The sequence below is a fragment of the Petromyzon marinus genome, chromosome 54 (assembly GCF_048934315.1).
Source record: "Petromyzon marinus isolate PM22_M1 ecotype Great Lakes invasive population chromosome 54, UKy_Petmar_22M1.pri1.0, whole genome shotgun sequence".
NCBI classification, from domain to species: Eukaryota; Metazoa; Chordata; class Hyperoartia; order Petromyzontiformes; family Petromyzontidae; genus Petromyzon; species Petromyzon marinus.
Window position 1 is genome coordinate 3,422,501 of NC_133720.1, and position 65,480 is coordinate 3,487,980.

The 65,480-nt window shown below is 50.1% G+C and overlaps 3 protein-coding genes across 5 annotated transcripts; all 3 read right to left on the minus strand.

Moving 5' to 3' along the window:
* Nucleotides 1–2,649: 2,649 nt before the first annotated feature.
* On the minus strand, nt 2,650–19,777 carry LOC116954135 (GTP-binding protein GEM-like). 2 transcript variants are annotated; one of them, XM_076052089.1, is made up of 6 exons: nt 19,380–19,777; nt 18,145–18,337; nt 11,319–11,740; nt 10,878–10,951; nt 10,157–10,364; nt 2,650–8,956 (listed from the first exon to the last, which is right to left on the minus strand). In XM_076052089.1, the coding sequence occupies exons 3-6, from the start codon at nt 11,737–11,739 to the stop codon at nt 8,649–8,651; spliced, it is 1,011 nt and encodes a 336-aa protein (XP_075908204.1). In that variant the 5' UTR covers nt 11,740; nt 18,145–18,337; nt 19,380–19,777; the 3' UTR covers nt 2,650–8,648. The 2 variants fall into 2 exon arrangements, with proteins under 2 accessions (XP_075908204.1, XP_032830495.2); XM_032974604.2 differs by lacking the exon at nt 18,145–18,337 and having other exon boundaries at nt 19,380–19,767.
* Nucleotides 19,778–25,853: 6,076 nt separating this feature from the next.
* LOC116954114 (CBY1-interacting BAR domain-containing protein 1-B-like) lies at nt 25,854–37,714 on the minus strand. Its single transcript, XM_076052090.1, has 9 exons — nt 37,557–37,714; nt 35,660–35,894; nt 34,854–34,922; nt 33,453–33,554; nt 32,970–32,990; nt 31,284–31,388; nt 30,902–31,015; nt 30,331–30,447; nt 25,854–29,501 (listed from the first exon to the last, which is right to left on the minus strand). Exons 1-9 carry the CDS (start codon nt 37,586–37,588, stop codon nt 29,313–29,315), a joined length of 984 nt encoding a protein of 327 aa, XP_075908205.1. The 5' UTR covers nt 37,589–37,714; the 3' UTR covers nt 25,854–29,312.
* A 1,876-nt stretch (nt 37,715–39,590) lies between these two features.
* On the minus strand, nt 39,591–56,917 carry LOC116954101 (copine-1-like). 2 transcript variants are annotated; one of them, XM_032974537.2, is made up of 16 exons: nt 56,760–56,917; nt 54,834–54,959; nt 53,859–54,038; nt 52,555–52,629; nt 51,407–51,478; nt 50,954–51,037; nt 50,688–50,777; nt 49,825–49,920; nt 49,214–49,297; nt 48,816–48,875; nt 47,916–48,049; nt 46,319–46,373; nt 45,155–45,206; nt 44,263–44,396; nt 42,966–43,205; nt 39,591–42,724 (listed from the first exon to the last, which is right to left on the minus strand). In XM_032974537.2, the coding sequence occupies exons 2-16, from the start codon at nt 54,957–54,959 to the stop codon at nt 42,617–42,619; spliced, it is 1,590 nt and encodes a 529-aa protein (XP_032830428.1). In that variant the 5' UTR covers nt 56,760–56,917; the 3' UTR covers nt 39,591–42,616. The 2 variants fall into 2 exon arrangements, with proteins under 2 accessions (XP_032830428.1, XP_032830429.2); XM_032974538.2 differs by lacking the exon at nt 49,825–49,920 and adding an exon at nt 50,072–50,167.
* Between the last annotated feature and the right edge of the window lie 8,563 nt (nt 56,918–65,480).

The following is a 65,480-nucleotide window of genomic DNA, read 5'->3' on the forward strand; positions in this document are numbered from 1 at the left end:
GCGAAACCGGAGGATTTTTCTCCACAATTTTGGCTGTCGCCTAATGAGGCTGGTTGTTATTTACGGGCGAAAAAGTCGTACTCGAATTGTACACGTTGTGCGTTTACTCTCCAACGCGCCGGTGTCCTGCACTAGGAACAAATTGGCATGTGTTTGTTTACGTGATAAACCTGACAAATTTATATTTACACAATCTAACCCAAAACATCTCCATTCCACATATATATAATTATTGGTAGCGAAAGCCTACAGACGTGTCCAACCAAGCTATTGGTTACTCTACCAAATAATGATAAAAAGTGCCAGGGACCGTCCCTGCCACGTCATCCATCCCATCCCATCCCACCATCCATCCCATCCCACCTCCACAGTTCGACGCGGACTTTTTGAAGAAGCACCGACAGGCCACGACCTTCGTCGCCTGCCTCTGCGCCTCAGAGTCACGATCTTTTATATCCGTGAAATATTGTGCGCGTAATAAATTATATTCTTATCGTTGTTATTATTATCATCTACTGTTAGATTGATCAACGGATCGTATAAACGCGAAAATAGTTGACGGGAAAAAAAAGTCTGATCTTTGCTCCCACGTGCGCCGCTGGACGGGAGGTGATGGATAGGGCTTGGTGACGTCATCGGCATCATCCATCGCTTCACGCTGGGCGTGGCCTGTAGGGGGTTTCCCACCTTCGCGAGCCAGGATGCTGGGGCGGCCACCACTTTTAAAAGGGGCCCAAGTAACCGACCACAAAATGTAGATCGCACATTTAAATCGACTTATCCCAGCTCTATTGCCCTAGACTTTACACCACTCCCATTGCCGTCCGGCACGGGGTTAAACATGAGGTGTTGTGGCTTTCCTCCGAGCGCGGAGTAAACCATTGGTAAAAAATAAAAACCCCAAGGTTGGAAAACGTAACAATAATAATGTCTCGTCTGTCATGGGACAATTGTTTGTCCATACTTCACCACACTGGTCCAATGGGGCCTGTGAAGGAGGGGACCCAGGACAATTTCGGTCTATCACTCGACGCATGATGCTCGACCTGGGCTTGGAAATCCAAACTCGGGTCACCCGGGATCATAGCGCGGCGCGCCGACTGCGGCGCCACCGCTCAGCCCTTTGTGTGAGTCACGGCCGAGGTCAGTGGGGGGTGGGGGCACCGGGGGTGGTGGGGGGAGATGCGAATGGGGCTGGTGGTGGACGAGGGGGATGGGGGGTGGTCGAGCTCGGAGGGTTAAGAGGAAATCAAAACCACTTCTTGATACTCTTTGGTTCTTTCGGTAAAGTCAACGGAGGTAAAAATTAAATAAAATTGATAAAAATGAAAACAACTCAATCAAATCACGACGTTTCGGGCGCAACACAAGCGTCCGTCATCAGGTGGGGACAACATACGTCAGCGATTATTTTTTCGCTGTGGTTGTCCTCACCTGATGACGGACGCTTGTGTTGCGCCCGAAACGTCGTGATTTATTTTTTACCTACGTGACTTTGCCGAAAGAACCAAAGAGTATGGATCCTTGCAGTCACAAAAAGTTCAAATCTAGAACCACTTCTTGATGATTTCGTCAAATGTCAAATCGCATTGAATGAAATCGCACAAAAGTACACAAAATAAAATAACAACACGTGCGTTTCTTTAAATATTTTTGATTCTTTTTATTAACATTTTTTTTTTCCAAATAAAAGAAATTTAATGCATATTTATAAATATATCGTGGATTTTGTTTTGTTTTAGAAAATTGCACATCATCATCATCATTATTCCCATCGTCCATTTTTTTTTACAAATGGCTCAGGTGAACCGTCACGAACCCCCCCACGTTATTTTACATCTATACACATACGGCACAGCACAGCATATACAGTAAATATGTATATATATACTGCAAGTAAAAAAATATTAAAGGAGATGTGCGGGCGGGGAGGGGGGGGATCTTCCTAGACACACAAAAAAAAATCTCCCAATTTGAGAAGCGTATTTCAAAGCAATCGTTTTTCACGCGTCTGCGCCGTCCGTTTAGCGTGGAACAACCGCCACCATTAAACATGGAGCGAATTACGTGAGCGTCACCACATCCCACGGCACCCATCAACGATCCCAACCACCAGTGCATTCCAAAAACCACGACAACGTCCTTGACGGCTGGGAGCGGGGGGGGGGGGGGGCGCGGGGTGTGCGGCCCCGTTACTCCAGATAGACATTCGCTTTGGAAACAAAATCAGGGGGGGGGGGAGGGAGAGGGAGAAACCCCCGCAATCAATCGCAACGAGCACTCAAATCAGAGATGACCGGCATCTCCCCCCCCCCCCAACTTGCTTCTAATTCTAAGAAATAACATTTTTGAATGCCCCTCTTTTGAACCAAACAAATATGGAATATTCCACCACCGCAGCCCCCACCAGCCCCCCCCCCCCACCCCTTGAATAAATGGATGATTTAAAGCCCATTTAGAGGTTGCAATTCTGAAGGACAACATTTTTGGGCCAAGGTTTCTCGAAATCCAGCTCTCGCGCCCCCCCCCCCCCCACACCCACCACTGCTGCCCACATCCCAGCCCGCCGTTTTAACGCCGGGCCAATATTTCCATCTGGATGTAAACGTCACGTGCCATCGGCCACAAATGAAAACTCGGCGCGTCGGGGAGGGCAGGCGAGAAATATCATTGTTTAATATATCATATTAGGTTTGTGTGTGGGTTAGATCGCGTAAATATATAAATGTGTCGCTAAAACCCGCCACCACCCGACGCAGCCAATTAGTAGGGTTGTCACGTCAACAGAACGTGGCCAATTCGTCACTAGTACAGCACTAACCGGTGTGTTGGAGAGTAAATCCACAACATTTACAATCTGAGCACGACGTTTCGCCAGTAATAACAACCAGCTTCATCAGGCGACAGCCAGATTCGTCTTGTCGCAACCCATGATTGTCAGGCCCGACGTGCAGCGCTGTCCAGCACGTCAACAACAACAACAACAGCAGCAACAACTGCGACGTTTGAAAAGCAAGCGCTCAACTTTCTTCCGAACTGATGTTTTGTTGTTGTGTGTTAGTTTGTTGAGAGTGTCCCCTCTTCCCCACTGCCAACCTCCCTCGCCGGCACCTCCGATTAGCCACTGTTGCCTTATGCACGGACGCAAAAGAATAAGTTCAACGTAGATACACAAACAGAAACAATTAACGGACGGGTAAAACGTATATATATATTTTTTTAAAAAATCTTGGCAAGCGATCTTCGACGTGCAACGCCAGGCGCTTGTCTCCAAACCCGGAGAGAACTTCCCTCGGGGAACACAAATTCAGTTTTTGGCCACGAAAGCAGTCCCCCCCCCCACCCCCCGCGCAGTAGTAAGCAGTAGCACGAGGACGTAACAACATTCACCACGCAACCCACTGGACGCATCGCCTTGTCGATACCGCACGTACGCGCACACGCGCCGATCACATTGAAGAAAATGTCGAGCCACCCCGTTTGGCACACCGTGTCGAAAAAGTCAAAACGCCTCCCTCCCCCCTCAACCCACTAAAAAAAAATGCACAGTGTTCCGCTTTAAAGTTAATCAATCGCTGAACTTTTTTTTGCGACGAATGTTTTTGTGTGTGTGTGTGTTAGTTAGTTAGTTAAATAAGGCTTTTAAATAGCAACAGCAACAAACAAAAAAGGTAAGCGTTAGAAATATAGACACATAATTAGACCGGGGTCGGGGAACATTATGGCCTGTGATCTACCACCTCAAAGACAACCCCCCCGCCCGCCCTCCGCAGAACAATATTTATCCATCGCTGCGAGCAATCTTGGCCACACTACATCAGGGTGCTAGAGGAAACTGACGGTGGTGAGAACCCGCGCAACGACCGCTCTTATTTCAGGGCCCTAGTGGCACTGCGAGGGCCCCTCTCTCAGTGACACATGCGGGTGCTATGTGAGGGTTTTCCCCGGTTGTCACTTGCGCCCCCCACCCCTAAGTAAGGAAGAAGAGAGGAGGTTTCCTCCGGCACCACCCCCCTGCCCCCCATCCTCTCCCCACGTCCCTAGACTAAAAAATAAAAAAACTTTGTACACAAATTCTTCGCACGGCTGCGGATGCCACGGAGACGCGAGGCGAATCAGACAGCGACGAGTTCACAGGAAACAGCTCCAGCGGTGGCCTTTTTTCTTTGCAGGCAAAGCCTGAACAGGGCCACGAACTTTTAACAACAACAACAAAAACAATACCACGAGATGCTGTATATTCAAACAATTAATAATTACGCACGTTTTTTTTTTCTAAGAGCAGTCCACAAATGACGAGTGCAGTGTATGACATTCATCCAAACGTTTTCAAATCAAGATTGTTTTCACGAATAAAGTAAAAAAGAAACTCGCCACAAATGACTCAGGAGTGTTTTGCTTGTCATTTGCAGTCTACTTGAGTTATTTTACTGTCATAAAATAAACATTTTGACGGCACGGAAATACTCGCAAGCAGGGATAGTCAAGTATTCTTAAAAAAAATACTATTTTTAATTTTTACCAATAAAGTCCCACTTTGTAGCTCTTATTCAGAAGCGACCTGGGCACAAATGATAACAAAGTTGCCTAAGGTGTGGATATTTTTAACAGCCAAATACTCCGAACGCACGTCGATTCTAAAATGTGGAGGTAAAAAAATAACGGAGGACCTGGAGAAAAATTCCACGCGACCACGGGGAGAACGCGCAGACTCCAAATATACAGCAGCAGGCGTCAGGGTTGGAATCGAAGCCACGACCATCCTGTACACGAAGGCGAGGTAGTTAACATCTCGCCACCGTGATGAGAAGTGGGAACCCTCTGGCGTGAGTCCACGTTTGTCCTCAATCCCCGTGGGTCCCCCAGAGAAGATCCCTTTTACAGCCCCTTGCTTTTGGAAGAACTCTCGACGAGGGACGCCAAAAGATCGCCAAAAAAAGGTGAAAAGCATCCGTCGCGAGGATCGTCAACACTCGTCTTCTATGGATGACCCGTGAAGGCAAACCGCGCTGAGAACGCGATGAAGGATCGTGGTCGCCAGCGACAATGCCGTTGGTAGAGCAAAGGAAACCCACGGGGAACGTGAGCAGTGCGCGTCGCGGGGAAATGCGTCGGCCGGAGAGGGATTGGCAGAATTTACTTTCACGGAGTTGGGAAGGGGGTGGAAAAAAAAAACCGAGGGGCGGACAGCGGAAAGGGATGGCGGAGATGAAAGCGTACAAATTCGGAGGCCACTCGCGTGGACAAGGAACGTCATAAAAGGTGGAGAAAATGGAACAATAAAAGTGGACCAGCAAGTTACAGGCCGACGACAACTTGGATGGACGGCATAACGAGTCCCTGGCATGGACATTTGGTAATTTTTTATTTAAAAGCACGATGGATTTAGTTTGAGAAAAAAATCAACATTGCATCTTGAGGTTAGGTTGTAGGTTTCTTTTAAATTATCCTCAGGTGGATTAGATGCAGACAGAGGATGGGGGGGAGGAAGGGGGCAGAGGATGTTGGTGATGTCACACCAAACAAGCAGGCGATCTATTTTTCGCCCGGAAAATACACGGGGCTTCATAACCTCCAATGACGCACAGACCAGACTCAGCACGCACGAGAGATAATTGCACGCGGTAATCTTGGGTTTTGCACAAAGTCTGCGCAGTTTTTTTAAGCTCTCCTATCCGTGGGCTGTCATTTCAACCCTTTTCATTGGACGGATTTGGGTTCCCAAATCCGTCCAATTCCAACGGCTAAAAACGTATTACGTTTTTGTTTAAAGCTAAAATAATTCGCATTCCGCTAATTATACGACAACGCCCGAGTCTTGAGACTCAGTTTCAGGAGGGTCATGTTTTGTGTGCGTGGCCAATTCTTTTTGCCATTGTATATTTTTAGTGCAGTAGGAAATCAGAAGGACAAAGAGCAACCCCACATATGCAGTGCATGAGACTCTAAACTAAACTAATTTTTTTTTTATTTTACAATGGCCCACTGAGCTATATGGCTCTTATTTTTCAGTAGCGATGTGGCCACAAATGATAGCTCAACGAAGTGGCTTATCACGTGGAAATGTATAGCAGGAAAATACTCCACATGCGCGACTGTCTGTTCTAAAATGTGGAGGGAAAAATTGGAGGAACTGGAGAAAAATCCACGCGACCACGGGGAGAAAGGACACGCAAACTCCAAATCATACAGCAGGCGTCAGGGTCGGGTTCGAACCCACGACCTCCTGTATAGCAGGCGAGGTATTTCACATCTCCTGGCCACCCTGGCACCTACTCAACCGGATTAGTTTCACACGTAGTAGTCTTTTGCGACCAATATTCATAAGAAGTTTTTTTGGGTTAGATCGCGTAAATATCTAAATGTGTCGTTAAACCCGCCACCACACAAAACAGCCAACAAGTAAGGATTGTCACGTAAACAGAACATGCCCTCACCCCCCACTTTGCGCAAGAGCGCAGAAGCGTGGTCACCACATTTACGCCTCGATACAAGGAACTGAACAGGTGGACTTCTCCACAAATCTGATGAAGCTCGTTGTAATTACTGGCGAAACGTCGTACTTAGATTGTGAATGCTGTGGCTTGACTCTCCAACACACCGGTTAGTGCTGTACTAGTGACGAATTGGCCACGTTCTGTTTACGTGACAACCCTTACTAGTTGGCTGTGTCGGGTGGTGGCGGGTTTAACGACACATTGATATATTTACGCGATCTAACCCAAAAAGAAAACTCTATTATCAACCGGATTACTCCCGCGGTTTGTAATCAACGATGAGACGCCTTCTTCACAGTGTCCGTTACAGAAACCCGCCGCCGTCGCCCGCGAGAGTGGACTGTCGCGCCGCGCGCCGGCGTCATCGCGCACATTAAAGCCAAATTCGAAAATCGGTACCGCACCTTAACTCAATTGGGATTACACACACCTACCAGACTAATGACCCAGGTGGCTCTTGCAACTAAGACCATCCTGGTCTAACGAGCTCTCACCCAGGTCCAACCACGACAAACTAGGACTGCCCACTTCACCAGTTCACATGCCAAAACCTACTTGCTGTACTTGCCTCTCACCAGGCGCCATACCTGCATGATCCACCAACCCCTGCAGTTTTTTTCTTTTCTTTTTTGCGACTCTCTCAAGTTGCCCTGTTCACATTCTGCCGATTGCATCTTCCCGCCGACCCTTTGACGCCTCGCCTGCAAACAAAAGGAGGTCACCGGCCCGTTGGGAAAGTGGCATCCTTCTGTTGTGCGGCCCAGGGGTCACTCGAAGACATCTCAGAAGCAGCTCTGGGATATCCGCTTCCGTGGGGCCGCTTCTCTAATACGAAGGGCTGCACTGCTCTGAAAGCGTTGCAAATCGTTTATTTGTTTCGTCACGTGACACGAAAAAGCACGGTTAGGATAAAATTGGTGGGTGGGTGGGTGGAATCGTTAATTAAAGACAAATATTTGTTTTAAAAGGTAACCGATTAGGACCCAGTTATTACACTGGCGACCATCTGTTGTTAAGTCACACACCCCTACAGCACAAAAGGTGGACTCGCCAAAAAGAGCAACAGGTTGAACCAAAAAGGGTTCAATTTGGGCAAGTTCAAGAGGACAGGCAGACGGGGGGAGGGGGGGGGGGGGAAGGCAAAGATGTAAAAAAAAATAACCCGAGATATTTGTGTTTCCCATATTAAATTATAAACGCGTTTCACATCCAAGCAGGCTATTGGGACCCAAAGGGCCACTCAATAATCTACAGTGTTTATTATTATATTTTTTTCACTGAAAACGTATAAATGTAAAAGTTTTGAAATTCGAACACCAATACGTCTTGTGGTTCTTATAAAAGAATGTAGAAAATAATCCGACGTAAATAAAACCCGCATGCAGTGTACATCTATTAACTTTCATAGCAATGAGATATATTGTATTTTTTTTAGGGGCGTTTAAAATATTATTATAATCGTGCGTGCGCACGTGATGCCTCATTGCCGTGCATTTGTAATTGTGGGGGGGGGGAAGGGGGGGGGCACAGTGGTTCATGACCTGAGTTTGATTCCTGGCCGTGGCTAACTACGGTGAGGGGCGACGTCGGCCTTCGGCGTCTCCCCAAAGTTGACGGAGCCCAAAGTGAGTGCCTGGCGCAACGCGCAAACGTCGGGGCTGGGCGAGACGAAAAAACAGTGGAACGAACGCGGCACCGTCCCAGGGGGGGGGGGGGGGAGGGGGGGGGACCTTGGTGCTCATTGCGCACGCGAGCGCCCTAGGTCCGCTCGTCAGCGTCGCCCGCACATCCCTTGCATCCCCCGCGTCTGTGTGAATCTGCGCGTCCCAGCGCACGCCGGCGGGCGAGCTCACCGGCACGCGCTCACGCATCCGTCTGCACGTCCGCACGCGCGTGTGTCCACACACTGGCTTTTCCCACCTGCCCCCCCCCCCCCCCCAGGATGTGTGTGCGCGTGCGTATGTTTGTCCCCGACGCGTCCCCGTGTCCCCCCCCCCCCCACCCCCCGTGCGTGTTATGTTTCCCCAAGTGTCTCCCTGCATCTCCGTGTCTCCCCGTGTGTCCCCTGCATTCTCCAAGCGCGTCCACGTGTGCGCGCGCACGACGCATCCCCCCATGCTGGCGTGCGCTTGCCCGCCTCCCGCCGCCCCTCTACGGGACGGAGAGGTCGTGGCACGACTTGGACTTGGCCCTCACCGACGACAGCCTCCCGAAGCGTCCGAGCAGCCTACGGGCCCGCTCGCCCAGGCTGGGCCTCCGGGCGCCGGCGGCTCCGGACGCGTCGCCGTCCCGGGCCCCGCCCGGGACGGCCTCGGCGGGCCCGGCGGAGCCGCCGCGGCCGCTGCGGCGCAGGCGGACCTGGCGCACGGCGCCGTGCAGGAGCTCCTCGGCGTTGTGGTGGAGCGGCACGGACGTCTCGATGAATTTGCAGTCGAGCAGCAGCGCCACGGCTCGGCCCTCTGGTGTGGTGATGCCGGGGGGGGGGGGGCGGCGGGGAGAGGAGGAAGGGAGGGGGGGGGGGCAATCGGAATGTTTATTTATAGTGCAGGAGGAATCCGATGAGCTGTAAAGCTTTCTTTCACAGGTGTCCAGTTGGGGCGGGTCGGAACGTTACAACAACAACAACAGTGACAAAAACACGATTGGTGTGCAGGGTTCAAGAAAGGTCAACAAGTCACCCAAAGACAAAACTAAACCATCCCCATCCTACGCTTTGGTTTTATTCGGTAAAGTCACGTAGGTAAAATAAAATAAAACAAAAATAATTAAATCACGACGTTTCGGAGGCAACGCAAAGCTTCCGTCTTCAGGTGGAAAAGTCAACACAGAATATGTGTCAGGAGTACAGTTCAGAGACGACCTGGATTATATACAGGTTGAGGGTGGCGGGGAGGAGTCAGCAAGGGGGCGTGGGTGGGTGGGAGTGCTGGGATAAGTTACCCTTTCATAGGGATCAAAGGAGCACTTGCCCTGAAACGGTGAAGCAGGAGGTTAAGGGAGGGGGGAGGAGTCAGCAAGGGGGCGTGAGTGGGTGGGAGGCAAAGCCCCGCTGACGTATTAACAACGTATTGTGCAGAAGCGACCTGGCCACCACAAATGATGGCTCAACAACAAAGTGACTTCTTATTCGGGCATTTATAGCAGCGAAATAATCTCAACGGCGGTGGTGGTGGTGGTGGGTGTCGGGGTGGGGGCGGGGGCCGCGGGCGGGGGCTGGGGTGGGGGCCGGGGGTGGGGGCTGGGGGTTAATTCCAGCGCAGTCGAGCGGAATCCAACGGGAAATCGTTGAGCGGGGCTCTCGGTGTCATCCTGGCGTTCGTGCGGCCCTTGGGATTACTCGCAAATTCATTCGTGCGTTCGATCGCCAATCTGTCAGTTTATAAACTCTCTGTCAATTCAGCAATCGGTCAGTCCAGGAGGACTCCATAGGCAGAAATGTCGCCAATTGTATGATCTGTTCTTAATAACAACAACAACAAAAAAATGATTGGCACGATGACGACGCGCACAACGACAGACGCCGGCCCGCGGTGGATGAAGAACGTCCGCCCGCGTGCTCTCTCCCCAGCCGCGCAAACGCGCGACAAGGGCGGCACTTCAAGCTCCGACGTCGAGAAAAAAACCCAGAAGACCCCAAACCCCCCCCCCAAGCTGCCCACCTTCGACGGAGACCTCTCGCGAGCGCGCCAGGTCGCTCTTGTTGCCCACGAGGATGAGGGCGGCGGTGCGGGGGTGCGGCCGCGCCCGGCGCACCAGTGAGCCCAGCTCGGCGGCACGGTCCAGCGACGAGCGCTCCGTCACCGAGAAGACGAGCAGGAACGCGTCGCCCAGCTGGAGGCTCTGCTCGCGGAACCACGCGCTCTCATCCTGCACGCGCGCAGGGACGAGGTGGGGGGCACGGGGACGGGGGGATAGGGGGACACGAGAAGACAAAGGGGGGTAGGGTTATAGGGGGATCGGAGAGCAGGGGTTTGGGGATCGGGTCACGGTTAGGGCTATGGGATAGGATTAGGGTTTAGATGGCAATTGTGTGTAGAGGATTAACAGGTTCGGGCGAGCGGTTAGAATGAAGTTTAGGGCGTTGGAGAGAATTGATGGCTTACGGTGATGTGTTAGGTTAAGGTTATGGTTCATTACTTTGTGTTACGTGGTTAAATCCTAAGAGTCAAGGGGATTAGAGCTGGCGCCAGCCCTGGGCGTTGTGGTGTCATCGTTCCGCGCACTGGGCGCTCTCGAGTAAAACTCGGGTTTGGAGGTGCACAGGCCGGAGCTGTGCGTCTACCGCGCGCTTGCACCGCTGGAGGGCGCACGCGCGGGTCAGCCGTGCCCTATCCACTGCTGGACGCAGGCAAGAACAAAGAGAAAGGCGCGCAACGGTACCTGGTCCCACGTGTCGAGGATGACGACCGTCGCCTCGTTGCCGTCGACAGACACGGTCCGCTCGTACGTGTCCTCTGCGCGACAACGCGCACGCACACGCCAAAGACAAAGATCCCCCTTGTAGCCTTGACAGACTTGTTGGGGCAAGTGCTGTTAGCGAGTGGCACCTAATGAAAGCCTGGCACGGCACACGATGGGGGTGGGTGGCCAGCACCACGCCCGGCCGCCTTTGTCTCCCCGGTGGTGATGCTTTTACGCACCGCACCGGGTACTCGTTTGAGGCCGAGTCGACCTAGGGGAGGCCCAGGACCGGTTCAGACAATCGTCGCCGGTGTTGTTGGCCGTGAGCGGGAACTGAACTCGGGTCGCCGGGTTCGTGGCGCTGACCACTACACTACCGCTCCCCGCACACGCGCACAGACACCACGCGGCACCACGCACCCAAGTCGGCCTCCCAGTCGGAGCCCATGGCGTCCTCGCTGCCAGCCAGCACGCACGCCAGGCTCGACTTGCCCACGCCGGCGTCCCCCAGCAGCAGCACGCGGTACACGGCGCCCGCCGCCTCCGTGCTGCCCCCCGACAGCACCGAGTCGGCCGACTCGGACGACCAGCTGCTGCGGTGCTCCCCCGCCGACGCCGACGCCGCGGAGGAGCGAGCCGGCACCCCGCCTCCTCCTCCTCCTCCGCCACTGGGGCCCCGGGCGCCGGCCGCCGCCGCCCTGCCGGGGTCGAGGCCGTCGGGGGGGCAGGCGCGCTGCTGCAGGGCGGCGCTCTGCCGTCGGCGCTGGTGCGCCAGGGGCAGCGGGGTGCTGCCTCGCCTCCTCTCCAGGCTGCGCAGCTTGTCCGACTTGTGCAGAGTCATCCTGCACGCGGGCACCACCCGTCGCGACAGAGATCACCCGGCGTCACCCTCGCGGGCCCAGACACCCGGCGTCACCCTCGCTGTGCCAGACACCCGGCGTCACCCTCGCGGGCCCAGACACCCGGCGTCACCCTCGCTGTCCCAGACACCCGGCGTCACCCTCGCGGGCCCAGACACCCCGGCGTCACCCTCGCGGGCCCAGACACCCGGCGTCACCCTAACCGATAAATATTTTAGTTTTATTTTACCAGGTACGGCCTGGTAAAAATGACAGCTCAACGAAGTGGCCTATCATTGCGTGGAAATGCATAGCATTAGCCAACTACTATAAAACGCGTGATGTTGATTCGATAATGCCGAGGGAGAAACCGGAGGTCCCGGTGGACGCAATCTCCAGAGCTGCGTCACCCTCGTCATCCCAGCCCCGCGGGCGTGTGGGGTCCACTTCGAGGACACGCTTATTTGTGTGTTTAGTTTGTAGTCCTTACCCCGCACCTCCGATTCGCACGGTTGGCTAGGAACGTTGCGAGAGAAGTTCAACGCGCAGACACTCAGCAGACACAGAATCCTAACTAGGCGGGCCCTCGCCTGTCTGCCTCTCACCGCTTCTCCCTCCCCTCCACGCACTCCAAACTCTCCACTCTCGCTGCTCCCCCCTCCCATTCACATCACTCTCCAAACTCTCCCCTCTCACCTCCTTCTAATCCCCTTGACGAACTCTCCGCTCCAGCACTCGAGGCTTTCTCTCGAAGACCTCAGTCAACCTTCGCTCGGAGGGGGAAGGGAAGACGAGGGGGGTGGGGGTGGGGGGGTCGCTAATTCTCTTCTGCTGACCCCATGGTGGCCTCTAACTCCCTTTCCACAGCGGTTCGTGCAGTAGACTCCCTGCTCGTGGTCAGTTCTGGGCTCAAGACATTGTTTGAAAAACAAAAACAAAAACTAAACGGCATCTTATTTTACCAGGTAAGACCCACTGGGCTGTACAGCTCTTATTTCAGAAGAGATGTGGCCACAAATGAAACGAAGTCGCTCATCGTCACCGCGTGGAAATTTATAGCAGCAGCCAAATGACTCTAAACGCGTGATGTTGATTCGAAAATGTGAAGGGAAACGCCAGAGCACCTGGAGAAAAGTCCACTCGACCACGGGGAGAGTGTGAGAAATGCGAACTCCATATATATAGGCGTCAGGGTCTGGATCGAAGCCACGCACGGTGGGGGGGGGGGGGGCACGGGGGGGGGGTCGCAGGCCACTTCGCACGCCGACCGCCAACTGAAGTGCGCCATAGGAACGTGGAATTTCCATGGAGCCGAGCGGCGCCGCTCGTTGCCAAGGCTCGTCGAGCGAGGAGCCGTGCACGGCGAGGCGTGACGCGATGCGAGAAATCGCGCGGCGAGGTGCCGAGTCGATGCGAGTGACACTTCACTGCTACCGGCGGCGCCACTTAAGCCACCAATAATTATCGCAGCCGCTCTCGCAGGCGACGAGAGCGGCGCGTCCCACGAGTCGCGTTGTTGCTGCTGGGGGGGGGGGGGGGCTGCAGAGGAGCGGTGGCGCAGTGGTTAGCGCACCGCAATTACGCAGCCCCCGGGCTCGATCCCAGACCACGGCTGACGTCAGTGGCGAGTGATAACCTCCCGCCTGACGTCACCGACGCGCACGGTGGTGGTGAAGTATGGTCGGTCGCACGTCTGACACTGTGGACGTGGAAATCGATGCCCGTTGTCACTGCGATACTCTGCATTGGCGGTGGTGCTTAAGCACAAACCAAATCAAGGCTTTCGTCAATAGCACCGCCTATTGAATAATAATAATACTACTGATGTGTTCCCTTTAGGGCAGTGTACTCGATGAATCATTCGAGGCTTTTAGTATAAATTGTCATTGTTATTGTCCACGGTGAATCTGTTCTCCCTTGTCTGCCGTCGAGATGATGGAGACTCCTGTGGCTGCTGACGGAGCCACCTCCCCACCACCACCGCCACCGTTCTCTCCATCCCTGCACAGAGCCCCCCCACCCCCCACTCGCCCCCCCCGGCCCCCGCTCACGCCCCCCCCCCCCCGTGCATGCGGGATGAGTCAGCCTGAAGAGTCAGCCTTGAGTAGACACTCACCCCCAGCAACAATGTGCGACTCTTCAGCCTCGTGTGTGTGTGTGTGTGGTGTCTAGTGTGGTGTGTCTAGTGTGGTGTGTGTGTGGTGTGTGTGGTGTCTAGTGTGGTGTGTCTATTGTGGTGTGTGTGTGGTGTGTGTGGTGTTTAGTGTCGTGTGTGTGTGGTGTGTGTGTGGTGTGTTTAGTGTGGTGTGTGTGTGGTACGTGTGGTGTGTGTGTGTGATGTGTGTGCGTGTGGTGTGTGTGCGGTGTGTGTGGTGTGTCTGTGTGGTGTGTGTGTGGTGCGTGGTGTGTATGCGTGTGGTGTGTGTGCGGTGTGTGTGTGTGGTGTGTGTGGTACGTGTGGTGTGTGTGATGTGTGTGCGTGTGGTGTGTGTGATGTGTGTGCGTGTGGTGTGTGTGCGGTGTGTGTGTGTGTGGTGTGTGTGTGTGTGGTGTGTGTGCGTGTGGTGTGTGTGCGGTGTGTGTGTGTGGTGTGTGTGTGTGGTGCGTGGTGTGTGTGTGTGTGGTGTGTGTGTGCGGTGTGTGTGTGTGGTGTGTGTGTGTGGTGCGTGGTGTGTGTGTGGTGCGTGGTGTGTGTGTGGTGTGTGTGCGTGTGGTGTGTGTGTGGTGTGTGGGTGTAGTGGTGCAGCGGTGAGCGCGCTCGATTCTCACTCACGGCCAACACCAGTGACCATTATCTGAACCGGTCCTGAGTCTCCCCTAGGTCGACTCAGCCTCAAAAGAGCATGAGTACCTGGTGTGCTGTGTAAACATCGCCACTGGGGAGACAAAGACGGCCGGGCGTGGTGCTGGCCACCCACCCCCTCGTGTTCCCTGCCGGCCTTCATGGATACTCGTTAACAGCACTTGCCCCATACGTCTGTTCAGGCTAGACGGGGGATATTTGTCTTGGTATGCGTGTCGGTGCTTCGAGTGGCCTCGTTCGTCTAACATGGAGCGTGCAATACGCGCAGCATCAGGCACGTGTGCATGTGTGTGGCATATGCACGACACACACACGTGTGCATGTTTGTGGCATATGAACGACACATACACGTGTGTGTGTGTGTGGCATCACAGCAGTGCATTGACAAAAGTGCTTAAAATTACAATTATTGTTCAAATGTAGCTTGCAAAATTAGCCCTCATATGCGGCCCATTAAGCTGTCAATCACCACGTGCAGCAATGGTATGCATGAGAACTGTGAGGGCCAGCCGTTCCTAATCCGTGACCCCCCACAGTAAACACAGAACACACCGATACACAACGTGACTCAAATGCCTTACTAAAACAGAACACACCGATACACCACGTGACACAAATGCCTCACTAGCACAGAACACACTAACACACCACGTGACTCAATTGCCTCACTAACACAGAACACACCAATACACCACGTGACACAAATGCCTCACTAGAACAGAACACACCAATACACCACGTGACACAAATGCCTTACTAGCACAGAACACACTAACACACCACGTGACTCAAATGCCTCACTAGCACAGAACACACTAACACACCACGTGACTCAAATGCCTCACTAGCACAGAACACACTAACACACCACGTGACACAAATGCCTCACTAGCACAGAACGCACCAATACACCACGTGACACAAATGCCTTACTAGCACAGAACACACTAACACACCACTTGACTCAAATGCCTCACTAGCACAGAACACACTAACACACCACGTGACACAAATGCCTCACTAACACAGAACACACCGATACACCACGTGACACAAATGCCTCACTAGCACAGAACACACCGATACACCACGTGACACAAATGCCTTACTAGCACAGAACACACTAACACACCACGTGACACAAATGCCTCACTAGCACAGAACACACCGATACACCACGTGACACAAATGCCTTACTAGCACAGATCACACTAACACACCACGTGACACAAATGCCTCACTAACACAGAACACACTAACACACCACGTGACACAAATGCCTCACTAACACAGAACACACTAACACACCACGTGACTCAAATGCCTCACTAACACAGAACACACTAACACACCACGTGACACAAATGCCTCACTAACACAGAACACACCGATACACCACGTGACACAAATGCCTCACTAGAACAGAACACACTAACACACCACGTGACTCAAATGCCTCACTAGCACAGAACACACTGATACACCACGTGACACAAATGCCTCACTAGAACAGAACACACCGATACACCACGTGACACAAATGCCTCACTAGCACAGAACGCCCCGATACACCACGTGACACGAATGCCTTACTAGCACAGAACGCACCAATACACCACGTGACACAAATGCCTTACTAGCACAGAACACACTGATACACCACGTGACACAAATGCCTCACTAGCACAGAACGCACCAATACACCACGTGACACAAATGCCTTACTAGCACAGAGCACACTAACACACCGTGACACAAATGCCTTACTAGCACAGAACACACTGATACACCACGTGACACAAATGCCTCACTAGCACAGAACGCACCAATACACCACGTGACACAAATGCCTTACTAGCACAGAGCACACTAACACACCACGTGACACAAATGCCTTACTAGCACAGAACACACTGATACACCACGTGACACAAATACCTCACTAGCACAGAGCACACTAACACACCACGTGACACAAATGCCTTACTAGTACAGAACACGCCGATACACCACGTGACACAAATGCCTTCCCAACACCGCATTGGCTCGGGACGTGAACGCGTAGCCCTAACAACCTCGAGGTTGGGGGGGGGGGGGCCGTGGTCTTAATTGGGGGGCCCGGCCATAACAACAATAACAACAAGGTTAAGAACCAATTCTCCAATGCTCCAGATGTGACTATCCCACACAGGTCGTCATAGTCGATGCGACGATCCGCGGTTGTATTTGGGGCGGATCACGTGGTGGTGGTGGTGGTGGTGGTAGTTTTTTTGCTGAATGCCGACATTCTTGTCAATAGCTCTCCACCACCCGACTTTGATCGTCACGTCTTGACAAGACGCGTGGACACGCAGGCACGTGTCCTACCGTTTACTACCGCGGCGTGTACTGCCGTTTATCGTCGACCATGGACTATCCACTGCTGGATGAAGGCCTCCCCGCCACAAATCCATCGCCGTCCGGTAGGGGGCGTCGCGACAGCACACTCTTATGGTGTATTTTTTTAAAGTGATTTTTTTTATCTTGCCCATAAATTTGCACTCCTATCATGTTTTCTTTTTAAATTGCTTGTTGTTGCGACGTTCTGAACCCCGATGCCCCCTACCGGACATCTGTGAGAGAAACAAAAAAAATAGCTCATCGGATTACTCCTCCGGTGCAAGTCAAAAAAAGATTCCAAATGATCGCTCCGTCTCCGCTCCGAGCGGAAATTCTCCTGGCGCGCTCCGTCTCGCGGCTGCCGTTCCGTGGCTAGTCTCGCCCACCGACTATCCATCACTCACTCCTGCTGTGGCGACGCGTCGCTTCCCAAAGTCCCCACTCAAACACGTTTCCTTCACGTCAGGCGCATGGTGTCGTTCATAAATGTGCGCGCTTTTTAATAACGTGCCAATGCACGTCGTTAAAATCGTGTTGTTGCTGTTGTTGTTCGGGAAAAATGGAAGGAACCGGTAAATAGAGGAAGACCTAACAGACGACGATATAAGAGATTGGTGTCAGAATGATGTGGCCACGACTTGAGCCACATTGGCCCAAGATAGAGGACGGTGGAAAGAAATGAGGAAGTGTGCAGTGGACACTACTACGGGCTATCTGCCCATGGAGCTTGATATCTCAGAATCGTACTGGAGGTATCCGATGAGCTACAAAGCTGTTTCACACAGATAGCTAAGCCACGTGTTCCTCTTTCGGTATCTCAATATACGATGATTCCAAGAACGCCGATCGCGCGCTCTCTCTCTCTCTCTCGACGCGGTCGTAACACTTTGAAATCTCGTCGGGGATATTTCCCATCCATGTGAACAAATTTCATCCATTTACTGCACAAAACATTTGAGCCATACTGGCACAAGAAGGGAAGTGGAAAAAAAATGACGACATTTGCAGTGGATGCCACGGGGAAATCAGCCCATGGATCGTGATGATGATGACGATGATGACACTAACATCACAGCACACACACCGCAATTCTCACCCTAACCAGACTGGCATCAAGCTCGTCGACGATATTCCCAGGATTATAAGACGCTCTGGAAAGTTAAGACTTGCCCCAAATGTTGGGGGTGGAGATGGTTCAGTGTCACGGTGGCGAGATGTTAACTACCTCGCCTGGTGTACAGGGGGTCGTGAGTTCGATCTCGACCCTGAAGATGATTGAGTTTGGCTGTTCCTTCTCTCTCCGTGGCCGTGTGGATAAAATCTCCACGTGATGAAGACGATGGTAAGCCACTTGGTTGAGCTATCATTCGTGGCCAGGTCGATTCTGAAAAAGGGCTAGACAGCTCAGTGGGCCTTACCTGGTAAAAAAAAAAATTGTTCAGTTTTAAATTTTGATTTAAAGCTTTCGTGACTGCAGTAATTCATATTCTTAGTTGTTTCGGTAAAGTCACGTTGAAGGGAAACAACAAAATAATAAAATATATATAAAACAATAAAAAAATCTCACGACGTTTCGACCATAACTCAACACACCTGAAGACGACCGTTTGAGTTATGGTCGAAACGTCGTGAGAATTTTTTTATTGTTTTATATATATTTTATTATTTTATTGTTTCCCTTCAACGTGACTTTACCGAAAAAACTAAGAATATGTTCAGTTTTAGTTTAGTCAATTGAGTAGTACGAATCTAGTGACACAAGCACACGCCTCCTGCATTCTGAAACGCGTCTTATAATCCGGAAAACGCAGTTGCGTCTTGTATCCGCCGTACAGAATTGCGGAAATCTCTCCATCTCTCGCAGAACGAATTAAATAAAAACCCGATCCGCTAAAATAATCATCACCGAATATGATATCGCGTACGAGTGCACACCCCTCCCCCCTCCCCACATTGCGTCTGCAAATGTTGCACACAGACAGCACCGTTGTCAATCCACTGCTGGATGAAGTCCTCGATCCCACACGGCTGTGTCGCGATCGTGGGGTGGGTGGAGATCGTTTGACCATACTTCACCGCGCACGCCGCTCGCCAGGCGCGACTTGGCAACGATGCGACTCGGTGTGTGACAATCACTCGCCAAACGGACGTGAAGCCGTGGCCGAGATTCGAACTAGGGTCGCCGTAGCCGTTTTTGTTGCTGTTGCTGCTGCAACAATGACACGCGCGCGCGCGCGCACAAGGCCCCGTCGCCCGAAACGTCGCCCACGATACGATTTCTTTCCTTTTCAGGCCATGGCGTTATTTGGACGCGCGCGTTGCGTTACGTGGGCTCGCGTCATTTGTGGTCGCGCGCCACAGCCAACGCGACAGCACCGAAAACGGGTGCCTTTCAAACTTTGCAGCCGCGCGGTGCATTCGGCCGAGGTGCGATTCGAATGCGTTGAAAGTGGCACTTACTTGGAGTGGGCGAACGAGGCTCGGCCGGACGACGGGTGACCGTAAATGGGCGACCACCGTTGGAGCACACAGCACCAGGTGCACGCGTGGTGTATCCTTGTGGCTCACAACTACCCTGGCGTGCACTCAACGCTCTCTCCCTCCCCGCGTCTCTGGAAGATGTGTCGCCTGTTACTTGGCACGCGCGCACCGACGCAACACCCCGTAAGGTACAGCGGACCCTCGACCGTAGATGCTCTCGACCCAAACTGCGCTCTTGATCGACTGCGCTTGTAGACTACAAACCCACAGGTGGCTGTTGCTGCTGCACTGACTCACAGCCCCAAAAGCACCTCGGTTGCTTTCACTCCGCCTCTCTCTCTCTCTCCTTCTCCTCTGCGCTCTGAGTTTTATACTGGCGAGCGAGAGAGAGAGTGGGGGTGTGTGAGTGGGTGGGTGAGTGAGTGGGGGGTAAGAGAGAGAGTGGGGTGAGTATTGGGGGAGGAGGGATGCGTGTCCAACCCCCCCCCCTCCCTCAATCTCACCCCCCTCCACTCCGCGAACACAGCCCTGATTAAACTGCACAGGATCGCGTCTGCGCACGGAATCCCATCACCACCTCCAAAGGTTCCCCGTATAGTCTCAACAGACTGTTGGGGCAAGTGCTGTACAGGGAGCAACTTACAAAGGCCGCGCACAGCACACGAAGGGGGTGGTGATGTTGGCCAGAGTCAACGAGCGGCCGCCGATGTTTACACACCGCACCAAGGTGCTAATTTAAGGCTGAGTCGACCTAGGAGAGGTCCGTTTGAGATATCAGCCACTGTTTTTGGGTCGTGAGCAGGAATTGAACTCGTTTTTTGGGGTTCGTAGAGTAGTGCGCTAACAACTACCCCCCCCCCCAACACACACACACACGGACCCCCACAACAATGTACTTTTGTCGGTAATTAAGGAGCATTATCAAGTGTCAGCATGACGCCCGGCTCACACCGAGTGGATGTTCTGATTCTGAATGTGTGTTGTGTCTGTGTGTGGGCCTCCCCTACGTAGACTCAGCCTCAAATCAGCACCTGGGGCGATGCGTACGCATCAGCGCTTGGAAGACAAAGGTGGCCGGGGCGTGGTTCTGGCCTACATCACCCTCTCGTGCTGTGCTTTAATAGGTGCTCGCGAACGCCACTTGCCCCAACAGTCTGTTGAAGGCTACATGGGGGATCTTAGTCTTTGTGTCTGTGTACGTGTATTGTTTTTTTATTGTGAGCGTGTGTATTTTTGTCCATTGTTCGTTTATTTTATTTTATGGCTTATATGGTTTGTGGGTGAGTGCGTGCGCGCGCGCGCGTGTGTGTGTGTATGTGTCTCCATTCCGTCTGTCATTTCTGTGCAAATATTCACAGCCATGTCCATCCTGCACAGGACCACGACGATTAAAGGTCGACCCAGCCAAGAAAATGAATACCTCCAACGGCCTGGTATCACCACCAAAGCCCGGGAAGACAAAGGCGGCCGGGTCGTTCATGCTTTGGCTCGTTAACATCCAGGACTTCATTTGTCACTCGATATTTTCCCGAAACCCTGCTCCGCTGTCTTGGGAAATATGGAATTATCGGCGTAAGGCACTACCACTAGAATACAAAATATGCATATCCGTAACAATAACAATCCTATTCCTGGTTCTTTCGGTAAAGTCACGTAGAAGGGAAACAAGAATATGAATCCCTGCAGTCACGAAAGCTTTAAATAAAAATAACAATCCTATATGACATTATGGTACCCTACTACATTCGTATAATCACACGAAACGGTTCATCACCAAAACTGAAGGGGGGGGGGGGGGAATCCCTGAACATTTCCTGGAACAGCGTTCTGGACTATTCCAGCTGAGTTAAGCGCTGGTGACATCAGCCTTAAAAGGGGGCAAAACTCCCCGTTCTGAGTGCGCGCGCGCGCGCGTTAACTCTGTTTGCTGTCTTCCAGAGGCACGAGTTTTGACAGCAACAACAGCTGTTGCCGCTGTTTGTGTTGGCTGTTGCCAAGATACAGCTATTACACGGCTCGGATCGAGACGGAGGTAGCGTAGCGCCTGGCGAGTTGCAGCGCGCTGCGCGACGAACCCCGGCCGACCCGAGTTCGATTCCCGCCCACGGCCACCAACACGCCAGTGACGATTATTTGAACCGGTCCTGCGCCCCTTCCCCTAGGTCGGCTCAGTCTCAAACGAGTAGCCTGGGGTTGCGGTGTGTTAAAACATCGCCGCTGGAGTAGACGAACGTGGCCCCGAGGGTGGTGCAGGCCCACCCGCACACCCATCTCGTGCGCCGTGCCGGCCTTCTTAGGTGCCGCTAATCGCTCACAGCACTTGCTCCTAACAGTCTGTTAAGGCTATAACGGTGGGGGGGTCTTTGTCTTTGGGTGCGCGCCAGCGTTAACATTTCGGCGGTGATTCAGGCCCGCGACCCCTAATAAGCAATTTTGTATTCCTCTAAATATGCATTGCGCGGTGATTTATGGGGAGCAGCTGTAAAGGATCTCATTACGCGTACCGAGACCAGCAGGTCATTCACAATCGTCGTCATCAGCAGCCATGCTCAATCCACTGCTAGACGAAGAGCGTCTCACACCCATGACGATATTTCAAAGCGTTAAGACAGTGGAAATAGAGAGACGTGTGTGTGTGTGTGATTAATTTTAGAGAACGCGTGCTGGTTAATGACATCATTAAAAGTGGGGTAGAGAGAGGGGGAGGGGGGGAAATTGGTGCGATTGGGGAAAAGCAGCAATGTGTGGGCGAGAGTGGGGCATGACGGATGATGGTTTAAGAATAACAGTGGGAGCGGCAGGCCAGCCCTAGGGATGGAACGCGACGTTGCAGGTGGGTTGGGATGGATTTTTCCTGCTCTTCAACTCGGCGGGGGCCTTCATCCAGCAGAAGGGGGAGTTGACCGTGGCCGCTGCCGATGACTCGACGAAGGGGTTTTGTGTAAAGGGGGTGGGTGCCGTTAATTGGTGGAGCCTGTGGACGGATCTCATTGGACGTCTGTGAAAGAGAAAAAAAAGAGCTTGATCGCTCGTCGGATTCCAGCCAGGGTCAATTAATGTATTCTGGTTCCGATGGGAACGTTATGCAGGGTGGTCCGATTATAGATAACATCACTAACATAGCCCCCCTCCCTCACCCTCAAAATAATGTTACATCTTCCTCAGCGATCTTAATCGTTGAACCTTTGCCCCTATAAGATAAGGAAGACCCTCGCTTTCACGGAATTCAATCACCTGTTGGGAAGGGGCTCATTCAAAAAGTCGGTGTGGTATCCATCAATGGGTCACCCCTTATATTTATGGGCTAAGACTAATGTAGTCGATGTTCTCGCAGCGACGCCACCGTGATCGACATAATCACGACCACTACTATTACTCTCGTCAACATCACCATAGCCATCATTATTCTCACGATGCACGTTTGTCGCTGCCGTCATCATGATCATCATCACTTACCATCATGAGCATCATCATCATCACCACAGTTGCCACCCTCATTATCATCATCAGCAGCAGCAGCATCACTGCCATCGTCATAATCTTATTATCATCACTGTCGTCATCATCATCATCATCACACAACCTCAGCAAGCATTACCGTCAAATCACAATGTCAGTCGTGTAGCCCTATCCCTACTTCGCGAGTAAAAACAAAGACATGCTGATTCGCTCGGCTAACTGCTCCCAGGTGCAGCACAATGCAGGGATTTGCGAAAGCACATCGCGCCGCGTACAGGACCATCCACCCCATGGCCCCAATCGACTACCCCCCACCCACCACCACCCACGTTCAATGCTGCTGCCTACTTTAAGCCAGACGCGACTGTGCAGGAGGAATTCCAGACGGACGATGACGAACAGCCAACCCCATCCTTGCCGTCTCAGTGGCGCAGCGCGGTTGGCATGCGCCTTGGTGCAAGGAATAAAATGCCTCCCCCCCCGCCCCGCCTCCCACCATCCATCTCCATCTCGATGTAGCCAAACGCTTGGGGTCTCTCCCGCTTGCACACTCAAAAGCTATGCGACTGGTGTCTCACTTGCTTGCTAAATTTAAAAAAAAGGTTCGTGTACCCTCCCCACTCGATGCTGTAATAGAATATCGTGTAACAGATGGTGGCTAACAGCGACCTTCCCATATGCGTTGTTATGCACAGAAATAGTGGTCGATCATAGAGGAAAATGTGGACGGCCTTGAGCCTGGTCTATAACGAGGGCAAGGGAGTCGACGGATGAGAGGGGAGAGGTATTAGAGTGCGTGTAATGGAGGGGGAGTGGAGTGAGGGGAGAGATAGGAGGGCGAGCGAATGGGGAGCAAAGTAAAATGCATTGAGAGAGCTAGGAGAGTGTGTGGAGGGGAGTGGAGTGAGAGTAATAGCTGGGAGTGTGTGGAGAGGAGTGGAGTGAGAGTAAGAGCGGGGAGAGTGTGGAGGGGAGTGGAGTGAGAGTAAGAGCGGGGAGAGTGTGGAGGGGAGGGGAGTGAGAGTAATAGCTGGGAGTGTGTGTGGAGGGGAGTGGAGTGAGAGGGGAGGGGAGAGTGAGTGGAGGGAAGTTGAGTATGTATATGTTGAACTTGTTTCGCACCGTGAGACGTGAGGGGAGAGTGCGTGGAGGGCAGCAGAGGATTCCAGGACACCCCTCAATTAATTCATGCTATTAGTCGCCTGTCAATCAAGGTATACAATAAGCCCCACACTGAATAGCATTAACTCACAGCTTAACTGCCTCTGTTTTAAGCCATGTGAGTCTAGTTAATGCAAGCACTTCTCTGATCCATGTTATAGTGAAGCATGTAATAATCCACTTCCGGATGAATGCCTCCCCACATCCTGCAGTCAGAAGGGTAGTTTAACCATACTTGACCAAACTGTGATCAGTGTTAGTTGGTGAAACACGTGTCTGGATTCTCGACTCATGTCGGTCATGGCCAGGAATCGACATCAGGTTGCTGGGTTCACAATGTAACGTGCTAACCACTGCACCACCGCTCCACCCATAGCAGTAAAGTATAAACTTTGAAAGAAATGTCAGTACGAGGACGAGATGCATACACTTCGTGTATACGAGATATGCACGTGGCACTTTCCAAACGGTTTTACAGTATGCCGAACATGGAATGCAAAACGAATGCATTTGATAAAGTACTCAAACCATTAATTCCTCTAAACTACATTTGAACTAGAACTTGGCACGCCAATAAAACGAATTACGAATGCATACCATATTCATGATATGCTCCATAAACATTTTAGCCGTGAAAAATGTGTTGCGTTCTCAAAATATATTTCTCATTCTTTTGCAAACCGTTTTGCAGATGTCTGTGTAATAGAAGTATTCAGTTATCTCCATATTTCTCCTTTCCGTCAACATGTAAAAGCGGTCTTGGGGTACCTTTTTCATTAAACTTTCCAATTTTCGTGACAAAAAAGGTGTTCTTCTTCAATAACTCTTCGAATTGAATTCCAGACATGGAGATGCGGATATTAATCTAAAACTCATTTCTTTAAAACTTATTTTATGTTTGTAGTGTTTTTGTCCTTTTCCCGCACCTCCGAATAGCACGGTTGGCTACGTACGTTGCGAAATAAGTTCAACATACATGTACACACGACTGGTTTTGGGTATCACGCGGATACACAGCCAGGTGCTTTGCAACTCATTGCAGACTAAATAAAATGCCTTTAAGATGACAAGCACTGTCCAGCAAGTGTGTTACTCACCACGTGGAGACACCTTCCAGAGCTATTGCCTCATATGGGTGTTTTTTTTAGCAGCGTCACACTACCTGCAGCACTACTTGGCGGAGAAGCCGACTTGGCAACGCGTTGAGAGACAGAACGAGGGACTCGTGAATTCGAGAACGTACAAAGGGGGGTTCCGAGGCAAAAAAAAAACCCAGAAACGTTCGAACGCGCACGAGTGACACGTGGCTAGCAAGGCGGACGATGACCTCACGGTCAAGAACCGATGACGGAGCGGGCAGCCCAAGCGCGCGGAGAAGGAGCGATAAATTGAACTCGCGGTGTGTGCAGCTGCCGGGCTGGATTGTTGCATCGCAGGATCGCGCGAGAGGCGGCGACGGTTTTGGGCGAGTAGTTCGTCGCTGCGGCTGAGAAGACCGCGGCTGAATCGATGGCGATTCAGCCGGGGTTTTCTCTGTCAACCCGATATCCTCCCGCAATTCAAATACATAAAAAATAATAAACACCACGATAGTGCGTTCCTGAAAATGGGCGTATTAACGCCAAGCGAGTCTTTCCGTGTATAAGGACTGTTATTATTACAGTGCTACATTCATTTTTTTTACCAAGACGTGACACACCATAAACGCCCATAGAATTAAGGCAAAAGCAACGCACGAGCGAAGGAACAGTGAACAGACGCCTCAAAATACTCAATCGCCAACACACACCACACACGCGCGCACGAGAGAGAGTTGACCTTAACACATCACCATTTACGAATTGTCCAAGTTTACTGTTACAGTACCAGACTTGTGCCACGAACACCAAACGACGGACAGTTAATGGGGTGGGGGGGCCTTGGCAAAGAGGCAGAAGTTGGCATTTGGGGAGCGGTAATAAGGTCAGGGTTGGGCAACCTATGACCCGTGACCACAAGAGGCCTGCCACTCTGAAGCGGCCCACAATCGGGTGGCAGCGTGGCGCATGTACGTATGTTGAACTTCTTTCGCACCGTACGTAGCCAACCGCGCTAATCGGAGGTGCGGTGTGAAGGACAACACAAAAAGCAGTTCTTAATTAGTGAGTTTTCACTCTTGATGATGTTAAAAGTGCATAAGCTTCAGTGGCTTCCTCATATCGGAAGCGCGTTCACGTCTGTAACACCAGCGCTTAACACCGTGTGCCTCAGCAAGAAGCGCCTCGGTTAGATTCCTGATTTACTCACCTTTCTGTGTGTGATTTGTATGCCCCCCCCTCGCCCCTCCTTTCTGCATGGGTCACCTCCCAATTCTCCAGTTTCCTCTCACAGCGAAAACAAACAATACAATAATAAACCTGGTGCTGGCAAAACATCCCAAATGCAAAACCCTCCCGACAAAAACCTTCGGGACTCTGGGGTGGCTTTCCTGGGCAAGACGAGAAATTGATTATAATAATCCAGGACAGCGAGCAATACTCGCGAGCAACACTCGCTGTCGTCACCTGATGACGGACGCTTGTGTCGCGCCCGAAACGTCGTGATTGAATTTAGTTATTTTCATTTTATTATTTTCATTGTTATTAGTCTTCATCTACGTGACTTTACCGAAGATAACCAAAGAGCATGGATCCTTGCAATCACGAAAACTTCAAATCTAGAATTGACAGCGAGAAACTTGGCCGCGTCTCCGAACGCGTGGGAATTGCGAGCCGAAGCCAAACTGCGAGCGAGCGGGCGGGCGGGCGGGCGGGCGGAGGGCAGGCGGGCGGAGGGCAGGCCGTGCGCAACGCACAAGCGCGGCAAAAAGGTGAAACCCCCTAGTTATTCCTCTCGCGTTATTGGTGGACACAACGGCGGTAATGTGTGGGTGCTAATGTGCGGCACCCAGGGCTACTTGAAATGAATGTTCCCATTCGGATCTCGTTAAGGAAAAGGAATGTACCCCCCCCACCACCAAGCCTCGGGTCAGGGTGAGTGGCTGCTTGATTCGTTGTTGGCTGGAGGTTTTGGGAAGGGATAGTGTTTGATTGGGGTGCTCTGTTCAGACGACTTGCCACCGGCAACTTTTTTTGTTTTTGATGTTTGCAGTGGGAGATTTTGGTTGTCGTCGTGAGACAATGCTTTAAATGGTCCGTTTTTCATTGTTGTTTTTTTGCCATTTTAACCATCACATGGTTAGAATTTGTTTAATTTTCCTTTTAAATTGTGGTGATTAAGGTTATGAAAGTATACCAATTGTGTAGCATTTAGTGCACATTCTTTAAATCTTCTGCAAAATATGCAATATTTTCATTTGACTAGACATTGTAATATATAGAGAGAACTACAATCGCGGAAACAATGTATTTGCATTGTCATTTCTGTATTGTTGTTTGACTTCGTATGGAAGGATTTGTAGAATTGCAAACTGCGATCGTTGGTGGCGAGTCCAACGTCGCATATCCGACTTTACCGGGGGACCGAGGTCTCGGGGGATATGTGAAAAAGGTCGGACATGTGAACATCTTTAGAAAAAGATAAAGTTACTCCGCGCGGGCAAACACTGCACCGGGTGAGGGCGGCTCACTGGTCAGGGTGGACATGTGACTTTGGAAGAAGCGACGTTGACCGCATTTACAAACTTGTAAATGCGCCACTTGAAAATGACAAGCAGCGGCGAGGGTATAATTTTAACGCGTGCCATCTGCTGAATGAGCAAACATTGGAACTTCGCTCTACCTTGCCGCGTAGGTTTGTCACGACCGCGCCGTGCATCGCTCTCTCCGACGCGATTTTAGCGTGCACCGCGTTTCGATCGGAAAGATGTCCGACGTTTCACGACACGACCAGGCGAAACACACCGAGGGGCCGTGGGTTGTACATCGCACAGCAAACCCCCGAAAAGCGACGACAGAAGTGGTTACGCTAAAGGCTGCAATCGTTGAACCTTCAATCGCGCCCGTGAACCCAAACGCGTGGAATGTGTGAAGGTTTTGGCACCGATGTGAAGCATCTCACAAAGGCAATGGAATGGAGTAAAAGACTAAGACATCATATCGTCAAAGAGGCCAGTGTAGACAATGGGGACAATGAAGCGGAATTTTACCGTACTTGGATTGGCTGCCAATACGCTGGCAGCCAGTACATGAATCTATTTTGCTGAAAAAAAATATTCTTTACATATGTAGGCTCCTCACCAAAATCTGCCACTCAAAAGCGCCATCAAATTTTTTTTAAATAAAAAGTGACAGTTTTCGACGTCCAATGGCACTGCATCTTTTTTTTCTCTTTGCACTTAAACGGGATGGACATCGTATGGGTTTATATGTTCAAACGCCTCTTTAAAAAAAAAAAAAGAGGTGCCTGGACCGGGAGGGTGTCCGGGGTGGCTCAGGGGATCAAGAGCGGCCGAGCCAGTGCTGCCGAGATCCTGGATTTAAATCCAGGCAGCCGGGTCATCCAGCGAGCCTGCAAACAGACCGAATTTTTTTTTTAAGTGGAGTGAGCCTATGGTCTCAGGCGTGGTCGCCAATGGACTGCATACAAAACGAAGAAATCCCATTACATTCACTTTCACGCAATTAATTTTGATTACTTATAGCTCGGAGAACTGTTGCTGAACAAGACTCTGTTGCAGGCAAAGGGTGTCTCCTACTGGTGGAAAAGTGTAGCGAGTACTGTGTGGACTAGAATATGCTGTTTTGTTTAATGTGCAACTCTACTCAGTTTTTTTTTTACGTGCAGGGACAGATATTGTCTGCCGAGTTATTTTGTGTGGACCAGAGGGCAAATGACGGGATCTCTAGAGACATCTTTGTGATGTCCACTTCAATCGGCTTGCAAGAGCTCCTTATGAAATTTGTCTCATGACATGACCCCGATAGAACATTCAGGATCACACCGGGGGGGATAAAAATAAAATAAAAATATAAAAAGACGGTTAGCCATGTGGCGTAGTGGCAGAGCATCCGATTAGCTTTTAAAATGTCTTGAGTTTAAATTGTGATCAAGGATTAACTCAGCCTATCATTACTCCAGGGTGGATAAAATAAGAACTACTATGGACAGACTGGTTCCCAGGATAGAAATGCTGCATTTCCCCCACCGGCCCAGAGTATTGCCTAATGCTCATTTAAGTAATGGGACAAGTTTAATTTTGAATGTTCAAATGAAATGATACGAGGTTTGGTGACTCAAGACTCTACACTGGACTCTTTATAAATATGAAATGTTACAATTTCATAGGCATTGACTGTGTGTGAAATCCATTATCTAGCGCCGACTGCCACTCTGCCGGTTATCCAAGTCTTCCGATGTCACGTCCTGAAGTTGGTCTTCATCTTCATCATCATCGTCGTCTTCGTCATCTTCATCATCATCATCATCTTCGTCGTCATCATCATCATCTTCGTCATCTTCCAACCGCCTCACATTGTTGCGCTGTGTGCCAGTAGCACCCGTCTGCAAGAAGAAAAAGGTCCGTTCATGAAAGCGCTTAAGGAGGATACACGTCTGTAGGATTTGCCCAAAAAATGTATTATACAGCTAGGATTGAGGATAGTCATAGCCATGTGATGACCCCCGACTGTTCCATTCAGATTGAGAAGGTAAAGGCGCAGCCCTGCAATTGCTCCCTCACGCAACTGCTTGCTGGAAAGGCCTTCAACTAAAGGAAGCTCGAGAGCCCTTCTCGAGTATATTTGGCCTACACTTCCACGCTTGCCAAACGTCCTGAAAGGGGTACGAGTAACACGCCCTGTACCCCAGAACATGCGACCAGCCAGCCGAATGGCTGTGGTGTACGCAGTTATACTGCTGAGTGGGCAGTGGAGGGGATTTAAGAAACTCACACCGTTGTTTCAACTGCCATGCCGGGAAGTCGAATCGAACCGGCAACCTATGGATTGCAAGTCCGGCGTACCAACAGTTACAAGATGGCAGGGGGAGGCGTTATCTGCCTCGCCTGGTATACAGGAGGTCGTGGGTTCGTTTCCGACCCCGACGCCTGCCGTATATTTGGAGTCCGCAATGTCTCTCTCCGCTTGCGGTCGCGTGGATTTTTTCCCGGGTCCTCCGATTTTTCCCTCCCCATATAGGATCAACATCACACATTTAGAGCAATTGGCCGCTATAAATGTCCACGCGATAAGCCACTGCGTTGAGCTGTATCACTTGTGATGGCCAGGTAGCTTCTGAAAAAGAGGTATACGGCTCGGAAGGGCCTTAGCTTGGTAAAATAAGAAAATACAAAAATCTCAAGCGTTTGTTACCATGAGGCCGCACACGGTACCTGAGACCTTGCCATTGGCTGGGGCGAACCGGTGCCGTTGAGGGTGGACAGAGAGTTCTGCAGAACCGTGTCAAGGCGTGCCTGGTAGTCGGAGGGCCGCAGGGTATTGAGGAATGCCTGTCAACAAGAAACCCAACATTTGCATGCATATACGGGCATTTAAAATCTCCTCCAATAAATAATTCCAAATTTACAAGTTACGTTTGCAAATATAAGATGCTCGTTAGCGACCTACGAATAAAAAGTGTAAATTGGCGTGTAGCGGTATCCGCATTGCGAACGACTTCACAAAGAATCTCCCCAAGACGTTGAGATAAAAAAATATCGGACTTCACGCCGAACACCTTTTTGGGAACAAATTCATTTCCTGAACAAGTGGGAAGGAACTCAAATCTAGTCCGCGAAGAAGCTCTCAGCACGTGGAGCGAAACCATCTGACGTCGCGCCCGACAACGTACGGTCACGTCCCCGAAAAACACGTCCAGTGAGCACAATCGTTAAACCTTACGCAGCCGCGTAACACGTGCTGAAAAGTAAAAACACAAATATGGCTTATCGCTGTCTTGGTCACCTCGAGGTCACTCTCCTCATTCACGGCGTGCATGTGATGGTAAGCTTGCGAGTACACCTCCAGCGCCTTGGCGTGAAACACCATCTCCACCGTCACAAAGTCGCACAGGATCTTCTGCACAGCGGGCAGGGAGGGGGCCGTGCAAATCGGCACCGTCGTCGCTGTCATCACTTTCTATATTGAAAACTCATTACTTTGGAGTTGTTTTTTTTTTGTGTTTAGTTTGTTGTCCTCACACCCACCCCACCCCCCCCCCCTCCCTCTCCCCCCCCGCCGTACCTGGTGTGAGGTTTAACTCATGTTCGGCTGGTGCGAGGGTGGACACATGTTCGGCCGGCGCAAGGGTGCACTCATGTTCAGCTAGTGAGAGGGTGGACTTCACCTTGATGTCCTTGATTTTCTGCCGCTCAAACTCGTTGATGGTCTCCTCCAGCTGCCGGGACGAGCGCGCTGCGTCCACCGTGGCGCGCTGCAGCTCCGTCTCTGCCTGGGAATCACCGCGCCAAGAGCCGCCGTTCAGCGCGGACTTTGGGAACCGAATTCCTGGCCCTCTAATGGTGGCTAGATGTCATCTCCCTCGCCCCGGTACGCACGAGGCCCTGGGTTCGATCCTGAACCCGACGCCTGCTGAGTATTTGGAGTTTGCATGTTGTCTCTCTCCCCGTGGTCGCGTAGATTTTTATCCGGGTCCTCCGGTTTTTCCCTCCACATTTAGAAACATGCGTTTGGGTTATTTGTCTGCTATAAATGCCCACATTAGCAAATTCTTTGTGGCCAGGTCGCTTCTAAAAAAAGAGCTAAAAGCTCAGTGGGCTTTACCTGGTAAATAAAATAGTTTAGTTTCTGATTTTAAGCTTTGCCCACTGATGGATAAGGGTTTAATATTTGCATGTATATGGTGCTGCAAATGGATATTAAGTCTGCCAGTAGAGGCCGATTATGCTATGTGGTTTTTACTGCCTACAGAAGACGCGGAGTATACAAGTAAAGAAAACGAGGCATTTTGCTTGCGATGTTTACGAGGGGGATAACCGCAAAGGGTCATACAAAACTCGACACCAAAGGTGATTCGAGAAGGGTAAAGTCAGTCTTCGGAAATCAATGCTTTTGTCCAAACTTAGCCTCGACTTAAAACACTTAACGCTGGATGTCAGGAGTCCTCTGCCTCTTGTTACATCACATCGCAGAATTGGCATACCGGTACATGGAAATTGAGTTTAAAAAAATTCTGTTTTTTTGTTTCTTCCTTGTGACAGGACTTTGTAGGATGGACGTTGAGATTTATAAGGGCACCGGGTGAATAATGTCTAAATTGGTCTGTAATACAATAGGCACTGATAAGGGGTTGACAGGTATGAATTGGTGACACTTGCGACACTTTCAAATGCCAGCCCTGTCTCATACACAGCTCCGCACGGCACTATGGGATGAATGAAATAACAGCCGGTGAGTGTGCTATTTGTGGGTTAAAAGCCGAAATGGTGCAATGGCATTACTCATGTGCAGAGTGCAACAATCATCTATGCAAACAGGTGCAGTGAGGTGACAAGAGGGCAGATTCCTGGGTCAGTATTAATATGCAGAAGCAACAGAATGTAACTCGGGGCTTTCCTACAATGAGATTCTCCATTAACAGTGAATAAATCATAAATTGTAACATCAAGAGCGGCAATACTGTGGAATGAATACCCATTTCAGTGCATTTACCAATGCATTTTAAGCGTTAAAAACGGCAGTGCTTCTGCAGATTTCTACTGGCCGTAGCCTTGACAGCTAATAAGCCTATAGGCAGCACGCAGACGACAATGTGCCCTCAACACATCTACAGTATTCCCTCGTTATTCACGAACTTGCTGTCCGTGATTTAAGTTATCCGCGTGATGAGAGAGAATGTGACGCGAGAAAGTGATTTATATATTTAAGGTAATTCATTACCTTTGGCCAGTATCATTATCCGTGAAATTTGCTATGAACGAGCATGTCCGGGACGTCTCCCTTGCCAATAACGAGGGAATCCTCTACTCTCTAAAAGCGCAGCGATCGCACCTGCACGCCGGGCAATACGTACCTTTCCCGCGCCGCTCTGAGAGCCAAAACAAAAGGTAATATGATCCCACGTTCTTCTCAGCGTTGCGACAAAAGCCCTGCACCACGTGTGCCCGCGGCGCTCGTCTCGCCCTCTCTCATTTAACACAACAACCCTGCCGGCCCGAGGATAAACCTGCTGCTGTTCGTGGTGAGCGGTGGTGTCCACCTCGACCTATGCACGTACCTGAGACTGGACGAACGGGAAGCAAGGTTAAGGGAAGAAAAACTGCAGTGTTGCCGGTAGATATGTCTTGTCGACACGGCCAGCTGACGCGTTAAAGACTCCGCTCGACGCACTGACAAATACGACGAGTGCTTAGATTTCGCTGGGAACGACAACTCGAGTTGCCTACATTAAATGTTCATACGCGTCATCACGTGTCTACTGTGTGGAGTTGGCACGTTCTCTCCCCCGCGGTCGTGTCGACTTTTCTCAGGCGAGGTCTGCGCCAGCAAAGGATACGATATTGTGTCGGTCCGACGGGTTTCTCTGCCGCATCTTCTCTAGCTGCTGCATCTGCTTCGCCTCCCGGGTTTGCGACGTCAGCACGGCCTTGAGGTCCTCCTACACAGGGGAGCCGCGCGTCATCATCATCATCACCATCGCCACTTCATATTTATAAGGTGCCACAGTGGCGAGATGTGAACTACCTCGCCTGGTATACAAGAGGTCGTGGGTTCGATCCCGACCCTGACAATGCCTGTATATTTGAAGTTTGCGTGTCTCTCACCCTGTGGTCGCGTGGATTTTTCTCCAGGTCCTTCAGTTTTTCCCTCCACATTTAGAATTAACATGCATATTTTGCTGCTATAAATTTCTGCAAGATAAGCCACTTTGTGGCCAGGCCGCTTCTGAAAAAAAGCTATAAAGCTCAGCGGGCCTTATCTAGTAAAACATTTATTTTTTAAATGACAATAACGCGCCTCCCATGCAGTACGGCAACACATTCACCGCTCGTTGCCGATGTTCACAATTCCAATCCAGTGGCCACCATAATTGTTACTACGGGTGTAATAACCATAACAACAACACTACACACCGACTGCTTCACAGTTCATAGTGGACGTCATTGCAATAGTACGCCATGTGTGCCAGTTTTAGGGTCCAGATTTGCTAAATATTCACAAATTACACCGCAAATTACTGAAATGGTATTATACGTAGCAGCAATCATCACCCACCACTAATGCCCCAGGTCATTCCTGCAAATGCGACTATGGCGGTCTGATTTTTCACCTGGGTAAACCAAATAAACTTGAAACTTGGATATAGCAGCTGGTATTGCAAAAAAATTCTCACTTTGGTCAAATAGTGCTGGCATCATGGTAAAAATGTCAAATTTTAAACAATTTCTGCAATCTGTGTACAGCAATGACTTTCAGAAGTACACTAATTTTACATAATATAAATCAGAAGTTAACTAAATAATTAGAGCCCTGCGTGTATACACCATGGCATTAAGGCCTCACCACACTATATCGAACGTAGGGGCTGTATGACCATACTTCACCATGCTGGTCTGTTTGGGTTGGTGAAGCGGGAATTCGGGACCAATTTTACTCACCACTCATGTATCAAACTCGGGTCGCCCGTGTTCATAACAAAGTGTGTTAACCGCTGCGTCACCGCTTGACCCTCTTGACATGAAAATACATTTTAAGGCGCAGCCCTGCACTTGCTTGCACATGCCACTGCTGGCAGAAGAGCCTCCAATAGAGGAAGTTCCAGACAGCCCCCTCGAAGAGGCTGTTTGAACCGACTCGTTTTGTCCAGACGTCTGAGAAGAGGTGGGAGCACCCACTTAACCGCACAAGACACAACCTGCCGATCGACTTTAACTGTGCTTGTAATGCGTGACCTTACCCTTTTAATCTTGATGGTGGCTCCGTATGACTTTAAAGGTTCCACCACCTTGGCTTCGAGCCTCTCAACCTGTAAACGTGTGAAAGGAACGGTGCATTAATGTCAGAAGGGCTTGCCCTTATTAGTACAGTTTAAACGCACCTGGCTCCTGCACCTGCTGCGCCGACACAGTCTGTACCATGTGGGCACAACAAAGGATTACTGCGTAGATTTTCGCGGTTGTACTGCACGGCTCTCCAATCTGTTTTCGGGTTGTACCACGTGTTGTTTGGCATGACATCCATTTCGTTCCATGCGGTGGGAGTTCTACAGGTACTGATATAGCAGAACGTTGTAATTTAAGCACCCTATACCAATGCAAAGTTTAGTTTGACTATTAATTTAAATTCGAACAGTATACAAGCTGTTGTCAATACACTGCTGGATGAAGGCCCGTCCCATGCATTATCAGTTAAAGGGGGCATTGTTTGACAAATACTTGTTTTCAATGCACTCTTGTCTAAGCTACAAAGGTCATCTCTCCATCTACAACATACCTGTCAACCCATACGCTTTACCCGTATTCTTGTACAGGGAAATTGAGCTTTCAGGTCCACACGGCGTATAGCCGTTTCAAAATGGGCAAAAAACTAAATTGTCCATTTGTTTGTGTCTCTTACCTTGCGATGGGACTTTGTGGGATGAACGCTGAGATTTATAAGGGCACGGGGTGACCAATAATGTCTGAATTGGTCTGCAATAAGGTCAGGGGTTAGCGGGTATGCATATGTACATATCTAATCAAATGACGAACGGACAGGTGGCACCTGAGCCTGTCGATAGTCCTGCACTTTGGAGAGCTCCTCGGCGAAGGCCCGAAGGCCCATCTTGAGCGACGGGCGCTCCGTCTCCGAGTAGGCCATGAGCTCGCGCACCAGCAGGTCCGACTTGTCGCGCAGCCGCGCCGTTTTGCGCGCATAGCCGGCGCTCAGCTGGCACAGCTCTCCAAAGTGTTTCTCCACGGTGGTCACCGACAGCTGCACCGCCTTCGCCTGCGACTCCCTGCGCCGACACCGCGGCAAAAAAGCCACACACAGACACACGTACGCAGACACGTTCAGAGAGACACGCGCCACGTGTAGCAACAAACGTCATAACTCGATGCCTTGGATCTTTAGAGATTCAATCAATGGAGGCGCTTGTTACGTTTACAGATTGTTTTGGTGCCGCTGTTCAGTGGTCTTAACGAGCAGAGCATGATCCATATGCTCCGTTGTTCCGGTCCGCAGTCCTAGTTGGAAGAAGTTTTATCCTCCACTTGTGTCCGTGAGCGTATTGGCCGTGCGATGTCTGAATGCGATACAGGGGGGAGCGAGGCGCCAGGACATTGGTTGGGTTACTGATGAGGTCTTTGTTGCTAAGCCACACAAAGGTCCCCTGGACAATATTTTAACAGATTGTTGGGCCAAGTGCTCTTTGCGAGCACACATGAAGACCGACATGGCACAAGAGGGGGTGGTGTGACCAGCAACCACGCCCGCCCATCTTTGTCTCCAGAGAAGTGATATTTGCACATTGTACCAAGTACCCATTTATGGCTGAGTAGACCTTGTGAAGGCCCAAGAATCATATAAATCGGGTCATCAGATATGTAGCGCAGTACGCTAATCCAACGTTTTTACTTGTACATGAGAATACCAGGCACTAATAGGGAAACGGGTGTTAAGATTTGGTTTGGGGTTTTAAAGATGTACGCTGTCAGTCCATATTTGTGTACTAATTTTTTGGTATTCCAGATCTGTGAATCTGTGATTCTACAGAAAACGGCTGTCATTCCACGTTTTGTTCAATTTTAGCCTTCGGGTTTTAGATATGCAAGCGGGGACTTAACTGTTGCCACTTTGTGCAATGGATATTTTGTTTCTGTTCTCTTTGTAAGTTTATCCAGTACAACAGTGTGTGTGTGGGGGGGGGGGGTGGTTCTTGTTCTTGTCGAATCTTTAAAGTAATTATCCCCGAGTCTGCGTGGGATTTCTCAGGGGGTTTTTCCTTCCACCGATTCGCATGGTTGGCTACGTACGGTGCGAAAGAAGTTCAACGTACAAACTACACGTGTCAGCAAAACAATCTGCATCTACAACAAAAGGATTTGTACAAACATCCCAATCCGGCGGTGGTCCCTCCTTCAAAGGGCTCTTGAGACTCCGTGAGACTTTCGTTGATAAAGGTCAATGCCGTTGTTATAGCGCCAGTATGTAAATCATAATTTAAAACAATATATAAACCTGCCGTTGGTAAGTTATTCTTTCAGTGAACGCATTTCACTTGAACAACACGCTCAGATTTTTTTTATTTAATTCCGCATCATTATCAGTAATTTTCTCTCCGCCGCTGGATTACGCCACCTGCCGTGTCGTTACATGGAAGAAAACAATAGCAACAAAACTGAGCGATAATTTGAAGTTTTGCTGAACTTCTGCCGTTATTTGTGCGCAAAAAAAAACCGCATTCCATGGAAATGGTCGTTGCTGGGCCGAGCCCCACTCGGGCCGCAGCCGATCCCCGACCTCGCCTGGTTTCTCCGCCGGAAACCCGAGCACCAAAATCGGGGCAGGGCGACCGCGCGACGGTGCCTTGGGCTCCGCGTACACAAAAAGTAAAAATTTAGTTTTTTTATATTAAATTAAATAAAAACACACACACGCACACAGATCGCGTTCTCACCTTGTCCTTGCGTCGGGGGTTTTGAAGCTCATCTTAAAATGTATTTGCGTATTATTATTGTTGTTGAGTTACAACAGAAGCCTACGTGTGGCGGTGAGATCGAGTGGCTCTGACGCCTCGCGTTGCCAGGGAGCGCTGCGCGCGGGCCCCGCCCCAAAGCCCTCTTCTGGAAGACGAAACGGACCAGACGAATTCTCTCCGTTCTAGAAGCGGAATGTTCCAGATTTGAAGCTCTCGTGACTGGCAAGGATCCATGTGCTCCTTCTTTGGTTCTATTCGGCAAAGTCACGTAGGTAACAAAAAAATAACAACAACAACAAAAATCACGACGTCACGGCCGCAACACAAGTGGCCTTCATCAGGTGATGATGAGTGACCTTCATCATCAGGTGATGAAGGTCACTTGTGTTGTGGCCGAAACGTCGTGATTTTTGTTGTTTTATTTTGTACCTACGTGACTTTACCGAATATAACCAAAGAATACTTGAAGAACAATTCCACATTTCGATTTAAAGCTTTCGTGACTGCAAGGATTCATCTTCTTTGGTTCTTCACGTAGAATGAGCATAAAATAATAAATTGATTGTTGTGTCCGAAACGTCGTGAGAATTTTATTGTGTTATTTTATTTTATCAATTTATTATTTTATTCTCATTCTACGTGACTTTACCGAAAGAACCAAAGAAGAACAATTCCACACCTCGTGCAGGAATAATTCACAACTCTTTGGTTCCATCGGTAAAGTCACGTAGGTATAGAATAAAAAATAAATCACCACGTTTCGATTGCAACACAAGCGATTCATCATCAGGTGGGGAAACCATAGGAAGATTTTCTTTTTTTTGCTGGTGGGAAATGTTTTCTTGCTGTGGTTTTCCCACCCGATGATGATTGCTTGTGTTGCAATCGAAACGTCGTGATATAATTTATTTTCCACCTACGTGACTTTACCAAAAAAAAACAAAGAGCATGGATTCCTGCAGTCACGAAAACTTCAAATCAAGATTCAAATCAAGATTTATGTACTGTGTTAAATCAGGCTACAGTCTACATTTTAGACTGCCAGTACGCTCACTCAGTTTAATAACCATTGCTACAGTCTACATCAGACTGCCAATACACTCTCCAGCTTAAAAAATCAGGCTAGTCTACATTATAGACTGTCAGTACACTCACCCAGGTTAATAACCATTGCTAGTCTACATTATAGACTGCCAGTACACTCACCCAGCTTAATAACCAGGCTACAGTCTACATTATAGACTGCCAGTACACTCACCCAGCTTAATAACCACTGCTACAGTCTACATTATAGACTGTCAGTACACTCTCAGGTTAAGAACCAGGCTACAGTCTACATTATAGACTGTCATTACACTCACTCAGGTTAATAACCAGGCTACAGTCTACATTATAGACTGTCATTACACTCACTCAGGTTAATAACCAGGCTACAGTCTACATTATAGACTGTCAGTACACTCACTCAGGTTAAGAACCAGGCTACAGTCTACATTATAGACTGTCAGTACACTCACTCAGCTTAATAACCAGGCGAGTCTACATTATAGACTGCCAGTACACTCACCCAGCTTAATAACCAGGCTACAGTCTACATTATAGACTGCCAGTACACTCACCGAGGTTAAAAATCAGGCTACAGTCTACATTATAGGCTGCCAGTACACTCACTCAGCTTAATAACCAGGCTAGTCTACATTGGACTGCCAGTACACTCACCGAGGTTAAAAACCAGGCTAGTCTACATTATAGACTGCCAGTACACTCACCGAGGTTAATAACCACTCACTCCGATTAAGCACCAGGCTACAGTCTACATTCGTGGTTTTTTGTTTCTTATTTTAATTTTTTTTAATTTGTATTCACTTTATTTTTATTAATTTTTCTATCTACGTGACTTTACCGAAAGAACCAAAGAAAATGAATTCATATTCTGCAGGAAGTCAAATTTTCATTGTTGCATTTCTTAAGCACTCTCCACACACCACATTTGTTCAGGACAACAGTCGGGAGTCTGTTTGAAGATACGTTTATTGTTCACTAAGCATGCAACTACCTTTCACCTTGAGCCCCGAAGTGAAGGAAATCATAGGCGTTTGCTTGCGACAAAGCCTATATCCTTAATGCAAACTAATTTACCTCTAGCAGTAGGGTATTCAGTTTGCAAAGGAATTATTTGTGTAAAAAAAATGAATCGTACAATGTGCACTATATATGAAGTGGCTAATGTTACGCACTAAGTATTTCATGTCAGTGGCAAATAGGAATACAGGGACTCCTCTAATTACGAACATTCGACTTACAAACGTTCAGAGATGTGAACAAACCTGTCCGTATGTCCAGTTGCCTGTTCGGACCGAGAGTCGTAAGTTCAACCGCCCCGCGCAATAGATGGCGGTGGTGGCATCTACATCTGCAGTACGTGAAGAACCAGTGGCATCTACATCGACAGATTATACAACTTTTAAAGCCATTCCCCGTGTTTAGTGTACATGCCGTACGTGTATGGATTCGACAGGAGTAAAGTTGGACTTACGAACGAATCGACTTACGTACAGACCTCTGGAACCCCCAACTCGTTCATAAGTAGAGGAGTCCCTGTATTTTTATGACCAGAAAAAGGAGTTCGTGTTTTAGTTCTCACACCAACTGCGGTTGCCAGCTCCGAGGTACAAAAAACTGGACATGTCATGGGAAGAAAAACATCTCATAAGACTACAACAGGAGAGAACTATGTCTTGAGTGGTACATTATTACAAAACTCACAAAAACTGGGGACTTTTCATTGTCCCAGGAGAATTCCCACTACCCCTGAAAAGACGACGTCCTGGGAAAAATCAGGACAGGTGGCAACTCCATTGCAAAACCTGGGTACAATAAGACGCTCGAGAAAGTAAGTAAGACGCAACCCGAACCTGTGAACGGTGTCAATAAAGTTAGACATATCTGGTCATGGCACAAAGCCACCGTATTTAGAAGATCCATCCCCAACTTTTGCTTCACAATAGAATGGGCGGAAAGTGTCTATAGTCCTAAGAATACGATACACGTGTGAACACAACTCCATACAGGTTTTTTTTTAGGTTAGATAGTGTATATAAACCCGCCACCACCCGACGATACATCTATATATTTACGCGATCTAACCCAAAAAAAAACCTGTATTATGGATATTGGTCGCGAAAACCTACGTGTTAAACTGACAATCAACTCCATCGCCTGAGGTTGCTTAACGGTGGGGGGGGGACATATACAAACTGAAGTCGATGCTAAACAAACTGTAAACAAATATTAAACACTAAACAGAGCGTCACGTTACGATTTGCTTTTGTTTGTATTGATGATATAGCTCTCGCCCATTACGTATGGGGAAAGGGAATGTAACGACCTTTTTTTATTTGATAATACGAATTTAAAAGGAGGGGATGCCAAACCTCAATCAGCCCCCTCGACGAGACGGGGCTGCGTGTAATGGGGAAATATAACTACGTTAAACACTTAACTATGCTTCCCTTTTGATGTAAAGCTTTCGTTACTGCAGTGATTCATATTCTTGGTTCTTTCGGTAAAGTCACGTTGAAGGGAAACAATAAAATAATAAACTTGACTTTACCGAAAGAACCAAGAATATGCTTCCCTTATACTTTTTGTGTTCAGTTTGTCGTCCTTCCTCCGCACCTCCGATGAGCACGGTTGGCTACGGATGTTGCAAAAGAAGTTCAACATACATACATACATGCTGGAATGTCAACATCTCCCTGGTGCAACGTGAGAACAGTCATTTGCCTCCAAAACATGGGGGTTATTCCCAAGGCCAACACAGCCTCGCCCAGTGACAGTTTTAACACCTACAGGATGATCCATTCGTAGATATCCCATCAATTATCTGACGACCAACGATTCTCTTATCAACAGGCGAGTGCATATTGTAAACTAAAAACTGAACTAGTTTAGCAGGCAAGGCCGACGGAGCTAGATAGTAGCCCTTTCTTAGAAGCAACCTGGCCACAAATGATTGCACAACGAAGTGGCTTACGATGTGGAACTGTATAGTAGCTAAATAATCGAAATGCATGTTGATTCCAAATGTTTAGGGAAAAACCAGAGGACCCAGAATAAAATCTACACGACCTCCTGCATACCAGGTAAGGGAGTTAACATCTCGCGATAGTGCAGCCCCATATTGTGAAAGTGATGGCTCCATGATATACAAAGGAGATTGTTCAGAGATTTAATAAGTGTACTGAAATTAAGATATCTAGAGCCTATGGAAAAAAAAGTAGCATTCCCTACGATTATTTTCTATATATTTTTTTTGTGGTGTTATCCATAAATGGTTCACTCAATATTCGGCACATGGTCAACCGTCTTTTGCAAATCAATATTTGAATGGCTTGACAGATCCCATGTTTATCACCGACAGAGAGCAATCAGGCTGCGCGGGGAAAAAAAATCTTCCACAAACATCGGCGCGCCGCTCTGCTCAGACAACGGACGGGGGCCCTGTCTCTTAATCGCCGAGACAACGTTCGGACATCCTCGTCCCCTTGTCCAAAGCTGCCACATTTCTGGGAGCCTCAACCAGGACGCATTGGTGGCGAGCTAGGTGTCCCTCACACCTATGTGGGTGCTGAAAGGATCGAAACAAATGCGCCTATACGGGTGCGTTAAAGCTACGTACTAGAACCTACATAGTATCACACTCGCCATCTTCAGCATCCTCCAATGAGCTCACGCCTGTCTACCTTCGCCCTCTCATCTAACTCTCCCTCCGCTCTGGCAAGCGAGGCTTTCCATCAAAGTCCCCAGTCAACCTTTGCTGTCCCCTGTTGTCTGGAACTCCCCTCCCAGCCATCCGTGCTGTCAACAACAGCTTGTGCATGTGTGAGTGCACGTGTGTAAGTAAACATTCAAGCATGCACGTGTATGTTGTACGCAAGTGTGTGCGACTGCGAGCGCGTGTTTCACCGTGGGTGTGTGTGTGTTGCGTGCTGTGTGGCGTGCCACGTGTGTATGTTGCTGTGTGCGTGTGTGTGCCCTCAGGTGCGAGGAACGTTGGCTGGACCCATGTTGCGCTGCTTGAAGTACGTGGTCAGCTGCTGGGGAATTTCGGCCAGAACTGCCCGGGCCAGTGCTTCCTTTGGCATCTGAGTGGCACAAACAACACCACAAGGAAACCGTTAGAACGCACAGTGGGAACGAGGCCATAAAGCATTGCCTGGAAATATTTCCGATAAAAATCAATGCCCACTCTCCGTCTCCCATCTCATCCATGCCGCTCTCCCCCTCCCACCTTATCCACGCCCACTCTCCCATCCTATCCACGCGCCAGCCTCCATCTATCGTTGGCGTCTCAATCCGTTTGCCCACCCGCCCCCCCCGGCGTACCTGCTTGAACTGCTTGTAGGGCACGAACTGGACGATGTCACGTGTGGCCGGCTCCCCCGCCACGGTGCGGAGGGGGCCCCCCCCGTCTCCGTCCAGCACCTCCATGGCGGTAAAATCGGCGGCGCCGACGCCGACGATGATGAGCGACAGCGGCAGGCGAGACGCGGCCACGATGGCCGCGCGCGTCTCCGCCATGTCCGTGATCTCCCCGTCCGTCACGATGAGCAGCACGAAGTATTGCTGCGAGCGAGCGGGCGCAGGGCGGAAAACGCAATAAGGGGGGAGGTGGGGGGTGTTCGGAAAAAGCTAACCAAAAAAGAAATTCCACGATAGCCCCTTTTTTTCTTCTTTTTAGAACGGAAAGGAAAGAACGGTGGGGGGGGGGGGGAATTATGGGGCAGGGCGCTCTGGTGGCGAGATGTTAATTACCTCGCCTGGTATGCAGGTGGTCGTGGGTTCCATACCAACCCTGTTGATGCATGTATATTTGGAGTTTGCATATATCCTCTGACCGCAGACGCATGGATTTTTCATCCGGGTCCTCCGGTTTTTCCCTCCACATTTAGAAATCAACATGCGTCTAGAGCATTTGACCGATTTATATTTACACGTGAAAAGCCACTTCGTTGAGCGATCATTTGTGATAGTCAGGTCACTTCTGAAAAAGAGCTGTATAACTCAGTGGGCCTTACCTGGTAAAATAAAAAAAAGCCTCGAGCTTAAGTTACAGGCTCAAAATAACGACGACGACAGTAACGTGTGGAAAGGCCATTGAGAATCAACAACTCCCCTGCTCCCCCACATACAGCTCTCCCCCCCCAAATGGCTCACGTCTATCTGGTGTACGATTTCGGAATGGGACTCGCGTCAAAGGCCATTGCTACTGTAAAATGGTAGAGCGGATAATCGGGTCCAGTGCCGTGTCTGCGGCCTCCGTCTATCACAGCGACCAGAGAGGGAGAGCAGGCGTAGCAAGTTTGACTTGCATCCCACTGGGGTTTTTTTGCACACAGCGTTGGTGTACGGTGCTTTTTTCAGGAATATTTTTGCTGGGTTTTTTTTCCATGGATTTTCTGTTTGCACAGTCACACATAGTCACTTTAAGATGTTTTTCTGTGTTCGTGTTTTTGTTTTTTTTGTTTGTTGTGGTTGCACCCGATTCAAGAGCCGAATGGCTCACAGGGCTGTATCAAAACAAACTGAACTGAACTAAGCAAAGAGGGAGGAAGCGTGGCTTTGTGTCTCGTGATGCCAATGGCGGTGACATGGCGCGGTGCCAAGCGCGGCGCCCACCCACCGTGGCTGTGGGCAGCTGCTGGGCGGCGGCGGCAAAGCGGGCGACCTGCTGGATGATGGGAGCGAAGTTGGTGGGGCCGTAGAAGCGTATCTGCGGCAGGCAGTTGCGGTACGTTTCCACGATCCCCTGCACGCCTGTCGTACGCGCGCGATGGCAAGCGAGCGAGTCATCGCAGTCCGTCGAATGGAAGCGCGACATTTGGCATTTCGTGTGCCACTCTTACAGCACGAGGTTATCACGAAGGCGCTGTGTTTCACAGACACAGCCTGCAGTAGTTTCACAGCAGTGTGGGGGAGGGAGGGGGGGGGGTGGCAGGGGGCAATGTTTTTAGGAAAATCCCAATTGAATTCAGCAAGTACAATTAAAATTTGGCTACTGTAGACCAGGATGCCGGACGCACAATGGCCTACTCTTGCCAACTTACGTCACGGGATCTGTAACGTACACTGTGAAGCGGACGACGCGCATCACATGGTTAATAACAGCTGCAGTATTAACCAGGGTGGCCTGCCGGATTTGAACCGCGAACCTCTGCAACAAGTGGCGAGCGCCCTACTGCTGCAACTCGTCACCGCCACAGGTCCCCACTGCCCAGACATCTCACCTTTGGGTACCGCCTGAGACAGTAAAACTTTAATACCGCAGGCATATTAAAACGTTAAGTTTCGTGGCTCAACATTCTCAAAACGAAATCGGCTATCACACACCATATTCTATGGATAACACACACAAATTGGTGTGTGGGGGGGGGAGTGATAGCTTATAATCTGGAGCTTCTTATAAATAGAGAATGCAACACGATTAGACGAGTGTACGGCAAGCGTGAGAATACGAAACAAAGGCGATGGATGGACGGCTTGCGGAGGTGGGGGGGGGCTGAACCAGCACTGACCGACGCAGTAGGGGTTGGTGGGGTTGAAGTTGAGAGCAAACTCGTGCGACACCTGCAGGCGACACAGGAAGCCCTAGCGTCATCATCTACTTCAATCGTAGCCCTTGGCCAGGTCGACTTAAGTCTGTGGATTTCGTTTAAACCGTTCTCTTAAATCGGTAAACTAAAGCAGTCAAACATTTAGTCACTACAAACTTGACTTGAAAGCTTTCGCGGCTGCACGAATTCACATTTATGGGGTCTTTCGGTAAAGTCACGTGGATAGGCTCAAAGAAAATAACAAAATAACAAAAAAAAACTACTACGCTTCGATCGCAACACAAGCGGTCCTGATGACGACCACTTGTGTTGCGATCGAAACGTCGTAGGTGTTTTTTGTTATTTACGTTGAACCTATCTCCGTGACTTTACGAAAAGACCCAAAAAAATATTTAGTCACTTAGTTGTTGAATGTTCGTGTAAGGGGTAGCGGGGAAGTGTGCCCCTCCCCCCTCCTCCACCTCCCTCTCCCCCACAATATTACCAGGTCAGCCAATCACAGTGAAGTCACGTAGCAGTGTGGTTTCGTGCCAAAATTCGACCGAAATAAAACTACCACGTGGCCCGACGTAAAGACAAAAAACGAATATTAATACTGGTAGGAACCTCCTGGTTCCTACCAGCCCACAGGGGATTATTGTGTCCGTCCGTCGTGCATCCAAAAATGGGAGGGGTGGGGCTGGGTGGAGAGGGGAGGGTGGGGAGGGGCTGGGTGGGGAGGGTGGAGAGGGGCTGGGTGGGGCTGGGTGGGGAGGGTGGGGAGGGAGGGGCTGGGTGGGGGGTGGGAGGGGTGGGGCTGGGAGAGGTAAGGCTGGGTGGGGGGTGGGGTGGAGCTGAGTGGGGAGGGGCTGGTCACCCCGTGGTGCCCTTATAAAACTCGACGTTTCACCTACTCACGCCGGCTTGTGCCCACCCTCACAGTAGGGCATATTTACGGAACACACTACGTGGTGCCGCCGTTGACCCTGGCCATTGACCGAGCACCCCAACGTTTCTACCAGCTCCCTCCGCATGAATGTGTTCGTACCGATTGTGGAAACCCTAAGGATTTTTCAGGTTATCCTTCAGCCAGCAGCAACGTCAGGCAGTGGACAAAGCAAAAGAGAAAGCATCATTTCACCAGACCTGGAAGGTTGGAGGGATTTGAGCACCAAATCCAAAGGCAGGAAACATCTTGTCCCTGGAACGGTGAAAAACAAGTTTAATTATTTTTCACTGAACCGAGGCCTGATGTAATTTTAAATTCATGTCAGATTTAACGGCTTGGTTTTTTTGGGGGGGGGGTGCAGAGATCGTGCGAGCTCACTGTGGCCAGACACAAGGATGCACAAACACAGCGATGTCACCACATACACATTAAACACACAACAACAGCATGACAATACTAAACGATGCTTTTTGGTATTTTACCAGGCAAAGCAGCCCACCGAGCAATTATCTCGTTTTCAGAAGCGACCTGGCCACAAATGATGGCTCTAACAAAGCGGCTTATCATGTGGACATTTATAGCAGCCAAATACTCTAAAACGCACGACGATTCTAAAAATGTGGAGGACCCGTAGAAAAATCCACGCGCCCACAAGGAGAACATGCAAACTCCAAATACACGGGCATCAGGGTCGAGACCGAATGCACGACCAACTGCATATCTCAGGCGAGATAGATAACAATGCGCTACCACGGTGCCCCAATGTGTACAAATGTGTATAAATACGCATTTGTAAATACATATTTAAACCGACGGATACCTTCATACTAACATGCATTGGTTAGCAAACTGAAATTGCAATCCAGAGGTCTTGGGTACGAATTCCCGGCGTGGAAGTTGAAGCAAGTTTCTCAGATCCACTCTCCTCCCCTCTCCCCACCTCTGCCCACCCAGCAGCAGACCAAAGCGACTTGGTAGGCAACTCACGGGTGGTGGGGTAAAGTGTGAGTACTCCCACCCCTTCAAAGACATCTGCCCAGCGTGGAAGAGGAAGAGTAGGCCAAACACCTTCTGCCAGGAGTGAGTGGCATCGGCAGGGCTACACCTTTCCCCCTTTGGAGGTTAACCGTGGTTGGCTGGTGGATTCTCTGACCCCCGCCATAGGAATAGGGAAATTCCACCACTGGCTCGGGGCTCTAGAATGGAGCTGTGCAGTGCTCCACGTTCGTTTGCGAGGGAGTCACGTTTTGACTTTCGCATTGGCTACAAAAACAAAGATCCACCAGAGGGCCTTTGTTGGGCTATTGGGGCAAGTGGCACTAGCGAGCACCCATGAGGGTCAGCATTTGTGCACAAGGGGGGGTTGTGGGGGGGGGTATGGCCAGCAGCGCGAATGATTGCACACTTGCAGCAGGTGCCGAGTTAACCGAAGGGAGGAGGTGGCCCTAGGAGCTGGTTCAGAAAATCGTCGCTAATGTTAAGTCGTGGCCGGGAATCCGTAGCAACAACAACCACCGCCATTCGCCACTCGGTGGAGGTGACATCACCACGGCACTTGTGCCAAGCTACGTGGATTTTAAGGCCACGTAAAGTGTCGAACGCTCGCTGGCAGGTGGTCACGGGACAGACCCAAGTGCCATGGGTTGACTGACTGAGATGACTGGCAGATGCACCACAACGGGCCTGTGTGTTTTATTGATATTAAATGGGGGGGGGGGGGGGAGGACCCCCACGTGGCATTCTATCCAGAGATCCTCTGGACGTAGGGGGCGGGGGGTGGGCCAAAGCACTCACGTGTCGTAGTCCTGCACCACCATGCCCACGGACCACAGGGCCTCCAGATACTCGTTGAGTCCCGTGGGGCTGAGGTAGTGCAGCGAGTCCGGGGAACGCGGGTCTCCGTTGGAGCCCGTGAAGTCGATCCCCACCTGTGTCCGGTCCGCACGAGACGCCCGTCACCCCGTCACCGTTTTACCAGAATTCACGAGGCAGAACTTTTATGTTCGTCGGAGCTTTAAGTCTCGGTCCGGCGAGCAACCCGTGGAGATTTAGTCGAGGCTTAATGTCTGCGGATTTCATCGATGCATTCTCTTTTAGTCTGGTCGACTAAAGTGGTCGCGCGCTCAGGTCGGACGCTCTTTAGTTGTTGAATGTTGGTGAGGGGTGCGAACAATTTCCCTTCTCCCCGCCAATACTGTCAGGTCAGGCGCTCGGTAAACCAGGTCAATGTTTAGACACAAATCGACACTTTCAAAGCGTACCACACGTTCAGTCTTCCTCGGTGCACTGCTGTCCCGAATAACGTTGCTAAATTATCTTGGTCTAAGTCGTCATTCACACTTGTTCATCTCATCGCAGTCAGTCTTGCTTTGGGTGTTTGTTTTTGCGGGCGACCAGTCATAGCCATCGACTTTTTTGATGAATATTTCCATCGCCAATCTCGTTCACAAAATGAACACTCTCCCCCTGGGGCTCGCTCTGTCGACCAGTGAGTAATATGAGTAGCAGACAGAGAACTTCCATGTCTTAATCTCCCCAGCTGTTATTAAATTGCTCTTCATTTCCTAAGGCTCATGCTGGGAAGTGAGGAGAGAAAGTGGGAGTGGGAAGCAAGTTAATCGCCACTGTAATATAACAACCCGGGGCCGAGTTTAAATTCGAGGGCAGATTTAGGAAAGGTTAAATCAAACTCACCGTGAAGTTGATCTGACAGCCGCCCATGATGTAATCCAGGAAGGAATAGGCGACATCCACCTATCGAACAGCCAAGATCGGTATAAAACAACAACGCCGCCCCCGCTCATCCGCTCGGCCACGGGATGCAGCAGAGTGAGCAGTTAACCACAACTCGTGCCGACATGCCGCGCACATTGGTGTGTGCAGCCTGTGCCGAACACAATACCACCACGGGACACAAGCGGCTGCCGTCATGCGAGAAGAATGCTGCGAGACAGGAATCCGGCAGACTCGATGGCATGGCGAGTGGAACGGGGAGGCCGGGAACGACCAAGAAAAAATAAAAAAAAGACGGGACTGATGGAGAGGAGGAGAGGCCCTCCTCCAGCACTGCACCGAATGCAGCAAGGAAATACCTTGGCCGATCGGAAGCGGATCTTGCCCGAGTTTTTGTAGCTGCTCTTTTTCTTCTTCTGTGGGTTGATGCAGTCGATCTCCACCTGCCGAGGTCAGAAAACAACATTTGGCGTCACTTCAGACAAGACTCAAAATGGCCCTGCGTGGCTGCTGCTGCTGCTGCTGCTGCTGCCGCCGCGGTGCAATGCGCAGGGCAAGCTCACCGGAGCTGCCACCTCGGGGTCGCCGATTTGTACTCCCGGGCACAGTGGTTTAAACGGCGGTGCAACTTTCCAAAAAGCTGGGTAATCCCACCTCTTCAAAAGACGTCTTACCAGCGTGGAAGAGTAGGCAAAGTATCCTCCAGAGAGGGAGCTCACTGGTTAAGAACCATTAGCCAGGGGTTGGCTACGTACGGTGCGCAAAAGAAGTTCAACACACGTACAGAACGTCAAACAAAGCAAAGGCCTAAGCAGTCGGCAGCACGTGCCCTGCATGCGAAGGACACGTGCGTTCGAAGCCCTGCGTGCGGTCCGGGCCACACCAAAAAGGAAGAACACCCAGCGCAAGTAAGGAGGGTGCGGAAAATGAGACGTTCAAGAGCAACAGAAAAAATAAAAATCCGTCTCACCGGAGTCGTCTGAGCTTCGAGCAGCTTTTTCATGCAAGTCTCAAATTCCCCAATGAGGTCATGTGATCCGTCGTCATCAGCGTCACTACAGGAGACCTGGCAGATGGCGGAGACAGGAGCAGGACAGAGAAGAGACGGGGAGCGGGAGGGAGACACCGCAGCAGACAAAGAGACAGAGAGCGAGAGACAGAGGGGGCAATGGGGGGGTGGTGGTGAGCGATGTTACGCGAGCCACACGATCTCTCACCGCGCCGTCGCGAGCTTTGAGTAGCAACGTGGCCGTCGTCTCGGCCTCACCGATGAGGTCCGAGCTGCCATCCTCGTCCATGTCCATGCACGCCACCTGCGTGACGCACGCACGCACGCACAACGTGCACAAAGACAAACGCACGCACGCACAAAGGTCCCCTGTATAGACTTTTCGTGCAAGTGCTGTTTAGCGAGGGTCTATGAAGGCCGGCATGGCACACGACGGGGGTGGGTCGCCAGCGCTTACGCCCCCGGGGCTGCCTTTGTCTCCCTAGTGGCGATGTTTACACACTGCACTCGGTACTCATTTGAGGCCGAGTCGACCTAGGGCAGGCCCAGGACAAGTTCAGATAACCGCCACTGGCGTTGGTGGTCATGAACGGGAATCATCGAACTCGGGTTGCCGTGTTCCAAGTGCATCACGCTAACCGCTACACTACAGCTCCCCACACAAGCAGCCACACTCACGGACACGCGCACACACAGCAAACTCTCGCCTTGGCACTCCAGCAGTCGAATAGACAGGTGGGCAGACAGAAGACAGGCACGGATAGACAAATAGGGAGAGAGAGGTTGATGGACGGACGAACAGCTGGACAAAGGTTTCACTCCACCTTGATGGGTCGATCCAATTCACCGTTGCAAAGGCTCTGCAGTGATATCTGGAACGTTTTCCACTTCGGGTTGAGGTTATTTTTCACCACCTGGTGAAAAAAAAAAAAAACGCACAGATTGTAATAACTCACAAACCAAAATTAAGTCCGGCCTCAACGATTAAACGTCATGCCGGCATGATTACGAGCACAGAGGCGATCTGCACAAAGCCAGAACGTAATTGAATTCTTGAAATCGCTGGGCATCTTTTTCTCGTTTTCATTACCTCCGTGCGGTGAACCAGCTGCCACTTCCCGTCGAGCCCTTGTTTGTAAAATTCCAGGAACGGATCAGACTTGCTCATGAAGTCCTGCGGGACAAATGCGTTTGTTACGAGCGCGGCAACAGAGCCCGCCGACCATCCCGTGCCCTCACATCGGTGGGCGAGATGTTAACTACCTCGCCTGGTGTACAGGAGATTGTGGGTGTGATCCCACAATCTCCTGTAGAGAGCATGTCTCTCTCTGCCCGTGGTCGCATGGATTTTTCTCCGGGCCCTCCGATTTCCCCCCCCCTCCCCCCCCCCCCACATTTAGAAGAATAAACATCACGAGTTTATTCTCCCGCCTCTTCCAAGACCGTCTGGCCGGTGTGTAAGAGAAGGTCAAATCTACCCTCTTACAGGAGCTCCCCAAGAGCTCCCTCTAGCTGTCTTAAAATGTCAGCCCCCACACGTCACCTTCTTGTCAAGGTTCGACGCTTCCACCTCCATGGTGAGCACTCGGTTGTCCTTGATCTCTTCTGCCATGACCTGTGGTCGTTCATGTAAAAAAAAAAAAAACAGGCATAAAAAACACACGGGGTCGATTTTTTTAACGTGCAACATGTGATGCAGTAGAGAAACTCCCCCGCTCAACGCGGTTTTCGCTTAACGCGAAACTTTGCCCGCGTTAAACGGCGGATTACTGTACGAGACTCAATCTGGGGGCTCCTCTCCACCACTGACGAGTTCCCTTGGTGTCGAGATGTTAACTACCTCGCCTGGTATGCAGGAGGTCGAGGGTTTTATCCCGACCCTGACGCCTGCTGCATATTTGGAGTCTGCATGTTCTCCCTGAAGTCGTGTAGATTTTTCCATGCGACAAGCCCACTTGGTTGAACTATAAATTGTGGCCAGATTGCTTCTGAAAAAGAGATATAGAGCCGAGTTGGCCTTACCTGGTGAAATAAAAAGTAGTTTACAATTTTGTTTATTTCTCGTCTTGCCTCGGTCAACATTTCAAATCATCCGGACACAGACGGGGTGTCAATCAAGGTATCGTATTCGAACGGAATGGCTCATTTGCTCAAACAAATAAATCGTTTGGCACGTACACAAAAACTGACAGCACCATCAGCAAGCGTGCTGGAAACAAGGGCAGCGTGTCCGAGTACGTTCCACACCGTGGGTACTCGGGGGGAGCAATCCTCCTTCATGGGAAGGAAGACGGACAAATGACTTCCACCCGAGTCACAGCGCTTAAAATCGGTGGACGCGCTACTGCGCGGGGTTTTTCCGCGGTTAATCCGGCTCGGCTCTCCTCTGCGTCCTCAAGGGTTGGGCCGCCGTTGGCCTTTTTCAGGTTTACCGTCCGACACTTCACTCCACCTGCTGGCAGCTTCCTCAAAGTGTCCAAAGCACCCGACGCGTGAAGAAGGCCCCCCCCCACCTCGCCCAAAAAAGCACGCGGACCGAAACGTCGGACATCGTGCCGAAAATAACGCGTGGCATAAAAACGACAACACGTCGGACGGACGGGGAAAGGTGGGTGGGGGTGTGGGGGTGGGGGGGGGGGGGTGGTGCGAGCGACGTGCCGGTTACCGTTCCTCGTGTCATCGCGTACGTACCGTTATGGTTCCCTTTCCGGCCGGCTTCCCGTTTTTCAGAAGCAGGGGAACCGTCATTTTCTTACTCGACACCACCTGCAAGAGCGATGCACCGTCAACAGAGGGCACCGCGACAAACACTCGGCCACGTTCGGGCAGCGCAAGGAATCCGTTGCTGCTGTATACAGCGCAGTAAAGTGGGACTGCCTGGCGCTTGACATTTCATCGCAGCTTGGGCACGTAGGCCAACAGGGTCAGCATTGCCTTGCACGCGGTTCAGCATGCGGGCTTCAAGGAGCGCGATTTTACATCTCTTTCCAATGTTTTTTTTTCTTCCTCCAGATTTGGGAAGTCTCCTGAAATAAGCCCCGTTGTTACATGTATGTTGAACTTCTTTCGCACCGTACGTAACCAATCGTGCTGATCAGAGCTGCGGGAGAAGGGCAACACGGTATATAACAATAGTTGATATTGCACATTTGGTACTTATTCTAGCCTGTATAAGCGCAAGGCAATCACGAAGGCGCTGTGTTTCACAAGGCGAGGATAGTCTACCAGGAAGGGGGCGATGTTACGATGTAGAGATTTTAAACCAAATGCTAACTTCCACATTGAGCAAATGTGGACAGCTAAGATGGGGTCTACTCTTTTTCAAACAAAGTCACAGGATCATCGAGGTCCACTGTAAAACAGACCCAGGTGTATTTTTTAAATTCACGTGTGTATGAAGAACTTCAGGCACCGTACGTAGCCAAGGGCAACAAACTAAACGCAACAACAAGCAGTTCTTAAAGAAACAAGTTAATTAAAAGACACCCGCAACGTTCACCGACACCTGCAGCGTTAACCGGGGTGACCCGCCGGTGGCTCGATCCGCAAACCCCTGCAACGTGCGTGGTCCGTTGCTCGGCCACGCGCCACCGACCGGCATCGAACTCGGGTTGCCGGGTTCAAAATGCATCGCTACACTTCCGCTCCCCACGCAAGCAGGCACACTCACGGACACGCACGCACATGACTGCGTGAGACTTTGTGAGGCTTTCTACGGTTTTGTTCTACAGAGGCGTTGGGCGGTGCGTTGGGCGGTGCGTTGGGCGATGCGTTGGGCGATGCGTTGGGCGATGCGTTGGGCGATGCGTTGGGCGATGCGTTGGGCGATGCGTTGGGCGATGCGTTGGGCGGTGCGATGGGCAATGCGTTGGGCGATGCGTTGGGCGGTGCGATGGGTGCCCCCGCCCAGCTCACGAGGACAAACACCGTTCCCCCGGGAGGCATTCGGGCGGCGCTCTCGAACCCAGCCCTTGTCCGCCGTCGCGTGCCCTCACCTGGCCCAGCGAGCACTCGGCCGCTCCGAGGAAGTCGTCGTCGGCCAGCTGCACGCTGGCGTTGTCGAGGTCGTAGACGGTGAGGCGCAGCTTCTGCACCTGCTCGAAGTAGTAGTCGAGGGGGATGCGCTGCGAGAAGCTGGGGCTCTGGCAGTTGTTGATGCGCTCGGTGCGCCCGATCTGATGAGAACGATGGAACGAGAAAAGGCGAAGGTGCAGCACCGCATTTGGAGAACGTTATCGCCCTAGCTTAATATGCAGGCGGTCATGGGATCGATCCCGACCCCGACGCCTGTATATTTGGAGTTTCCCCATGGCCGCGTGGATTTTTCTCCGGGTCCTACCAAATGTTCCCTCCACACTGAGGATCAACGTGCATTTAGAGTACAGGCAGTCCTCGACTTACAAGTGGCCGCACTTACGAACCAGCGTCCATGAAATATATATCGTTTGTTCACATCGACTTAAAACGCGAACTTGCGCTTGCAAACTGAACATCGGCGGACAGCGAAATCTGAAGTTGCCACGGGCCCCACTCCACCTCCCCCACCGTTCACCAACCCGCACTGACTAGCTTGGTGAAGTACGGTCAAACAACCCCCATGACGGACACGGTGTGAGGAGGTGATGGTTGCGACGATAATGATGGAAATTATGATAGGGTTACGATGACGATTCGATGGTGATGGTGGCGATGATGAGTTTACTGTGGCGACAGTGATGATGAAGGCGACGACGGTGATGACGGAGGCGACGACGGTGACAAAGGCGACGGAGATGACGGAGGCGACGACGGTGATGACGGAGGCGACGACGGTGATGACGACGGTGACGACGGAGGCGACGACGGTGATGACGGAGGCGACCACGGTGATGACGGAGGCGACGGTGATGACGGTGATGACGACGGAGGTGACGGTGACGACGGAGGCGACGACGGTGACGACGGAGGCGACGACGGTGCCGACGAGTCACCTCCACCCACGCTCCGCCCGTTTCCAAGAGCACGGCGCACAGAGGGTCCGACTTGGAGCCCGCGTCCTTGTCCAGGAGATTGTCGCACGAGACGCTCAGCTCCACCTTGCTCACACAGTGCGCCATCTGCACACGTCGCGACAACACCGGAACACAGGCGCACCACGGCGTGTGGGCGTAGTCGCATAGGAGGGGTCGGTTACACGAGCCGGGCCGCCTGAAAGGTCAAACTTGCAGTGGCGCGTTGGCCCGGGATCATGACGATTCGGCCAGCGAGCTGCATTTGTCAAAACGCACACAATCATCGCGGCGAGTCGATCGGCAGGTCGGCGTGGCCGGCTGAAGCGTGGCGGGGTGGGAGGGGGGTACTCCCACCTCGTTCCAGCGGCGACTGGCCGGTGTGGAAGAGTAGGCCAAATTGCGCCCCTTTGGATCTCTCGCGAAGGCGCTTCCGTCGGCGGCAGTAGCGCGAGAGCAACAATGCCAGGGCTGAGCCTCAACTTGTCCTCTGCGACGCCGACATTCTTATTGTTGTTGTTGTTTTCACGGCGTGCAGCGCTTCGCACGGCCAAGCAGAATGAGGCCGTTTTTTTTTACGCAACTTCAGCCGTGATGAGAGCCACATCTTTATGGAGCCTGTGAATGCGCGACTCGGGAAACTGCCCCCCCGCCCCGCGGAGGAAAGCGAATATCTGCCCGAGATTCAGTGGTGGCCGGGGGGGGGGCATACACAATGCTCCACATCTCCCAGCCACCCCAGATAGCTATGTGGACACCGACCTTGGCTACCTGCCAGCCCACTTTCAAAATAATTTCCCCGCGCCTATTAGAGATTTTAAGTTGTACAAAAAACATAAATACCCAGCGTAGCAGTCAACGCTCACTCAACCCGGGTATCGACCCGTATGAAATGTTGTTGCTGTTACACAATGGCTTTCAGCCTCTTTGTAAATTCACGCCTGGGGGGTGTGTGGATGGTGTGGGTGGGTGGTGTGTGGGTGGTGTGTGTGGGTGGATGTGTGGGTGGTGTGGGTGGATGTGTGGGTGGTGTGGGTGGATGTGTGGGTGGTGTGGGTGGATGTGTGGGTGGTGTGGGTGGATGTGTGGGTGGTGTGGGTGGGTGGATGTGCGGGTGGGTGGATGTGCGGGTGGGTGGATGTGCGGGTGGGTGGGTGGGTGGATGTGCGGGTGGGTGGGTGGGTGGATGTGCGGGTGGGTGGGTGGATGTGCGGGTGGATGTGCGGGTGGGTGGGTGGATGTGCGGGTGGGTGGGTGGATGTGCGGGTGGGTGGATGTGTGGGTGGGTGTGTGGGTGGTGTGGGTGGGTGTGTGGGTGGTGTGGGTGGGTGAAGGCCGAGCCACACCCGTCTCCGTTAGGACGGGGGGGGGGGGAGATGTTTCACCATACTTGACTACGCTGGCCATGGGAGGTGATGGTTGTTGGTGGGTGGACGCGTTGGGACATCACTCGCCACTGCAGTGGCCACGAATCCAAGCCCCATTTTGCCGGATTACAGTCCGAGCGCAGTGCGCTAACCACTATGCCACCGCTCCTAAATAACGCTCCACAGGGTAGCCCAGACGTCTTGTGACACCCCAATTAATTGACCCCGAACATGTTTACCCTTTGCATGTTCACTTCTGCGTTTCAAATAAAGCTTACTTTAAAAATATATATTAAGTTTTAGAGAACTAAGTTTGGGGGGGGGGGGGGGACACAAGACATCTGGACCACCCCTTGTACAGTGCATAACTTTTCTCACTTTGGGAGCGACACACACGCGCGCACAAAAAAAAATCGCTCGATGTTTCAAGAGGCCAGCATCGTGCGCGTGAAATACGTTGAGACGGTGGCGCTTGAAGGAATAACGTCAGCGATAGCAGGAGCCGCACGTTGTGGCAGACAGCCTGCCACCATAGACTTACCCTGTCCCTGCTGGGTGTTGGGGTCTCTGTCGTGTGGTCCCTGAGCCCCGCTGCTGCTGCTGCTGCCCGCACCACGCCCAGGATGTCACGAAGCCGGAAAAAGAGGCCGCACGTGGGGTGGGGGTAACTTCACCCCCCCCACCCCCCGGGTAGGGGTGGCTCTCCGCCCCCCCCTCTCCCCGTGGGCGTGATTCTCCCCCCAGTGGGGGTGACTCCTCCCCCGACTCCCCCTCCTACTAAGTGGGGGGTGATTCCCCCCTCCCCCCCGTGGGTGTGACTCCACTTCCCACCTCTATGGGCGTGACTTTCTCCCTCCCCCCCCATCGTGGGCGTGACTCTCCTCCCCCCCATTGGGGTAACTCCTCCCCCCGCTCCCCCCTCCGAGTAGGGGGTGACCCCCCCCACCCCCCCGTAGGCGTCATTCATTTCCCCCCCCCCCCCGTGGGCGAGACTCCCCCTCCCCCGGTGGGGATGACTCCTCCCCCCCACGCCCCCTCTTCGGGTGGGGGATGATCCCCCCCCCGCCCCCGGATGGGCGTGGCTCCTCTTCCTGTCCCCTCCCCCTGGTCGAGGTGACTCCTCCCTCCCTACCCCTCCCCCACCAACACCGCTGACGAAGCAGTGTGCAGGGCACAAGGGGCCGTCCATAAATGACGTCACGCTATTTTGGACGATTTTTGACCCCTCCCCCCACTCGTCACACGGCGTCAGAAAAAGTCAGACCCCCTCTCAATTATGACGTCACAAAGCTCTGCCCCCCCCCCCAAAACCATATTTACATTTTGAAACCATATTGCCATGTTCTTGGTTCTTTCGGTAAAGTCACCACGTAGAAGAGAAATAATAAAATTATAAAAATATTAAACAATAAAATTATCACGACGTTTCGACTGCAACACAAGCAATCATTACCACAGTTGTGGTGTTCACACCTGATGATGATTGCTTGTGTTGCAGTCGAAACGTCGCGATAATTTAATTGTTTTATATTTGTATTATTTTATTGTTTCCCTTCTACGTGGTGACTTTACCGAAAGAACCAAGAATATGAATCCCTGCAGTCACGAAAGCTTTAAATCATATTTCCATGCTTCAAATCGCAGCGCTTTGTGACGTCATATTTGAGAGGGGGTCTGACTTTTTGTGACGCCGTGTGGCAAGGAGAGGGGGGGGAGAGTCAAAAAATTGTCCAAAATCGCGTGACGTCATTTATGGACGGCCCTTAAAGGTGCACCACCGCAGCTGGTCAACTCGCGCCACTGCTGACGGAATCGCCTCCACCGGGGAGAGCCCCGGAGAGCGCCCTCTTGAGGGAGGAGTTTCTCAGTTTCATTTATTTTGGTAAAGCCCTGTGAGCCATTGGGCTCTTGAATCGGGTGCAACCGCAACAAACAAACAAAAACACGAACAAGAAAAACATCTTAAAGTGACTTGGTGCATGCGCAAACAGAAAATCCAGGAAAAAAAAACCATAAAAATATTCCTGAAATAGCACCGTACACGTATAGCTTCACCGCACCTTTGCACGCTTGCCAGACGTCTTGGAAGAGAAGCCACCCACACTTGACCTCACCACACCGCGACCTGGCGACTGCTGGTGGGATAGAGGCGGGGCCGGATTTGGAAACGTGGGCCTTAAATGGTCAAATAAAACAGAAGATATGAGAAATCGCGTCGTTGTTTCAACAGCCATTAACCGCGGCTTCGGGAGCCCTTCATCCAGCGGTGGATTGGCAGAGAAGTCTGTACGTGTGTGTGTAGTTGTGCCGTCCGTGTGTGATGTCGGACGGAGACGATGCTGAAGGTTTATCGCTCGTGCGCGCAGCTTCAGATAAAGCGCGGAACGCTGTATTACACCAAGTGACTGCGAGTGTTTTAAAGTGACGTAACATTAACCGGTCGTTTTGTTGAGTTTCCCACACCTCCGATTAGCACGGGTTGCCCTACGTACGGTGCGAAAGAAGTTCTACACACATGGGAGGAGGAGGAGGCGTGGTGGACCGATAAAAAGAAAATGGGAAAACTTCGACACATTTTTATGAGGCTCACAAGAACGTATGTTTTGTTTGCTTGCTGTAATGGGGGTGATGATGTAGAATTATTGTGACGGTGGTTTACCTTGCAAAGCGTCACCGAGGTGCACACAACTTTTTCAGGCGAGTCATGCGGAGTTTTCACAGCAGGGGGCGATGAGTAATTTGTGGGTAATTTTTCAAGCGTGGCCCATGACGGCACGCATCGCCCCCCCACTTGCCATCGATGCCAGGGGATCTTTAATGTCTGCTGTGAAGCAGACTGAGCGTGTTTTTATTATACAGTTAATTTTAATTAGGGTAAGCCGCCTTGGTGTCGAGATGTTAACTCCCTTGCCTAGCATGCAGGAGGTGGTGGGTTTCGATCCCTACCATGAAGCCTGCTGTATATTTGGAGTTTGCACGGTTTTTTGTGGTTGCGTGGATTTTTCTCCGGGTCCTCCGGTTTTTCCCTCCACGTTTATAATTTACACGAGTTCAGAGTATCTGGCAACTGCTATAAATTTCCACGTGATAAGCCACTTTGTTGAGCTATCATTTGTGATGGCCAGGCCTTACCTGGTCAAATTTTTTTTTACAAACCGCGGATGTCTGCAACAATCACCACGTCATGGGAAGTCACCAGTAATTACAATATCACGTGGAATTTCTGCCAAAGCTCAGGCCCACCAAATCATTCGAATGGCTCACACGGTGAGGTTTATCACTAATGTCCGCACACAAACGGTAGGTGGCACTCGTGTCACGTGTTGAAAACTCCGCACGGAGTACAAACGAATCATCGGGCGTCAGTCCACAATCACTGCTTGAAGCAAGCCTCACTGCTGATGGGAAAATGAACGTGGAATCCGGTCCAGAGATTTTGCTCGTGTTAAACCATAGCTCATGAATATTACGTACTCCCAAAAGGGCGTGTTGCTGATGGAATGTGTAACGAAAATACTTTCATGTTTTCTCATGTGGAGAGACAAATATGAGAAGGATGCGCATTGTGAACTCGTTTTTGTTTTTGCATCGAGCGGTGATGCGATGTCGATGCCGTTCCGCTCACGATTATCACGGTCGGCTACGTACGGCGCGAAAGAAGTTCAACATTACAACACACATACACTGAAATAATTTTCCAAACAGCAGCCAATCCCAAGGCAGCAGTCGACTCTTCTGTCCTGCCATCACGATTCCAGCGTGGAATTCCTGTACCCACATCGTCAGCCATGGTCTATGCCAGGGGTGGGCACATTTTTTGACTCGCGGGCCACAATGGGTTCTAAAATTTGACAGAGGGGCCGGGCCAGGAACAGATGGATGGAGTGTTTTTGTGAACTAATATAAATGACATGTAAAAAGCATTACATGAAAGGATTTGGCCTTTTAACAGGTAGCAAAGCATTTATTTGCAAGGCAATTTAACAAATTGCACGAACATGAACAATACAAAAACATGTCGCAACTCCCGGTCAAAGTGCGCCATCTAATGGGGAAATGGAGGCATTACAGGAGAAAGGTACAATTTAATTTAATAGTAATATTTGGACAAGTTCGGCGGACCGTATTAAAAAGCCCACCTACTTTTCCCATGTCTGCTCTATGCACTGTTGAATGAGGCCCTCTGCAAATTCAACGCCACCACAGAATTTGGGTCACTGAGGTCAGTTTCCCGCTGAATAAAAATGGCTTTATTTTCTACAAAAGCAGGTATCATGTAATTTGATATTGTCTGCAATCTGATCGATGGTACTGTACCTGCATATTTATGGTCAACGGTAGAAAGCAGTTTAACAAGTGGGAGTAGGTTTTTGCGACCAATATCCATAATAGATGTTGTTTTGGGTTAGATCGCGTAAATAGAAATGCATCGGTAAAACCGCCACCACCCGACACAGCCAATTAGTAAGGTTTGTCACGTAAACAAAACGTGCCAATTAGGTACGAGTTCAGCACAAAAGTGTGTTGGAGAGTAAAACCCACGACATTTACAATTCGAGTACCACGCTTGTCTAAAACCAGCCGGCTCTTATGGTGGGCTTGTGTCTAACTATTTCAATGTTCAGTTCTATATGGTCCTCACAAACGATGTGTATAAACATACGTGTAATCAGACGCTCATGGATCTGCAGTTCTTCAAATGAAAAACAAAATTATCAAGGCCTCATCCGCGATCGGAGTTCTTCATCTACCTCTATCAGAGTTCTTCATGTACCGCTATCAGAGTTCTTCATGTACCGCTATCAGAGTTCTTCATGTACCACGATCGGAGCTCTTCATGTACCGCTATCAGAGTTCTTCATGTACCACGATTGGAGTTCTTCATGTACCACGATCAGAGTTCTTCATGTACCACGATTGGAGTTCTTCATGTACCGCTATCAGAGTTCTTCATGTACCACGATCGGAGCTCTTCATGTACCACTATCAGAGTTCTTCATGTACCGCTATCAGAGTTCTTCATGTACCGCTATCAGAGTTCTTCATGTACCACGATTGGAGTTCTTCATGTACCACGATCAGAGTTCTTCATGTACCACTATCAGAGTTCTTCATGTACCACTATCAGAGTTCTTCATGTACTACTATCATAGTTCTTCATGTACCACTATCAGAGTTCTTCATGTACCACGATCAGAGTTCTTCATGTACCACTATCAGAGTTCTTCATGTACCGCTATCAGAGTTCTTCATGTACCACTATCAGAGTTCTTCATGTACCACGATTGGAGTTCTTCATGTACCACGATCAGAGTTCTTCATGTACCACGATTGGAGTTCTTCATGTACCGCTATCAGAGTTCTTCATGTACCACGATCGGAGCTCTTCATGTACCACTATCAGAGTTCTTCATGTACCGCTATCAGAGTTCTTCATGTACCGCTATCAGAGTTCTTCATGTACCACGATTGGAGTTCTTCATGTACCACGATCAGAGTTCTTCATGTACCACTATCAGAGTTCTTCATGTACCACTATCAGAGTTCTTCATGTACCACTATCATAGTTCTTCATGTACCACTATCAGAGTTCTTCATGTACCACGATCAGAGTTCTTCATGTACCACTATCAGAGTTCTTCATGTACCGCTATCAGAGTTCTTCATGTACCACTATCAGAGTTCTTCATGTACCACGATCAGAGTTCTTCATGTACCACGATCAGAGTTCTTCATGTACCACGATCGAAGTTCTTCATGTACCACGATTGGAGTTCTTCATGCACCACGATCAGAGTTCTTCATGTACCACGATCATAGTTCTTCATGTACCACGATCAGAGTTCTTCATGTACCATGATCGGAGTTCTTCATGTACCACGATCAGAGTTCTTCATGTACCACTATCAGAGTTCTTCATGTACGACTATCAGAGTTCTTCATGTACCACGATCAGAGTTCTTCATGTACCACGATCAGAGTTCTTCATGTACCACTATCAGAGTTCTTCATGTACCACGATCAGAGTTCTTCATGTACCACGATCAGAGTTCTTCATGTACCGCTATCAGAGTTCTTCATGTACCACGATTGGAGTTCTTCATGTACCGCTATCAGAGTTCTTCATGTACCACGATCGGAGCTCTTCATGTAACACGATCAGGGTTCTTCATGTACCGCTATCAGAGTTCTTCATGTACCACGATCAGAGTTCTTCATGTACCGCTATCAGAGTTCTTCATGTACCGCTATCAGAGTTCTTCATGTACCACGATCAGAGTTCTTCATGTACCACTATCAGAGTTCTTCATGTACCACTATCAGAGTTCTTCATGTACCACGATCAGAGTTCTTCATGTACCACTATCATAGTTCTTCATGTACCACGATCAGAGTTCTTCATGTAACACGATCGGGGTTCTTCATGTACTGCTATCAGAGTTCTTCATGTACCACGATCAGAGTTCTTCATGTACCGCTATCAGAGTTCTTCATGTACCACGATTGGAGTTCTTCATGTACCACGATCAGAGTTCTTCATGTACCACTATCAGAGTTCTTCATGTACCACGATCAGAGTTCTTCATGTACCACTATCATAGTTCTTCATGTACCACGATCAGAGTTCTTCATGTAACACGATCGGAGTTCTTCATGTACCGCTATCAGAGTTCTTCATGTACCACGATCAGAGTTCTTCATGTACCGCTATCAGAGTTCTTCATGTACCACGATTGGAGTTCTTCATGTACCACGATCAGAGTTCTTCATGTACCACTATCATAGTTCTTCATGTACCACGATCAGAGTTCTTCATGTATCATGATCAGAGTTCTTCATGTACCACTATCAGAGTTCTTCATGTACCACGATCAGAGTTCTTCATGTACCACGATCGGGGTTCTTCATGTACCACTATCAGAGTTCTTCATGTACCACGATCAGAGTTCTTCATGTACCGCTATCAGAGTTCTTCATGTACCACGATCAGAGTTCTTCATGTATCATGATCAGAGTTCTTCATGTACCACGATCAGAGTTCTTCATGTACCATGATCAGAGTTCTTCATGTACCACGATCGGGGCTCTTCATGTACCGCTATCAGAGTTCTTCATGTATCATGATCAGAGTTCTTCATGTACCACTATCAGAGTTCTTCATGTACCACGATCAGAGTTCTTCATGTACCACGATCGGGGTTCTTCATGTACCACTATCAGAGTTTTTCATGTACCACGATCAGAGTTCTTCATGTACCACGATCGGGGTTCTTCATGTACCACTATCAGAGTTCTTCATGTACCACGATCAGAGTTCTTCATGTACCACGATCGGGGTTCTTCATGTACCACTATCAGAGTTCTTCATGTACCACGATCAGAGTTCTTCATGTACCACGATCGGGGCTCTTCATGTACCGCTATCAGAGTTCTTCATGTATCATGATTAGAGTTCTTCATGTACCGCTATCAGAGTTCTTCATGTATCATGATCAGAGTTCTTCATGTACCGCTATCAGAGTTCTTCATGTACCATGATCAGAGTTCTTCATGTACCGCTATCAGAGTTCTTCATGTACCGCTATCAGAGTTCTTCATGTATCATGATCAGAGTTCTTCATGTACCGCTATCAGAGTTATTCATGTACCACTATCAGAGTTCTTCATGTACCACGATCAGAGTTCTTCATGTACCGCTATCAGAGTTCTTCATGTATCATGATCAGAGTTCTTCATGTACCACGATCAGAGTTCTTCATGTACCACGATCGGGGCTCTTCATGTACCGCTATCAGAGTTCTTCATGTATCATGATCAGAGTTCTTCGTGTACCGCTATCAGAGTTATTCATGTACCACTATCAGAGTTCTTCATGTATCATGATCAGAGTTCTTCATGTACCACTATCAGAGTTCTTCATGTACCGCTATCAGAGTTCTTCATGTATCATGATCAGAGTTCTTCATGTACCGCTATCAGAGTTATTCATGTACCACTATCAGAGTTCTTCATGTATCATGATCAGAGGTCTTCATGTACCGCTATCAGAGTTCTTCATGCACCACGATCGGAGTTCTTCATGTATCATGATCAGAGTTCTTCATGTACCGCTATCAGAGTTCTTCATGTATCATGATCAGAGTTCTTCATGTACCGCTATCAGAGTTATTCATGTACCACTATCAGAGTTCTTCATGTATCATGATCAGAGTTCTTCATGTACCACTATCAGAGTTCTTCATGTACCACTATCAGAGTTCTTCATGTATCATGATCAGAGTTCTTCATGTACCGCTATCAGAGTTATTCATGTACCACTATCAGAGTTCTTCATGTATCATGATCAGAGTTCTTCATGTACCGCTATCAGAGTTCTTCATGCACCACGATCGGAGTTCTTCATGTATCATGATCAGAGTTCTTCATGTACCGCTATCAGAGTTCTTCATGTATCATGATCAGAGTTCTTCATGTACCGCTATCAGAGTTCTTCATGCACCACGATCGGAGTTCTTCATGTATCATGATCAGAGTTCTTCATGTACCGCTATCAGAGTTCTTCATGTATCATGATCAGAGTTCTTCATGTACCGCTATCAGAGTTCTTCATGTACCACGATTGGAGTTCTTCATGTACCACTATCAGAGTTCTTCATGTACCACTATCAGAGTTCTTCATGTATCATGATCAGAGTTCTTCATGTACCACTATCAGAGTTCTTCATGTACCGCTATCAGAGTTCTTCATGTATCATGATCAGAGTTCTTCATGTACCGCTATCAGAGTTCTTCATGTACCACTATCAGAGTTCTTCATGTACCACGATCGAAGTTCTTCATGTACCATGATCAGAGTTCTTCATGTACCACGATTGGAGTTCTTCATGTACCACTATCAGAGTTCTTCATGTATCATGATCAGAGTTCTTCATGTATCATGATCAGAGTTCTTCATGTACCGCTATCAGAGTTATTCATGTACCACTATCAGAGTTCTTCATGTATCATGATCAGAGTTCTTCATGTACCGCTATCAGAGTTCTTCATGCACCACGATTGGAGTTCTTCATGTATCATGATCAGAGTTCTTCATGTACCGCTCTCAGAGTTCTTCATGTATCATGATCAGAGTTCTTCATGTACCGCTATCAGAATTATTCATGTACCACTATCAGAGTTCTTCATGTATCATGATCAGAGTTCTTCATGTACCACTATCAGAGTTCTTCATGTACCGCTATCAGAGTTCTTCATGTATCAT

What these genes read in the sequence shown, in the direction of transcription:
- LOC116954114 (XM_076052090.1), bottom strand. Translation starts at nt 37,588, where the DNA reads ATGAGCTTCAAAACCCCCGACGCAAGGACAAG. An exon ending in ACCCCCGACGCAAGGACAAG is followed by an intron (nt 35,895 to 37,556) that starts GTGAGAACGCGA and finishes GTGTCGGCGCAG; the next exon opens with GGAGTCGCAGGCGAAGGCGG. An exon ending in ATGAGGAGAGTGACCTCGAG is followed by an intron (nt 30,448 to 30,901) that starts GTGACCAAGACA and finishes TCTTGTTGACAG; the next exon opens with GCATTCCTCAATACCCTGCG.
- LOC116954101 (XM_032974537.2), bottom strand. Translation starts at nt 54,959, where the DNA reads ATGGCGCACTGTGTGAGCAAGGTGGAGCTGAGCGTCTCGTGCGACAAT. An exon ending in CCGAGTGCTCGCTGGGCCAG is followed by an intron (nt 52,630 to 53,858) that starts GTGAGGGCACGC and finishes TCGCTCTTGCAG; the next exon opens with GTGGTGTCGAGTAAGAAAAT. An exon ending in TCGAAGCTCAGACGACTCCG is followed by an intron (nt 49,298 to 49,824) that starts GTGAGACGGATT and finishes TGACCTCGGCAG; the next exon opens with GTGGAGATCGACTGCATCAA.
- LOC116954135 (XM_076052089.1), bottom strand. Translation starts at nt 11,739, where the DNA reads ATGACTCTGCACAAGTCGGACAAGCTGCGCAGCCTGGAGAGGAGGCGA. An exon ending in TCCTCGACACGTGGGACCAG is followed by an intron (nt 10,365 to 10,877) that starts GTACCGTTGCGC and finishes GCGCGCGTGCAG; the next exon opens with GATGAGAGCGCGTGGTTCCG. An exon ending in GCGAGAGGTCTCCGTCGAAG is followed by an intron (nt 8,957 to 10,156) that starts GTGGGCAGCTTG and finishes TCACCACACCAG; the next exon opens with AGGGCCGAGCCGTGGCGCTG.